We start from the raw sequence: 72,089 nt of genomic DNA, 5'->3' as shown, positions 1-72,089 counted from the left end.
TTGAAGATCCATTTGTTTTCTATTGCTTGTTCATCATCGGGCAAGTCAACCAAAGTGCACACTTTGTTCTCATACGTGGATCCCATCTCATATTTCATGGCCTCAAGCCATTTCGTGGAATTTGGGCTCATCATCACTTCCTCTTAGTTCGTAGGTTCGTCATGGTCAAGTAACATGACCTCCAGAACAGGATTACCGTACCACTCTGGTGCGGATCTTACCCTAGTTGACCTACGAGGTTCGGTAGTAACTTGATCAGAAGTTTCTTGATCATCATCATTAGCTTCCTCACTAATTGGTGTAGGAATCACTAGGACTGATTTCTATGATGAACTACTTTCCAATTCAGGAGAAGGCACAATTACGTCATCAAGTTCTACTTTCCTCCCACTCACTTCTTTCGAAAGAAACTCCTTCTCTAGAAAGGATCCATTAGAAACGAATATCTTGCCTTCGGATCTTTGATAGAAGGTGTACCCAACAGTCCCCTTTGGGTATCCTATGAAGACACATTTCTCCGATTTGGGTTCAAGCTTATCAAGTTGAAGCTTTTTCACATAAGCATCGCAGCCCCAAACTTTAAGAAACGACAACTTGGGTTTCTTGCCAAACCACTGTTCATATGGTGTCGTATCAACAGATTTAGATGATGCCCTATTTAACGTGAATGCAGCTGTCTCTAAAGCATAACCCCAAAACGATAGCGGTAAATCAGTAAGAGACATCATAGATCGCACCATATCTAATAAAGTGCGGTTACGATGTTCGGACACACCATTACACGGTGGTGTTCCAGGTGGCATGAGTTGCGAAACTATTCCACATTGTTTCATATGAAGACCAAACTCATAACTCAAATATTCACCTCCATGATCAGATCGTAGAAATCTTATTTTCTTGTTGTGATGATTTTCCACTTCACTCTTAAATTCTTTGAACTTTTCAAATGTTTCAGACTTATGTTTCATCAAGTAGATATACCCATATCTACTCAAATCATCTATGAAGGTCAGAAAATAACGATACCTGCCGCGAGCCTCAACACTCATCGGACCGCATACATCAGTATGTATTATTTCCAATAAGTTTGTTGCTCGCTCCATTGTTTCGGAGAACGGAGTCTTAGTCATCTTGCCCATGAGGCATGGTTCACAAGCATCAAGTGATTCATAATCAAGTGATTCCAAAAGTCCATCAATGTGGAGTTTCTTCATGCGCTTTACACCAATATGACCTAAACGGCAGTACCACAAATAAGTTGCACTATCATTATTAAACTTGTATCTTTTGGCTTCAATACTATGAATATGTGTGTCACTACTATCGAGATTCAACAAAAATAGACCACTCATCAAGGGTGCATGACCATAAAAGATATTACTCATATAAATAGAACAACCATTATTCTCTGATTTAAATGAATAACCGTCTCGCATCAAACAAGATCTAGATATAATGTTCATGCTTAACGTTGGCACCAAATAACAATTATTCAGGTCCAAAACTAATGCCGAAGGTAGATGTAGAGGTAGCGTGCCGACAGCGATCACATCGACTTTGGAACCATTTCCCACGTGCATCATCGCCTCGTCCTTAGTCAATCTTCGTTTAATCCGTAGGCCCTGTTTCGAGTTGCAAATATGAGCAACAGAACCAGTATCAAATACCCAGGCGCTACTACGAGCATTAGTAACATACACATCAATAACATGTATATCAAATATACCTTTCACTTTGCCATCCTTCTTATCCGCCAAATACTTGGGGCAGTTCCGCTTCCAGTGACCAGTCCCTTTGCAGTAGAAGCACTCAGTCTGAGGCTTAGGTCCAGACTTGGGCTTCTTCACTTGAGCAGCAACTTGCTTGTCGTTCTTCTTGAAGTTCCCTTTCTTCCCTTTACCCTTTTTCTTGAAACCAGTGGTCTTGTTAACCATCAACACTTGATGCTCCTTCTTGATGTCTACCTCCGCAGCCTTTAGCATTGCGAAGATCTAGGGAATTGTCTTATCCATCCCTTGCATATTATAGTTCATCACAAAGCCTTTGTAGCTTGGTGGCAATGATCGAAGAACTCTGTCAATGACACTATCATCAGGAAGATTAACTCCCAGTTGAGTCAAGTGGTTGTGGTACCCAGACATTCTGAGTATGTGTTCACTGACAGAACTATTCTCCTCCATCTTACAGTTGTAGAACTTATTGGAGACTTCATATCTCTCAATCCGGGCATTTGCTTGAAATATTAACTTCAACTCCTGGAACATCTCATATGCTCCATGACGTTCAAAACATCGTTGAAGTCCCGATTCTAAGCCGTAAAGCATGGCACACTAAACTATCGAGTAGTCATCAACTTTGCTCTGCCAAACGTTCATAACATCTAGAGTTGCTCCTGCAGCGGGCTTTGCACCTAGCGGTGCTTTGAGGACATAATTCTTCTGTGCAACAATGAGGATAATCCTCAAGTTATGGACCCAGTCCATGTAATTGCTACCATCATCTTTCAACTTAGCTTTCTCTAGGAACACATTAAAATTGAAAGGAACGGTAGCACGGGCCATTGATCTACAAAAACATAGAAATGCAAAATACTATCAGGTACTAAGTTCATGATAAATTAAACTTCAATTAATCATATTACTCAATAACTCCCACTTATATAGACATCCCTCTAATCATCTAAATGATCACGTGATCCATATCAACTAAACCATGTCCAATCATCACGTGAGATGGAGTAGTTTTCAATGGTGAACATCACTATGTTGATCATATCTACTATATGATTCACGTTCGACCTTTCAGTCTCAATGTTCCGAGGCCATATCTGCATATGCTAGGCTCGTCAACTTTAACCCGAGTACTCTGCGTGTGCAAAATTGGCTTGCACCCGTTGTATGTGAACGTAGAGCTTATTGATGACCCACAAGTATGGGGGATCTATCGTAGTCCTTTCGATAAGTAAGAGTATCGAACCCAACGAGGAGCAGAAGGAAATGACAAGCAGTTTTCAGTAAGGTATCCTTTGCAAGCACTGAAATTATCGGTAACAGATAGTTTTGTGATAAGGTAATTCGTAATGGGTAACAAGTAATAAAAGTAAACAAGGTGCAGCAAGGTGGCCCAATCCGTTTTGTAGCAAAGGACAAGCCTAGACAAACTCTTATATAAAGGAAAGTGCTCCCGAGGACACATGGGAATTATCGTCAAGCTAGTTTTCATCATGCTCATATGATTCGCGTTCGTTACTTTGATAATTTGATATGTGGGTGGACCGGTGCTTGGGTACTACCCTTCCTTGGACAAGCAACCCGCTTATGATTAACCCCCCTCGCAAGCATCCGCAACTACGAAAGAAGAATTAATGTAAATCTAACCGTAGCATGAAACATACGGATCCAAATCAGCCCCTTACGAAGCAACACATAAACTATGGTTTAAGCTTCTGTCACTCTAGCAACTCATCATCTACTTATTACTTCCCAATGCCTTCCCCTAGGCCCAAACAATGGTGAAATGTCATGTAGTCGACGTTCACATAACACCACTAGAGGAAAGACAACATACATCTCATCAAAATATCAAACGAATACCAAATTCACATGACTACTTATAGCAAGACTTCTCCCATGTTCTCAGGAACATACGTAACTACTCACAGATCATATTCATGTTCATAATCAGAGGGGTATTAATATGCATAAAGGATCTGAACATATAATCTTCCACCGAATAAACCAACTAGCATCAACTACAAGGAGTAATCAACACTACTAGCAACCCACGGGTACCAATTTGAGGTTTTGAGACAAAGATCGAATACAACAGATGAACTAGGGTTTAGAGGAGATGGTGCTAGTGAAGATGTTGATGGAGATTGACCCCCTCCCGATGAGAGGATCGATGGTGATGATGATGGTGATGATTTCCCCCTCCCAGAGGGATGTTTCTCGGCAGAACAGCTCCACCGGAACCCTAGATTGGTTCCACCATGGTTCTGCCTCGAGACGGCGACGCTTCGTCCTGAAAGCTTTTTTCTGATTTTTCCAGGGCAAAAGACACCTTATACCAGAAGATGGGCATTGGGGGCCTGCCAGGTGGCCCACGAGGCAGGGGCGCGCCCAGGGGGTAGGGCGTGCCCTCCACCCTCGTGGACGGTGGGTGGCCCCCTCTGGTGCTTTCTTCGCCCAATATTTTTAATATAATCCAAAGACAACGCTAACACCCACACGTGTGGTGGGAGCGAAACCCGCCCACACGCCCTATAACACAAAGACTGCGCCACCTCACCGCATGCATGCATGTGGAGATCTTTTTAGATTTTAAGTTTTTAAAATGTTTTATCTCTTAAATGAAAAATCCGATTGAAGATCCGTTTTCACCATTAAATCCCTCGCGACGAGATCTTCGAAACTAGATCTCATATCAATATATTTCGACGAATTTTTTTGGGGGTTAAAAGTTTCCATTTCTATTGCACATGAATTGGGATGGTGTTTACACTGAAGTTGCCATGATATGCTTTAGCTATTTTATTATACATTTAAAATTAAATTTTGACATTTGTAAAACGGGGAATTAAGAAACTAGACTTGCCATGAACCATAAACCAAAATTTCCATGATATATGCACTTAAAATTGCTATGGTTCATACAAAAAATAATTTTCATGGTCAAAGTACTATAGTTTCCATCATCAAAATACTAAAATTGCCATGCTCTACAAACTAAAACTGCCACATGGCAACTTTAGTTTAAGCACTATGGCAACTACACTGTAAACATCATGGCAACTTTTGGGAAAAAAAATTTCGTCAAAACATATCAACATGGGGTCTAGCTTTGAAGATCTCGTCGAGACGGATTTAATGGTGAAAATGATTTTTAATTTGATTTTTTAATTAGGAGATAAAACATTTTTAAGCCGAAAACCAAAAAGATTCCTGCTGATGTCATCTGTTCGCATGGGGCAAAATGAGTGGTAAAGGACGCGTGTGGGCGATGTGCAAGATGCCACACGTGTGGGCGTTAGTTTTTTCCTAATCCAAAATTGACTTTCGTGGAGTTTCAGGACTTTTGGAGTTGTGCAGAATAGGTCTCTAATATTTGCTCCTTTTTCAGCCCAGAATTCCAGCTGTCGGCATTCTCCCTATTCATGTAAACCTTGCAAATTAAGAGATAAAAGGCATAAGTATTGTGACATAATGTGTAATAACAACTCATAATGCAATAAATATCGATATAAAAGCATGATGCAAAATAAACGTATCAACTCCCCCAAGCTTAGACCTCGCTTGTCCTCAAGCGGAAGCCGATATCGAAAAATGCGTCCACATGTTCAGAGATAGAGGTGTCGATAAAATAAAATACGAACATGAGGGCATCATGATCATTCTTATAATAACAACATATATATATATATAGTCATATGATTTCTTATGCTAAAGTAACAATCTATTCACAATGTAAAGTATGAATCAGAAACTTCATTGTAAACTAGCAAACTATAATCTCAGTCATTGAAGCAATTGCACTTTATCACAACATTGGAAAGAGTCAATATAAGAGCTTTTCAGTAAGTCCACATACTCAACTATCATTTAGTCTTTCATAATTGCTAACACTCATGCAATACTTATGGGTATGAAGTTTTATCGGACATAGAGAAAGATAGGGGCTTATAGTTTTGCCTCCCAACCTTTTACCTAAAGGGTAATGCCAACAATAATGCTTTATGAAAACCCACATCCAATATATATATATATATATATATATCAGGATCTTTTCAACACATGGTGCTTGCCAAAGGATAAAGTGTAAAAAGGAAAGGTGAAGATCACCATGACTCTTGTATAAGGTATAAGACAAAAATAAAAGATAGGCCCATCGCAGAGGGAAGCAGAGGTTCTCATGTGCTTTTATGGTTGGATCCACAAAATCTTAATGCAAAAGAACGTCACTTTATATTGCCACTTGTGATAGGGACCTTTATTATGCAGTCCGTCACTTTTATTTCTTCCATATCACAAGCTCGTATAAATCTTATTTTGTCCACACTAATAGATCATACATATTTAGAGAGCAATTTTTATTGCTTGCAACAATGACAACTTACTTGAAGGATCTTATTCAATCCATAGGTAGATATGGTGGACTCTTATGGCAAAACTGGGTTTAAGGATATTTCAAAGCACAAGTAGTATCTCTACTTAGTGCAAAAGATTTGGCTAGTATAAGGGGGAAAGGCAAGCTCAACATGTTGGATGATCCATGACAATATAATTTATTTCAAATATAAGAAAACATAACCCATTACGTTGTCTTCCTTGTCCAACATCAACTTTTTAGCATGTCATATTTTAATGAGTGCTCACAATCATAAAAGATGTCCAAGATAGTATATTTATATGTGAAAACCTCTCTTTATTTATTACTTACTATTAATTGCAACGATGACCAAAACTATGTTTGTCAGCTCTCAACAACTTTTATTCATCATACTTTTTATATGTGAAGTCATTACTCTCCATAAGATCAATATGATCTCCTTATTTTCTTTTATTGTTTCCCTTTTTTCTTTTTTTCCCTCAAGATCATATCAAGATAACCAAGCCCTTGACTCAAGACTAATCTTTATTATATATAGCTCACGGACTCGATTGCATAGATAAGGATCAACACAAAACTCAAAGCTAGATCATACTAAACTTTATTCTACTAGATCAAGATATAACCAAAAGATCAAACTAATAAAAATTGTAAAGATAGAAGTGTGATGGTGATACGATACCGGGGTACCTCCCCCAAGCTTGGTAGTTGCCAAGGGGAGTGCCCATACCCATGTATTTATGTCTCTTTCTTCGGCGGTGGTGATGATGGAGTTGTTGATGATGTAGTCAGCTTCAATAATGCACCCTTCAAAACTCGCAGTTCTTGGATCACACGTCGGAGCATATTTGCATTCTTATGAATTTCCTCCATAAGATGCTTATTTTCAGGCCCCCAAGAACTCTTCCCCGCATTGCTTTCACTTGGACGGGATATGTCCCAATTGGAGGGTATATGTGTACAAGGGGTGTTCTCTACTTCGTAATTATGAACCAAATTATGAAAGTTGTTCCGATGTAACCTGTGTAAGGGCCTCCTAGGGGGAAGCCCTTCTCGAACCTCTTGGCCTTCATGATTGTTTGTAGCTTCTATTGCTTGATGGGGATTCGGAATAGTGGAGATGCCCGCCAAAGTACCCCTCTCCGAAGTCGGAGGTTGTTCCTCGAGCGAATCTCCTTCATCCTCCTCCATCATGGCTCCCTCGGCATCCTCCCTTCTAGGTTCCATCTGCAACAACCAAGCATCGCCGTCCGCGTTGTTGGAGGAGGAGGACGACATAATGCTTGGCCTTGCAAACTCTAGTAGAAAATAGCTCAAAACGAAAACAGGGGATTGTGTCGTGGTACGGTGGTCAAAACCTTCGGGAGATTATCTAATGAATTTTTTACCGACCAAAAGAAGTATCGTGAAAGAAAACGGAGTACGGAGGGCACACGAGGTGCCCACGAGGCAGGGGGCGCGCCCTCCACCCACGTGGATGCCACGTGTCCCTTTCGGACTACTTCTTATTTTCCTATTTTCTTAAATATTCTAAAACGGAGAAAAATTGCTATTAGAACTATTTTGGAGTCGGTTTACTTACCGTACCACATACCTATTCCTTTTCGGAGTCTGAAACGTTCTGGAAAGTGTCCCTTATGTACTCCTTCGGGGTTACGGTATCAACAACATTGGTTTCAACATTTATGGGATTACCTGAGATATAATGCATGTTTGATTCTTTGACCGTTCACCACCCTTGGATTTGTGCCTTCGAAGTTGTTGATTTTTATGGCACCGGAACGATAGACTTCATCAATAACGTAAGGAACTTCCCATTTAGAGAGGATTTTTCCTGCAAAAAATCTTAAACGAGAGTTGTATAACAGAACATAATCACCTACATTAAGCTCACGCTTTTGTATCCTTTTGTCATGCCATCTTTTAACTTTTTCATTAAACAGTTTGGCATTCTCATAGGCCTGAGTTCTCCACTCATCAAGTGATCTAATGTCAAATAGTCTCTTCTGACCACCAAGTTTGAAATCATAATTGAGCTCTTTAATGGCCCAATATGCCTTATGTTCTAGTTCGAGAGGTAAGTGACATGCGTTTCCATAAACCATTTTATACGGAGACATACCCATAGGATTTTTATATGCAGTTCTATAGGCCCATAATGCATCATCAAGTTTCTTGGAAAAATTCTTTCTAGACCTATTGACAGTCTTTTGCAAAATTAATTTGAGTTCTCTATTACTCAATTCTATCTCCAGCGTGGTGTCCTCCATAAGCCTCAGAGTGACATTTGCGTAGGATCTGTTCCTGTTCATGCTCAGGTACACAACACCTAATAACACCATCTACTCCTTCTTTATAAAGGTATGGGTCATCCCAGAAGTAATGTCTTAAACCATAGAAAAACTTTTTCTTTTGCTGGTATGTGAAACTAGGTGGTATAAATTTAGCAACAATGTAATTAGCATACTCAGCATACCATGGAGCAGTATGAGAAGCATTTATGACAGCTAATTGTTCATCAGGAAAACTATCATCAATAGGGAGTGGGTCATCAAGAACATTTTCTAACCTAGACAAGTTGTCTGCAACAGGGTTCTCAGCTCCCTTTCTATCAATAATATGCAAATCAAATTCTTGTAGCAAGAGAACCCATCTAATAAGTCTAGGTTTAGCATCTTTCTTTTCCATAAGATATTTAATAGCAGCATGATCAGTGTGAACAGTTACTATAGAATCAACAATATAAGGTCTGAACTTATCACAAGCAAATACAACTGCCAAAAATTCTTTTTCAGTAGTAGCATAATTTTTCTGGGCACTGTCTAGAGTTTTACTAGATATTGGATAACATTTAATTTCTTATCAACTCTTTGTCCTAGAACAGCACCTACAGCATAATCACTAGCATCACACATAATTTCAAAGGGTAAATTCCAATCAAGTGGCTGAACAATAGGTGTGGAAATCAAGGCTTTCTTAAGTATTTCAAATGCTTCTACACAATCATCATCAAAGACAAAAGGAACATCTTTTTGTAAGAGATTAGTCAAAGGCCTAGAAATTTTTGAGAAGTCTTTAATGAACCTCCTATAAAAACCGACATGACCGAGGAAACTTCTTATACCTTTAATGTCCTTAGGACACGACATCTTTTCAATAGTATCAACCTTAGCTTTATCAACTTCAATACCTCTTTCAGAAATTTTATGCCCCAAGACAATACCTTCATTAACCATAAAGTGGCACTTCTCCCAATTCAAGACAAGATTAGTTTCTTCACATCTCTCCAAAACTCAATCAAGGTTGCTTATGCAATCATCCAAAGAAGTTCCATACACGGAGAAATCATCCATGAAAACCTCAACAATCTTTTCACAAAAGTTGGAGAATATAGTAGTGATACATCTTTGAAAGGTAGCAGGTGCATTATATAAACCAAAAGGCATACGCCTATAAGCAAAGGTACCGAAAGGGCAAGTAAAAGTGGTCTTTTCCTGATCCTCTTTCGACATGGTATTTGAGAGAAACCAGAATAACCGTCTAGAAAGCAAAAAATGTGTATGTTTGGATAAGCTTTCTAACACTTGATCAATAAAAGGTAAAGGGCACTGATCCTTTCTAGTAGTTTTATTTAATGTGCGGAAATCAATTACCATTCTATAACCTGTAACAATTCTTTGTGGGATCAATTCATCTTTATCATTAGGAACAACAGTAATACCTCCCTTCTTAGGGACACAATGGACAAGACTTACCCATTGACTATCAGCAACAGGATAAATTATACCTGCCCCTAAAAGCTTTAGTATTTCATTTCTTACCACTTCTTTCATCTTAGGATTTAACCGCCGTTGGTGATCAACAACCGGTTTAGCGTCTTTCTCCAATTTTTTTTGTGCTGGCATAGAGTGGGACTAATGCCCTTAAGATCATCAAGAATATATCCAATAGCAGCACAGTGGTTCTTCAGAGTTTTCAACAATTTCTCTTCTTCCTGCTCTGAAAGGTTAGCACTAATAATAACAGGGTATATCTTCTTTTCATCAAGATAAGCATATTTAAGAGTATCAGGTAATGGTTTAAGCTCAAATAGGGGATAACCCTTGGGTGGAGGAGGATCCCCTAGAATTTCAACAGGCAAGTTGTGTTTCAAAATAGGCCCCTGTTTAAAGAATACTTCATCTATTTCCCTTCTTTCCTTCATAAACATATCATTTTCATGGTCTAGCAAATATTGTTCTAAAGGATCATTAGGAGGCACGACAATAGAAGCAAGACCAATAATTCCATCTTTACTAGGCAGTTCTTTATCATGGGGTTGTCTACGAAATTTAGCAAAATTAAAATCATGAGACATATCCCCTAAACCAACAGAAACAATATCCTTTTTGCAGTCTATCTTAGCATTAACAGTATTCAAGAAGGTTCTACCAAATATAATGGGACAAAAGTCATCTTGTGGGGAACCAAGAACAAGAAAATCAGTAGGATATTTAACTTTCCCACACAAAAATTCAACATCTCTAACAATCCCAACTGGTGAAATAGTATCTCTATTGGCAAGCTCAATTGTAACATCAATACCTTCTATCTCAGCAGGTCCAATATCATGCATAATTTCTTCGTATAAGGAATGAGGTATTGCACTCGCACTAGCACCCATGTCACATAAGCCATGATATCAATGATCTCCTATTTTAACAGAAACAACAAGCATGCCTACAAGAGGTCTATGTTTATCTTTAGTATCGGGTCTAGCAATTCTAGCAGCTTCATCACAGAAGTAAATAACACACCCATCAATATTATCGACCATGTCGGGGGGATGAACCCCGGGCAGGCAACGGGACCCGGATCCTTTTCAAAAACAACGGGTCCGGCATCTCCCCTCAAGACGGCTCGTGCTTGGTCGGGTCGCTCGACCCGGCCAAGCCCCCTTGACCCGGCTTAATCGTCAAGACTTCTCCAACAAGCCAGCCCAAGGCAGCCGAGCCCGACACACCAAGACTTATCCAACAAGCCAGCCCAAGGCAGCCGAGCCCGACACACCAAGACTTATCCAACAAGCCAGCTCCACCTTGGCGTGTACTCCAACCTACAAGGGTCAGTGGCCGTCCCATCCCAGCCGTACGATGGGACGAGTCACCACCAACTGATGACCGAAGCCACAGTGCCCCGCCCATGCCTTTGGTCAGCCGGACGAGTCATCAGTGCCCCCCACCTACCCGCTGACCAGGCTTGGTGTGGCAACAGTGCACCCGACGTCACCCATGATGCCAGCAAGCGGCAACCTGACGGAGCGCCACTATAGCCGACTCAACTTTGCCACTCCTTGATGATCGACAAGACGGCCAACAGTGCCACCGTACTTGGCGGCCCCACGCCCAGGGAACCCGGCGAGACCTGGTACCCGGAGGGACCTAGCACCGGGTTCCTAGACGCTGACTACCCAGCCCTATGGCCTTGTAACATTACCATTGTACCCCTAGGGGTTGACCTATAAAACCCCCAGGAGGCCTCGATGCACGGGGGTGAGAGAGCAAGTTGGTGAAGAGATCCGACCAGTAGAACACACACAGAGGAAGAGAGCAGCCCAAGCCTCGGCCTGCCTTTCTTCCTCCTTGATACAGCTCAAGGAGCAACCTTGTACTGTAACGTATAAACCACACTCGGCAGGATTAGGTGTGTTATCTCTCCGGAGAGCCCCGAACCTGGGTATGTCTTGCGTCCCGCGCTCGCTCATGCCGACCTCGCCTCTGGGGCCCACCAGTGCCCTCGAGCCTCCTCCTCTCTTTAGCCATCCCATGGCATCTGTCGTGCACCCACCATGACAGTTGGCGCGCACCGTGGGGCAGCTGGAGGTCTTGGCTTGGAGGATGCTTTAGACAGGGCTCTACTCCGACTCCGACGAGCCCGTCACGCTGGCGGTCAACGTCATCGATGCACTCGCCATCTCCTTCACCGCGCTGCGCATCTCCGACGCGCCTGCGGCCGACGAGTACCCCAGGGAGGTGCTCGACTTTTCTAACTCCTCCCTTTCCCTCGGCGGCGGCGCCCGCCGGGGCAATGGACCTCTGCGTGGAGGTTTTAATCACCGACACCGGCGCCACTTCCTCGTCTAGCGCGGCGAGGAAGGCTGCCGAAGCTAGGACCGCAGCTGGGCGGGCAGTGATGACCCACAAGTATAGGGGATCTATCATAGTCCTTCCGATAAGTAAGAGTGTCGAACCCAACGAGGAGCAGAAGGAAATGATAAGCGGTTTTCAGCAAGGTATTCTCTGCAAGTACTAAAATAAGTGGTAACAGATAGTTTTGTGATAAGATAATTTGTAACGAGCAACAAGTAACAAAAGTAAATAAAGTGCAGCAAGGTGTCCCAATCCTTTTTGTAGCAAAGGACAAGCCTGGAAAAACTCTTATATAAGGAAAAGCGCTCCCGAGGACACATGGGAATATCGTCAAGCTAGTTTTCATCACGTTCATATGATTCGCGTTCGGTACTTTGATAATTTGATATGTGCGTGGACTGGTGCTTGGGTGCTATTCTTACTTGAACAAGCATCCCACTTATGATTAACCTCTATGGCAAGCATCCGCAACTACAACAAAGTATTAAGGTAAACCTAACCATATCATGAAACATATGGATCCAAATCAGCCCCTTACGAAGCAACGCATAAACTAGGGTTTAAGCTTCTGTCACTCTAGCAACCCATCATCTACTTATTACTTCCCAATGCCTTCCTCTAGGCCCAAATAATGGTGAAGTGTTATGTAGTCAATGTTCACATAACACCACTAGAGGCTAGACAACATACATCTCATCAAAATATCAAACGAATACCAAATTCACATGACTACTAATAGCAAGACTTCTCCCTTGTCCTCAGGAACAAATGTAACTACTCACAAAGCATAAACATGTTCATAATCAGAGGGGTATTAATATTCATATAGGATCTGAACATATGATCTTACACCAAATAAACCAACTAGCATCAACTACAAGGAGTAATCAACACTACTAGCAACCTACTAGCACCAATCCCGGACTTGGACACAAGAATTAGATACAAGAGATGAACTAGGGTTTTGAGATGAGATGGTGCTGATGAAGATGTTGATGGAGATTGCCCTCTCCTGATGAGAGGAGCGTTGGTGATGACGATGGCGATGATTTCCCCCTCTGGGAGGGAAGTTTCCCCGGCAGAACAGCTCTGCCGGAGCCCTAGATTGGTTCCGCCAAGGTTACGCCTCGTGGCGGCGGAGTTTCTTCCCGAAAGGTTGCTTCTGGTTTTTTTCTCGACGAAAGACTTCATATAGCAGAAGATGGTCATCGGACAGCCACCAGAGGGCCCATGAGGTAAGGGGGCGCGCCCTAGGGGGGGCACCCCCACCCTCGTGGACAGGGTGTGGGCCCCCTGGTCTTCATCTTTGGCGAGGATTTTCCATTATTTATTATAAGATCTTCCGTGGAGTTTCAGGACTTTTGGAGTTGTGCAGAATAGGTCTCTAATATTTGCTCCTTTTCCAGCCCAGAATTCCAGCTGCCGGCATTCTCCCTCCTTATGTAAACCTTGGAAAATAAGAGAGAATAGCCATAAGTATTGTGACATAATGTGAAATAACAGCTCATAATGCAATAAATATCGATATAAAAACATGATGCAAAATGGACGTATCAACTCCCCCAAGCTTAGACCTCGCTTGCCCTCAAGCGAAAGCCGATAACAATAAATATGTCCCCGTGTTTAGAGGTAGAGGCATCGATAAAAATAAAATACGGACATGAAGGCATCATGATTATTCTCTTAACAACAACATATATAGATATTGTCATATGATTACTTATGTTCAAGTGATGATCTATTCACAATGCAAAAGTATGAATCAGAAACCTTATTGAGAACCAACAAACTATAACCTCCGTCATTGAAGCAATTGCAATTTATCAGAACATCAGAAAGAGTCTATGTCAGAGCTAAAAAGCAAGTCCACATACTCAACTATCATCTAGTCCTTCATAATTGCTAACACTCACGCAATACTTGTGGTTACGGAGTTTTAATCGGACACAGAGAAAGATAGGGGCTTATAGTTTCGCCCCACAACCTTTTACCTCGAGGGTAATGTCAACAATAATAACTCATGCCCCCTACATCCAATTAGATATATATATATATATATATATATATATATATATATATATATATCAGGTTATTTCCAACATGCTGGGCTTGCCAAAGGATAAAATGAAAAAGGAAAGGTGAAGATCACCATGAATCTTACATAAGGTAGAAGATAATAATAAAAGATAGGCCCCTCGCAGAGGAAAGCAGAGGTTGCCATGCGCTTTTATGGTTAGATGCACAAAATCTTAATGCGAAAGAACGTCACTTTATATTTCCCCTTGTGATATGAACCTTTATTATGAAGTCCGTCGCTTTTATTACTTCCACATCACAAGATCGTATAAAGCTTATTTCTCCCATACCAATCAATCATACATATTTAGAGCAATTTTTATTACTTTGCACCGATGACAACTTACTTGAAGGATCTTACTCAATCCATAGGTAGATATGGTGGACTCTCATGGCAAAACTGGTTTAAGGCTATTTGGAAGCACAAGTAGTATCTCTACTTGGTGCTGAGAATTTGGCTAGCAAGAGGGGGAAAGGCAAGCTCAACATGTTGGAGGATCCATGACAATATACTTCATCTCAGATATAAGAAAACATAACTCATCACGTTGTATTCCTTGTCCAATATCAACTCTTTAGCATGTCATATTTTAATGAGTGCTCCCAATCATAAAAGATGTCAATGATAATATATTTATATGTGAAACCTCTCTTTCCTTATTACTTCCTATTAATTGCAACGATGAACAAAGCTATGTCTGCCAACTCCCAACAACTTTTAAATCATCATACTCTTCCTATGTGAAGTCATTACTCTCAATAAGATCAATATGAACTTTTGTTTCTTTTTATTCTTTTTCTCTTTTCTTTTATTCACCCAAGATCATAGCAAGAAAATCAAGCCCTTGACTCAACACTAATCTTTATTATATAGCTCACAGACTTGATTACATAGAGAGATCATAAAGAAAAACATAAAACTAGATCATGCCATAAACTTTATTCTACTAGATCAAAATACTACTAATAGGATCGAACTAAGGAAAACGGTAAAGAGAGGAGTTGTGATTGTGATATGATACCGGGGCACCTTCCCCAAGCTTGGCGGTTGCCAAGGGGAGTGCACATACCCACGTGATTATGTCTCCTTGGTTGGTGTTGGTGAAGATGGAGGTGATGGATAGTCGCACATCGAGCGTAAGAGGTCCTCTAGCTTGTGAATAATGCCCTTGAGTGCAAAGATATGCTCCTTCAACAAAATATTTTCTCTTGTGAGATACTTGTTTTGAATAGGAGTTAACTCAATCATCTGGAAAGCTTCGATCTCAGTTGGGGTAAGAAGGTTGTGATCAAGTTGAAGTATGTCTTCTGTTGCCGGAGCCTGGTTCTCCGTGGCCTTCTTGATCCCTTCATCCTTGTTGATCTCCATGGGTTCCTCCCTCTTCAGCTCTATCTTCATTATTCAAGCATCTTTGCCACCGTTGTTGGAGGCGAGGGACGACATGATGCCTAGCCTTGACAACCCTAACAGAGAATAGCCCAAAACAAGAACAGAGGATATTTGCGTGATACGGGAGTCAAAACGTTCGGGAGAATATATAGTGAATTTTTACCGACCAAAATACGTATCGTGCAAGAAAACGGAGTCCGGAAGGCACACAAGGTGCTCATGAGGTAGGGGGCATGCCCAGGGGGGGTACGGCGCGCCCTCCACCCTCGTGGGGCCCTCATGTCCTTCCTGGACTGCTACTTCTAAATATTCCAAAACGGAGAAATATTGCCTTAAAAACTGTTTTGGAATCGGTTTACTTACCGTACCTGTTGGAATTATGCCCTAGAGGCAATAATAAATTAGTTATTATTATATTATATTTCATTGTTCATGATAATCGTTTATTATCCATGCTAGAATTGTATTGATAGGAAACTCAGATACATGTGTGGATACATAGACAACACCATGTCCCTAGTAAGCCTCTAGTTGACTAGCTCGTTGATCAATAGATGGTTACAGTTTCCTGACCATGGACATTGGATCTCGTTGATAACGGGATCACATCATTAGGAGAATGATGTGATGGACAAGACCCAATCCTAAGCCTAGCACATAGATCGTGTAGTTCGTATGCTAAAGCTTTTCTAATGTCAAGTATCATTTCCTTAGACCATGAGATTGTGCAACTCCCGGATACCGTAGGAATGCTTTGGGTGTACCAAATGTCACAACGTAACTGGGTGGCTATAAAGGTTCACTACAGGTATCTCCGAAAGTGTCTGTTGGGTTGGCGCGAATCGAGACTGGGATTTGTCACTCCGTGTAAACGGAGAGTTATCTCTGGGCCCACTCGGTAGGACATCATCATAATGTGCAAAATGTGATCAAGGAGTTGATCACGGGATGATGTGTTACGGATCTAGTAAAGAGACTTGCCAGTAACGAGATTGAACAAGGTATCGGGATAGCGACGATCGAATCTCGGGCAAGTATCGTACCGATGGACAAAGGGAATTGTATACAGGATTGATTGAATCCTTGACATCGTGGTTCATCCGATGAGATCATCGTGGAGCATGTGGGAGCCAACATGGGTATCCAGATCCCGCTGTTGGTTATTGACCGGAGAGTTGTCTCGGCCATGTCTGCATGACTCCCGAGCCCGTAGGGTCTACACACTTAAGGTTCGATGACGCTAGGGTTATTGGGAATAGATATACGTGGTTACCGAATGTTGTTTGGAGTCCCGGATGAGATCCCGGACATCACGAGGAGTTCCGGAATGGTCCGGAGGTAAAGATTTATATATGGGAAGTCATCATACGGCCACCGGAATAATTCGGGGGTTATCGGTATCGTACCGGGACCACTGGAGGGGTTCCGAGGGTCCACCGGGAGGGTCCACCTGCCCCGGAGGGCCCTATGGGCTGTGTGTGGAGAGAGGACCAGCCCCTTAGTGGGCTGGGCACCTCCCCCCCTAGGGCCCATGCGCCTAGGGTTTGGGGTAACCCTAAAGGGGGGGCGCCCCCCTTGCCTTGGGGGGCAAGGTAACCCCCCTTGGCCGCCGCCCCCTCCTCAGATTGGATCTGAGGGGGCCGGCCCCCCTCTCCCTTGCCCCTATATATATGTGGGAGGTGGGACGGTAGCCGCACCCAAGTTCTGGCGCAGCCCTCCCCCTCTCCCAAGTCCTCCTCTTCTCCTGCGGTGCTTGGCGAAGCCCTGCAGGATTACCACGCTCCTCCTTCACCACCATGCCATCATGCTGCTGCTGGATGGAGTCCTCCCCAACCTCTCCTTCTCCCCTTGCTGGATCAAGGCGTAGGAGACGTCACCGGGCTGTACGTGTGTTGAACGCGGAGGTGCCGTCCGTTCGGCACTAGGATCATCGGTGATTTGGATCACGACGAGTACGACTCCATCAACCCCGTTCACTTGAACGCTTCCGCTTAGCGATCTACAAGGGTATGTAGATGCACTCTCCTTCCCCTCGTTGCTAGATTACTCCATAGATTGATCTTGGTGATGCGTAGAAAATTTTAAATTTCTGCTACGATCCCCAACAGTGGCATCATGAGCTAGGTCTATGCGTAGTTTCTATGCACGAGTAGAACACAAAGCAGTTGTGGGCGTGGATATTGTCAATTTGCTTGCCGTTACTAGTCTTATATTGATTCGGCGGCATCCTGCGATGAAGCGGCCCGGACCGACCTTACACGTACTCTGACGTGAGACTGGTTCCACCGACTGAGATGCACTAGTTGCATAAGGTGGCTAGCGGGTGTCTGTCTCTCCCACTTTAGTCGGATCGGATTCGATGAAAAGGGTCCTTATGAAGGGTAAATAGAAGTTGGCATATCACGTTGTGGTTTTCGCGTAGGTAAGAAACGTTCTTGCTAGAAACCTATAGCAGCCACGTAAAAACTTGCAACAACAATTAGAGGACGTCTAACTTGTTTTTGCAGCATATGCCGTGTGATGCGATATGGCCAAAAGGATGTGATGAATGATATATGTGATGTATGAGATTGGTCATGTTCTTGTAATAGGAATCACGACTTGCATGTCGATGAGTATGACAACCGGCAGGAGCCATAGGAGTTGTCTTAATTTATTTATGACCCGCGTGTCAACATAAACGTCATGTAATTACTTTACTTTATTGCTAAAGCATTAGCCATTGTAGTAGAAGTAATAGAGATGAGACAACTTCAAGAAGACATGACGATGGAGATCATGATGATGGAGATCATGGTGTCATGCCGGTGACAACGATGATCATGGAGCCCCGAAGATGGAGATCAAAAGGAGCAAAATGATATTGGCCATATCATGTCACTATTTGATTGCATGTGATGTTTATCATGTTTTACATCTTATTTGCTTAGAACGACGGTAGCTTAAATAAGATGATCCCTCACTAAAATTTCAAGAAAAGTGTTCCCCCTAACTGTGCACCGTTGCGAAGGTTCGTCGTTTCGAAGCACCACGTGATGATCAGGTGTGATAGATTCTAACGTTCGAATACAACGGGTGTAAGCCAGATTTACACACGCAATACACTTAGGTTGACTTGACGAGCCTAGCATGTACAGACATGGCCTCGGAACATGGAAGACCGAAAGGTCGAGCATGAGTCGTATAGAAGATACGATCAACATGAAGATGTTCACCGATGTTGACTAGTCCGTCTCACGTGATGATCGGACACGGCCTAGTTGACTCGGATCATGTTTCACTTAGATGACTAGAGGGATGTCTATCTGAGTGGGAGTTCATTAAATAATTTGATTAGATGAACTCAATTATCATGAACATAGTCTAAATTGTCTTTGCAAATATGTTGTAGATAAATAGCTCACGTTGTAGCTCCTTGTTTCAATACGCTCCTAGAGAAAGATTAAGTAGAAATATATTGTAAGCAATGATGCGGACTGGGTCCGTAGTCCGAGGAGTGTCCTCATTGCTACACTGAAGGCTTACGTCTTTGATGCACCGCTCGATGTGCAAACCCCTACAACGTCGTCTGTCGGTGTTGTGAACACCTGACAGACACATCCTGATGACTACTTCATAGTTTAGTGCACCATACTTTACGGCTTAGAATCGGGATTCCAATGACGTTTTGAATGCCATAAGACATATGAGATGTTCCAAGAGCTGAAATTGGGATTTCAGGCTCATGCCCGTATTGAGAGGTATGAGACCTCTGACAAGTTCTTTGCCTACAAGATGGAGGAGAATAGCTTAGCTAGTGAGCATGTGCTCAGAATGTATGGGTGCTACAATCACTTAAATCAAGTGGGAGTTAAACTTTTGGATAACATAGTGATTGATAGAGTTCTCCAGCCACTATCACTAAGCTACTAGATCTTCGTGATGAACTATGACATGCAAGGGATGGAGTTGATCCCGGAGCTGTTCGCGGTGCTTAAGACCGCAAAAGGTAGAAATCAAGAAGGAGCATCAAGTGTTGATGGTTTAACAAGACCACTGGTTTCAAGAAGGGCAAGGGCTAGAAGGGAAACTTCATGGATGGAAAACCAGTTGCCGCTCCAGTGAAGGAACCCAAGGTTGAACCCAAACCCGAGACTAAGTGCTTCTATTGTAAGGGGAACGGTCACTAGTAGCAGAATTACCCCAAATACATGGTAGATAAGAAGGCTGGCAACTTCAACAAAGTATATACGTGTTATTAATGTGTACCTCACTAGTACTCCTGGTAGCACCTGGGTATTGGATACCGGTTCAGTTACTATTATTGGTGACTTGAAGCAAAAGCTACGGAGACTGGCTAAGGGCGAGGTGACGATGTGTTTGAAGTGTTTCCAAAGTTGATGAGATCACCATCACACGCTCCATATGCCTTCGGGATTAGTATTGAACCTAGATAAATGTTATCAAGTGTCTACATTAAGCATGAATATGATTAGATCATGTTCATTGCAATACGGTTATTCATTTAAGTTAGAGAATAATGGTTATTCTGTTTACATGAATAATACCTTTCATGGTCATGCACCCTATGTGAATGGTTCATTGAATCTCGGTCATGGTAATACACATGTTCATGCCAAAAGATGTAGAGTTAATAATGATAGTACCACTTTCTTGTGGTACTGCCGCTTAGGTCATATTGGCGTAAGATGCATGAAGAAACTCCATATTGATGGATGTTTGGAGTCACTTGATTTTGAATCGCTTGACACATGCGAGCCATGCCTCATGGGCAGGATGACTAAGACCCCATTTTCAGGTACAATGAAACGGGCAAGTGACTTGTTGGAAATCAAACATGCTGATGCGTGTGATCCAATGAGAATTGAAGCGTGCGGTGGATATCGCTATTTTCTCATCTTCACTGACGATTTGAGTAGATATAGGTATATTTACTTAATGAAGCACAAGTGTGAAACGTTTGAAAAGTTCAAGCGATTTCAGAGTGAAGTTAAGAATCATAATAACAAGAAGATCAAATTCCTATGATCTGATCAATGAGAATTTCTGAGTTATGAGTTTGGCAATCACTTAAGACATTGTGGAATTGTTTCATAGTTGAAGCCACCTGGAACACCACAGGGTAATGGTGTGTCCGGACGTCGTAATCGAACGTTATGAGATATGGTGCGATCTATGATGTCTCTTACTGATCTACCGCTATTATTTTGAGGTTATGCATTAGAGACAGCTGCATTCACTTTAGATAGGACACCATATAAGTCCGTTGAGACGATGTCGTATGAACATTGGTTTGGCAAGAAACCAAAGTTGTCATTTCTTAATGATTGGGGCTGCGATGCTTAAGGCTTCAGCCGGAGAAGCTCGAACCCAAAGCGGACAAACACATCTTCATAGGATACCCAAAGGTTACAGTTGGGTATACCTTCTATCTCAGATCCGAGGGTAAATTGTTTGTCTCTAATAACGGGTCCTTTCTCGAGAAGGAGTTTCTCATGAAAGAATTGAGTGGGAGGAAGATAGAACTTGATGAGGTTGTCGAACCTTTACTTCAACCAAAGAGTGATGCAACACAGAAGGATGTTTTCTGTGGCATCCGTGTCTATTGAATAGGAAGTTAATGATAGTGATCATGAAGCTTCGGATCAAGTTGCTATCGAACCTCGTAGGTCGACAAGGATATGTACTACCCTGAGTGGTACGGTAATCCTGTCTCAGATATCATGTTGTTGGACAACAATGAACCTACGAGCTATGGAGAAGCGATGGTGGGGCCGTATTCCGACAAATGGTTAGAAGCCATGAAATCCGAGATAGGATCCATGTATCAGAACAAAGTATGGACTTTGGTGGACTTGCCCGTTGATCGGCAAGCCATTGAGATAAATGGATCTTTAAGAAGAAGACGGACGTGGGCGGTAATGTTACTGTCTATGAAGCTCGACTTGTGGGAAAGAGTCTTTTCAAAAGTTCAAGGAGTTGACTACGATGAGAATTTCTCACCCGTAGCGATGCTTATGTCCGTTGGAATCATGTTAGCATTAACTGTATTTTTGATTATGAAATCTTACTGATGGATGTCAAAACAAGTTTTCTTACCAGTTTTCGTAAGAAAAATTGTATGTGATACAATAAAAAGATTTTGTCGATCCTAAGGATGCTAAAAGGTATGCTGGATCCAACAATCCTTCTATGGACTAGAGCAAGCATCTCGGAATCGGAATACATGCTTTGATGGAGTGATCAAAGCTTTTTGGTTGATACAATGTTTGCTAGAAACTTGTATTTACAAGAAAGTGAGTGGGAGCACTACAACATTTCTGATAAGTATATGTGGATGACATATTGTTGATCTGAAATAATGTAGAATTTCTAGAAAGCATAAACGGTTGTTTGAAGAGTGATTTTCAAAGGAAGACCTGGATAAAGCTGCTTACATATTGGGCATCAAGATCTATAGAGATAGATCAAAATGCCTGATGATACTTTCAAAGAACGCACACCTTGACATGTTTTTGAAGGAGTACAAAATAGATCAGTCAAAGAAGGGGTTCTTACCTGAGTTGTAAGGTGTGAAGTTGAGTAAGACTCAAAGCTTGACCACGGCAGAAGAAAGAGGAAGGACGAAGGTCGTCCCCTATGCTCTTGTCATAGGCTCTATACGGTATGCCCTGCTGAGTACCGCACCTGATGTGTGCCTTGCCACATGTCTGGCAAGAGGGTACAAAGGTGATCTATGACTAGATCACCAGATAGCGGTCAAAATTATCCTTAGAGGAATAAGGAAATGTTTCTCGGTTATGGTGGTGATAAAGAGTTTGACGTAAAGAGTTACGTCGATGCAAGCTTAACACCTATCCGGATAGCTCTGAGTAGAGATACCGGATACGTATAATGGAGCAACAATTTGGAATAGCTCCAAGTGGAACGTGCTAGCAGCATCTACGATATGACATAAATTTTTGCAAAATACATAGGGATCTGAATATGGCAAGACCCGTTGACTACAACCTCTCTCAAAAGCATAACATGATCAAACCCGGAACTCTTTGAGTGTTTATCACATAGTGATGTGAACTAGATCTTTGAGTCTAGTAGACTGTTGGATGTTGGTCACATGGCGATGTGAACTGTGAGTGTTAATCACATGGCGATGTGAACTAGATTATTGGCTCTAATGCAAGTGGGAGACTATTGGAATTATGCCCTAGAGGCAATAATAAATTAGTTATTATTATATTATATTTCATTGTTCATGATAATTGTTTATTATCCATGCTAGAATTGTATTGATAGGAAACTCAGATACATGTGTGGATACATAGACAACACCATGTCCCTAGTAAGCCTCTAGTTGACTAGCTCGTTGATCAATAGATGGTCACAGTTTCCTGACCATGGACATTGGATCTCGTTGATAACGGGATCACATCATTAGGAGAATGATGTGATGGACAAGACCCAATCCTAAGCCTAGCACATAGATCGTGTAGTTCGTATGCTAAAGCTTTTCTAATGTCAAGTATCATTTCCTTAGAGCATGAGATTGTGCAACTCCCAGATACCGTAGGAATGCTTTGGGTGTACCAAATGTCACAACGTAACTGGGTGGCTATAAAGGTTCACTACAGGTATCTCCGAAAGTGTCTGTTGGGTTGGCGCGAATCGAGACTGGGATTTGTCACTCCATGTAAACAGAGAGGTATCTCTGGGCCCACTCAGTAGGACATCATCATAATGTGCACAATGTGATCAAGGAGTTGATCACGGGATAATGTGTTACGGAACGAGTAAAGAGACTTGCCAGTAACGAGATTGAACAGGGTATCTGGATACTGACGATCGAATCTCGGGAAAGTATCGTACCGATGGACAAAGGGAATTGTATACGGGATTGATTGAATCCTTGACATCGTGGTTCATCCGATGAGATCATCGTGGAGCATGTGGGAGCGAACATGGGTATCCAGATCCCGCTGTTGGTTATTGACCGGAGAGTTGTCTCAGCCATGTCTGCATGACTCCCGAGCCCGTAGGGTCTACACACTTAAGGTTCGATGAAGCTAGGGTTATAGGGAATAGATATACGTGGTTACCGAATGTTGTTCGGAGTCCCGGATGAGATCCCGGACATCACGAGGAGTTCCGGAATGGTCCGGAGGTAAAGATTTATATATGGGAAATCATCATACGGTCACCAGAATAATTCGGGGGTTACCGGTATCGTACCGGTACCACTTGAGGGGTTCCGGGGGTCCACCGGGAGGGTCCACCTGCCCCGGAGGGCCCTATAGGCTGTGTGTGGAGAGAGGACCAGCCCCTTAGTGGGCTGGGCACCTCCCCCCTAGGGCCCATGCACCTCGGGTTTGGGGGAACCCTAAAGGGGGGGGCGCCCCCCTTGCCTTAGGGGGCAAGGCAACCCCCCTTGGCCGCCGCCCCCTCCTCAGATTGGATCTGAGGGGGCCGGCCCCCCTCTCCCTTGCCCCTATATATATGTGGGAGGTGGGAGGGCAGCCGCACCCAAGTTCAGGCGCAACCCTCCCCCTCTCCCAAGTCCTCTTCTCCCGTGGTGCATGGCGAAGCCCTGCAGGATTACCACACTCCTCCTTCACCACCATGCCGTCGTGTTGCTTCTGGATAGAGTCTTCCCCAACCTCTCCTTCTCCCCTTGCTGGATCAAGGCGTAGGAGACATCACCGGGCTGTACGTGTGTTGAATGTGGAGGTGCCGTCCGTTCGACACTAGGATCATCGGTGATTTGGATCACGACGAGTGCAACTCCATCAACCCCGTTCACTTGAACGCTTCCGCTTAGCGATCTACAAGGGTATGTAGATGCACTCTCCTTCCCCTCATTGCTAGATTACTCCATAGATTGATCTTGGTGATGCGTAGAAAATTTTAAATTTCTGCTACGATCCCCAACAGTACCACATACCTATTCCTTTTCGGAGTCTGAAACGTTCTTGAAAGTGTCCCTTATGTATTCCTCCGGGGTTACGGTTTCAATAATATTGGTTTCAACATTTATGGGATTACCTGATATATAATGTTTGATTCTTTGACCGTTTACCACCTTCGGATTTGTGCCTTCGAAGTTGTTGATTTTTATGGCACCAGAACGATAGACCTCCTCGATAACATAGGGGCCTTCCCATTTAGAGAGAAGTTTCCCTGCAAAAAATCTTAAACGAGAGTTGTATAGCAATACATAATCACCTACATTAAACTCACGATTTTGTATCCTTTTGTCATGCCATCTTTTAACTTTTTCTTTAAACAACTTGGCATTTTCATAAGCTTGGGTTCTCCATTCATCAAGTGAGCTAATATCAAATAACCTCTTCTCACCGGCAAGTTTGAAATCATAGTTGAGCTCTTTAATAGCCCAATATGCCTTATATTCTAGTTCGAGAGGTAAGTGACATGCTTTTCCATATACCATTTTATACGGAGACATACCCATAGGATTTTTATATCCAGCTCTATAGGCCCATAATGCATCATCAAGTTTCTTGGACCAATTCTTTCTAGACCTATTGACAGTCTTTTGCGAAATTAATTTGAGTTCTCTATTACTCAATTCTACTTGACCACTAGACTGTGGGTGATACGAAGATGCAATTCTATGATTGACGTCATATTTAGCAAGCATTTTACGGAAAGCACCATGAATAAAATGTGAACCACCATCAGTCATTAAATATCTAGGGACTCCAAACCTCGGAAAAATAACTTTTTTAAGCATTTTAATAGATGTGTTATGATCAACACTACTGTTGGAATAGCTTCTACCCACTTAGTAATGTAATCAACAGCAACTAAAATATGTGTATATCCATTAGAGGCAGGAAAAGGTCCCATATAATCAAAGCCCCAAACATCAAATGGTTCAATAACAAGTGAATACTTCATAGGCATTTCTTGACGTCTACTAATATTACCAATTCTTTGACATTCATCACAAGATAGGACAAACTTACGGGCATCCTTGAAGAGAGTAGGCCAATAAAAACCGGATTGCAATACCTTATGTGCAGTTCTATGTCCCGCGTGGTGTCCTCCATAAGTTTTGGAGTGGCACTTGCATAGGATCTGTTCCTGTTCATGCTCAGGTACACAACGTCTAATAACACCAACTACTGTCTCAAATGTGGGCCATCCCAAAACTAATGTCTCAAATCATAGAAAAACTTTTTCTTTTGTTGGTATGTGAAGCTAGGTGGTATGAATTTAGTAACAATGTAATTAGCATAATCAGCATACCAAGGAGTACTACGAGAAGTACTTATGACATTTTATTGTTCATCAGGAAAGCTATCATCAATAGGTAGTGGGTCATCAAGAACATTCTCTAACCTAGATAAGTTGTCTGCAACGGGGTTCTCAGCTCCTTTTTTATCAACAATATGCAAATCAAATTCTTGTAGCAAGAGAACCCATATAATAAGTCTAGGTTTAGCATCTTTCTTCTCCATAAGATATTTAATAGAAGCATGACCAGTGTGGATAGTTACTTTAGAATCAACAATATAAGGTCTGAACTTATCACAAGCAAAATACAACTACTAAAAGTTCTTTTTCAGTAGTAGCATAATTTCTTTGAGCATTGTCTAGAGTCTTACTAGCGTAATGGATAACATTTAATTTCTTATCAACTCTTTGCCCTAGAATAGGACCTACAGCATAATCGCTAGCATCACACATAGTTTCAAAGGGTAAATTCCAATCAGGTGGCTGAACAATAGGTGCAGAGACTAATGCTTTCTTAAGTATTTCAAATGCTTCTACACAATCATCATCAAAGACAAATTGTAACATCCCAAATTTCCAATTTGGAATGTTATACACTAGATCATCATTGCATATCATATTTTATTGCATTTTGGTTGATCCTAGAAAATTCTACGCAACTCAAGGACCCTCGGAGAGAGTTGGGGATTTCGTTATTTTCATATTTGAGTTTTCTCAAATTTTGAAAATAGGATCATTTGATTTTATTTATTTTATCTTCAATTATTTCTATTACAAAAATATGAGACATGGAATAAAATGACTTTCCCAAAAGAAAGAAATATTGAGGATTTAATAAAAAATCAAATAAGATTTTATTTTGGTTTTATTTGCTATTTTATTTGAATTTAGGAAAAATGTGCGTTTTTCAAAATTGCATTTAGGCCCCAAATAACTGTTCATCCTGTGCGGCTTGATTTTAGAAGCCGGGGAAAATTTATTTCGGGATTTTTGGAGTCCGTTTAGTATTCCTTTTTTTTCTGAGCGTAATTTTTTTTAAAAAAGTCCGAACCAACCTAGGGCCGTAACGGGCCAGGACTCCGCCTGGCCGGGCCTTCAAATAGTGCCGCCGAGGCCCGAAGCCAGCCCAAGTCGCCGCCGCCCCGAACCCTAACCCTAGCCCGCCCCCGTGCCGCCGCCGCCGCCCGCGCCGCCTCGCCGCGCCGCCTCACCGCGCCGCCTTGCCGCCGCCGCCGGACCGCCGCCGCACCGCCTCACCGGACCGCCGGATCCGCCGCCACCAGAGGTAGTTTTTCGCCGCCTTTTTTTTAGAAAACCGATCGGTTTTCCGTCGGTTTGTTAGGTTTTTTTAGTTTGGTTTTTTTAAATAGATCGGTTTTTTTTGGTTTATTTAATTAGCGAGCGTTCACCCGTTCGTTCATTTTAAGGAACGCGTTCATCGTTTAGGTCCAGATAACGAACGTTCGTTCGTTAATCTGTTCGTCGTTTTTCTTTTTCTCGGATTTAATCTACGATTTTTCTGATCGCGATTCCTGATCCGTTTTTCGTTCTAGTCTAACTCTTCGCTCGTTTATCGGAATCAGGCGATTCAAGCGCCTGGTGTTTCATCTCGAAACCCTCTTTCTGTTTAACTAACTCAAACAAGTTTTTGCCACTATAAAAATTTCCCTAGATCCAGAATAGTAAACAAAGCTTGTTTCTTTTGCCATTTGTCTTTCGTTGCTTCGTTCGATTTGATTCTTTTTGCCAACCGGAGTTCTTAAGTTGAACTTTCTGTTTAGATCTCTTATTCGAGTTTTACCTGTGCATTAGTTGAGTACTTATTGTATGCTTGTTTGTTTGTTTGTGATAGAGTACCCGGAGTGCGCCGCTTGCTACTTCGAATCACTAGGTTTTGCGGATCATCAGCAAGGCAAGCAACACTTTGATCATACCTCCTACTACCCAGTTTTATTGCATTAGATCAATCCTCACACATTGAATGATTAGGATCTAATTAAATTGTGGGTTTGGGAAGTAGTTGAGGTAGAACCTATTACTGTTATTATCAAACCTTTGGGAGTTACTTCTGCGTTGCTTATTATGCCATGCTATGCTAGTAGACGTGGATTGGGTGAGTGTATCCATGACAGATGTGAGATTGTTAATTTAATGGTTTATCTAAGATGGCAACTTAAATACACATCTGGGTGGATTGAGGCACCTAGGTATTCCAGGGATTGCCTGTTTTTATTTTGGACCGCCACCCAGGCTCAAAGGGATCATGAGATTATTCATGCTAGAAACTTCCATGTGCAGACACAAGCTACTATCGGCTCTAGCATAGTTGACTAAGTTTTGCGAACTCTTACAGTGGTAGACTAGCAGATGTAGGGGAAAGTAGGTGTAACGGTCTACCCGATTGTAAGGTGCTAGCACTTCTGAAAGACTATGTCTCGGTCATCCGTTTCTCAAACACCATGTAGTGCGAGAAACCAAAACGGAGGCAATTGAGTCTTGTGGGGAAAAGTGCGCAAACCTCTGCAGAGTGTATAAACTAATCATGATTAGCCGTGTCCCCGGTTATGGACATCTTGAGTATCTAGTACTTGGATTATCATGTGAATCTCATGATGTTACTCCAATTAATTTTGTTGGGTTTTGTTTAATGATGATTCTTAATTGGGATTGAGAATGCTATCAACCATTCTCAATGTTTAACAACTACCATGATAGTTAAATAAAATTTATTCCTTTGCAGTAGGGAAAAATTGGCTTTACGCAAAACTGTAACCATAGAGCTTTCCACCAGCCAAATATGCATATAGTATAGCCTATTCATTCCATTACTCTCTATGTGTTACATTGCCAGCATATTCCATGTGCTGACCCATTTCGGGCTGCAACATTAATGTTGCAGACTTTTCAAACGATGATTAAGGTGCTTTTAGGTCGTGGTTCTATACTCAGTGATGCCGTTGGAGTTGATGGACTCACTTATCTTCCAAGCCTTCCACTGTTATCGTTATTAGATGGCCTTAAGCCATATTTATTGTAATAAGTTCTCTTTTGAGACATTTGATGTAATAAGTGTGTGATTGCTACTCTGTTATAAATCATTCAAGTACTGTGTGGTGTCAGCATTACTGATCTGGGGATGACACCTAAGCACAGAGATTGGACCGTTTGAGGTCTGGTCACTACAAGATGGTATCAGAGCACACACTGACTGTAGGACACGACCACTAAGCTAAAGACCTAGATCACTACTCACTCTCTTCTCTTTCTGACTTCTCATCTTTTCTACTCTTTTAGGATGGCGGATGCAAGGAACAAGTTCACACAACCGGATGAAGATACCCCCTTTGGACGTCACTTGAAGGAATTCACTAGATACCTGAACATAGGAGTACCAAGCTTCACCGGGACTTACAATGCCACTTTACCTGAAGAAGAGCGCTGGATGATTCAAGTTCAAGTTCCAGGAAGGACGTTCATGCCAGTCACTGAGCCCATAGAGTTTTCTTTTGACGCACCAACTTGGAGTCTAGGAAAGAGCATGGCAGCTCACATCGCCATGGGACGCATTGGAGAAGTTTACCGCAATGATCTCAAGGATACTATCTACTAGATTTGTGGGCGTCGAGATGAGCACTGGGAGATGATCAGCACCAGGAAGGATAGATCAGTTGCAGCTTTTATCCAGGAGTTAAACCGACACATTCGACGTCAGGAGAACCAGATGTGCGCTGACATGATAGATCTGAAGAAGGCGAGGACAAGAATCAAAGAACTGGAGGAACAACTCAAGGCTACACGTGAAGATTATGAAGAGGAAATCGAAGTATTAGTGGACAAGAATGCCGACCTAACAATGAAGATTGGAATATTCATGGGAGGCCCTACGCCAGTAGACACTACAAAAAAATAGACTTCCGTGATGATACGTGTTTGTCACAGTAGGTCGCTTCTTTTGTCATGCATGTACATCCATGACAAATTTATGACAGAATCAAGATAGTCATACCTGTGCTGTCGTAGAAGTGTTCCATGACATTACCAAAATTATCAACACGGAAGTGTCCACTTCCATGACGATAAATCGCGCTTCACAGAAGTGCTTTCGTCAAGGGTGACCGACACGTGGGATCCACCATAACGGAACGCCGTTAAGCTATCGGGTCGGGTTTTGGATCCGATAACCCGTTAACAGCCCCGACCAATGGGAAATTTCCACGTGTAAAATTCTTATTGGCCGGACGAAACACGTGTCAGCTTGTTAGCGGGTCAGATAGGCGCCTATGATACGTCGACATGTGGCATGGCCCAACAGTGGTCCATTCCTGTGAAAAGGCCGGCCCGTTTGACTTGGTCAAAAGCTGGCGGGCTGGCCCGTTTGACTTGGTCAAAAGCTGGTGGGCCGGCCCGTTTGACTTGGTCAAAATCTGGTGGGCCGGCCCGTTTGACTTGGTCAAAAGCTGGCGGGCCGGCCCGTGGAAAGCCTGTTAACGGCCTGTTCGCATATAGCCCATTTACAGCCTGCTAACCCAAGGTCCGTTACGCCCTATCCGAATTAGGCCCAGTAGCGTCATCTGGGCCGTCCACTATGATTCCAGCCCGTTTTCATTTCTGGCCCATGTATAGCCCATGACGTCTTTCGGCCCATATGAAGCCCTTTGTAACTCTTGGCCCATTAGCGGCCCGTGCTGAAACTGGCCCGTAATGAACAGTGTATTACTTTACACCCATTAACGGCCCGTGGTGAAACTGGCCCGTAATGAACAGTGTATCACTTTATACCCATTAACGGCCCGTTATGCCGTTGGGCCGTTTCCAGCCCAAGTTAACTTTCGGCCTTCTGAGGGCCCATTTATTCTTGGGCTCATTTGCAGCATTCGGTTACTTATGGCCCGTTACTGTCATTTTCTGCTTGTGGGCCAAATTCAGCCCGTCGTTACAGTCGGCCCGTTTGTGGACCATTAGTCTGTTGGGCCATTTTCATATCATCACCAAATACGGCCTATTAACGGCCCGTTATGGTTAGCCCATAAAACGTACGATTTCTATTAAAGGCCCGTCTACGGCCCATTAAAGGCCCGTACAAGACCCATAAATGTGCCGGCGGCCCATGGATCCTACGAGATGTACAAGGCCCATGGATCCTACGAGACGTCGAAGGCCCATGGAACCTACGAGACGTAGAAGGCCCATGGATCCTACGAGACGTAGAAGGCCCATGGATCCACGGCCCATGAAGGGCCATGGTCGGGCGAATTGGCCCCCGTTTGAACGATATAGCATATTCAAAGAATTATCCTACTCAATACTATCACCTCTAAAAAGACTACACTATTACAACAAAGAGATCAAGGCATAGAAAGGTAGAATAATCCTACACTATACAATAAAGAAATTACAGCCGATTATACCCACTGGGCATTATGGTTTGGCACAGGTGATAATAAAGATACACAAACAGCAAATTACATACACTGGGCAAATACAACTCATACATCATGGACGCGCATCAACTTAACTCCATTAGAACTATAATCTCTTCAGAAAATAGGATTGGCCGGATTCAGATAGCACAAATTTCAGTCTGCAAAATCTCCAATTCCTTCATGGTTACCTCAGTGTCTTGTTTCATTTTTTTGACTCCTGCATCTAATACCTGCATGTCCAGTCTCAACTTGTTGATTATACATTGACAATCATGTACACGTTGTCTTGCCACCTCTAGTTGATGCTCGAGAACATCAGCACATTCCAATTCCAATCCATAATCATTCGGTAATGGCCATGCCGCACTGCTCGCAGATCTTTGTGTTGATGTCACTTCATCCTGAAATGTTTCTGTAAGTACACATGACTAGGGCAAAAATATAGTTACAACAGTGAAGCGAACAAGACACTATTTTGTACTACATGGCAAAACAGGACTAACAATAATGTTACATGTCACTTTAAAAAAATGGTACACATCATGAAGCATAAGCAGATGATATTTTAAAAATTATAAAAAAGATAGTCTGTGCAGCCTGCATACAGAAATCCATCTTAGCTCACCAGAGGAGCATGATGTTGGGGCCCAATCGAAAACACAAACAAGTTACAAATTTAGAAAGCACGTTGCGTATAAGTAAGCAAGCAGTTGGCCATTCTGTGCCTCAATTAAAGTCTTAGGGAGCATAATGAACAGCAGAGGGTTTCATACAGACATACTATAGCTGGCAAAACTATGCAATCATTAGCGTAGTATAAACTAGATTGTGAGCCTCATGCAATAATAGTTGGTTAATAGACTTCGAACCTTCAGGCACACTTCGGCAGAGTAATTAAATGGTAAGGCCTTTAATTATGTCAACTAATAGTGATACAAGTACCGAACATCAGGCATGATTATTTTGGCATCTCATTAACTGAGGACAAATAAAGCAATTGAAAAGAGAAAATTAACTATGCCTGAAACAAACAAGGAATTGAACTGTTGAGTTGCATACAGTGACTTACCTTAGCAGGTTGAAGAGGCTCAGCGCAGCTCCTACTTCTCTTGCAAGGCTCCTTCCTAACATCTTGTACTTTGAAATCCTCAATCTTATCTTCATTGCACCCCCTCTGCAAGGTGACACAAACTAGTTACTCGTCTCCTTGGAAGATAAATATGCATACTTTCCCAGTCTGTGAACACAAAAGGATGAGATTATAACAAAACAACACCACATAATGAAACATGCCGCATCTCTTGCACTTGCACACAAGGAAATGAGCATTTACTATGTTTGCACTATGTAAAAACTAGGCATACCTTCGAACTGGATCTCCAAGTACTCTTGGAGAGCCTAATGTAGTGTGCAACCAAACCTTTATGTCACCTATGAGTTAGACAAGGCCCCACTACAGCAGCCCTTAGTTTTTAAATCGTTGACAAGCTCTGTTAGAGTGTTAGGTCAAGAACACCAAGTAATCAAAGCAAACAGTCCTAGTATGGCTGGCTGATGCAAACAAGCAATTGAACAGAAGTGTGAGAAAATCTTACATATCAACAAAAGAAGCAAAGAAGGAGGCTTAAAGACCATCACTTGACTGACCAGATTTAAGGGGCATTTAAACATCATGTGCAACATATGAACTAACATAAACATTGCATATTCCAGATTCTACAATGGAATGCACATGTATTAGGTTATGCCATGTATGATGATGCCTAAATGTACAGATAGCAGGTAGGAGTGATTCATCATTGCACACACAATTGAATTGCAGGTTAAGGGCCAGTTCGATTCCGCCTTTTCAGGGCATATTGTCAAAATAAGCCATAAAAGATGTAAAGGAGTCATTTTTGAGTTATGGGCTTGGGCTTAACTAATTTCGCTTTGGAGGGGGGGTGTTTCGGGTACAACCTCACTAAAAATTGAAGGGAAGTGGAATAGTCAAATGACTCTGTTGTCTGCCTATATTACACTCAAAATGCAACTGTTGACGCCCGTGTCACACCTGACCCTCAAGTAAAAACAAACATGCAAGCATTCATTACCCTGCCCGCTTGCATCTCCTCTCCCCTTTCCCTCTACCTCGATCCCCTGCCTGCAGCACTAGGGTTCCTCCAGTGAGCCGTTGTCACTGGTCCCATCTGGCCTTGTCCTCGACGATGCTATGTCCAGCTAGGCTACATGGCCGGCAGGTAGGGGCAAATCTCCCTGGCTTCTCCTCCCTATGGCGCCGCCCCTCATTCTCATGGTCTCCAGCAGCTGCTCCACTGTGGTTCGTCCAACGCACTACTCCAGCAGGCGCTGCACAACTACGGCTGATGCCACACTACAGCAGAAGGCACCTTATTCCCCCTCCCCTCCTCCCAGGCCATGGCCTTGAGGTGCTATTGCAGGATGAGCTCATCCAACAAGGTGAGGATCTCCTCCTATTTTTTGCCAAATTTTCATTCTAATCCACTATACGATGAATTGCTATGAGCTGCTTCTGCTGCTGCTATATGATGCATTGCTATGAGCTTCTCCTGCTGCTGCTATATGATGAATTGTTATGAGCTGCTGCTGCTATATGATGAATTGCTATGAGTTGCTGCTGCTATATGATGAGTTGCTACAAGCTGCTCCTGCTGCTATATGATGAGTTGCTACAAGCTGCTCCTGCTACTGCTATATGATGAATTGCTATGAGCTGCTCCTGCTGCTGCTATATGATGAATTGCTATGAGCTGCTCCTGCTGCTGCTATATGATGAATTGCTATGAGCTGCTGCTGGTATATGATGAATTGTAGACTGCTGCTGCTGTATGATGAGTTGCTATGAGCTGCTGTTGCTGCTATATGATGCTTTCAGGTGGTGCTGCTATACGATAATAACCAGCCACTTGGACCATCGAATTTCAATAAATAATTGTTCTTCATTTAAATGTGGGTCATGCGTTCTTCGTTTAAATTAGGCAATGGGATCTCTATGGAAAACATTGACCAAAGTAGATTGTGCCACGTAGATGGTATCTTTGTATTTGCATTTTGAGCAAATAGTGATGGTCTGTTTTCCTATCATATTAATTACTGCACTAGGTTCAATTTGTGATGTTTGCAAGTCAAATTAATTTCCATATGGGCAGCAAAATGAAAAAATATAATGCAATCTAGAATTTCCACTGATCATACCAAAGATAAGCTGAAAACGCCATGAAAAGAACTGGTTGGCTTATTACATGGAACTTATATTCACAGGTGCTTATTTTCTTAGGATAACTCATAATAACTGTCCCTAAGAAACTTGGCTAATAGAACTGGCATACAAATAACATGTCACGATGATTGCAATAGAGGAGTGACATACCATAGCACACTGTATAGGCTCACCACTGCCTCTCCTTTTTTGCGATGTTCCATGAAATTGCCACATACATCTTGTACTTTTTCATTGTGTAACCCTATCTACAAGTTGACACGGCTAATTTCAGACATCTCTACATGATACTACATTGCATATCCCTTGCGCATATTTAAACCACCAATTAACGATTGTGTGCGTACCATAAACTAGCCATGACTCTGTATGCTGGACTAGCAGGCACTCTAAGGGAGCCTAATGTAGTGCACTGGAATTACTACATGCCACCTACGATTTTGTGTAATGTACTGCCCCTGTTCCTAAATATATGTCTTTGTAGAGATTCCAGTATGGACCACATACAGATGTATATAGATGCATTTTCGAGTGTAGATTCACTCATTTTGCTCCGTATGTAGCCTATAGTGGAATCTCTAGAAAGACTTATATTTAGGAACGGAGGTACGAGGTAGTATCATGTATGACATCTACATATCTAATTTAGCAGCCAGTAGTAGAAATCATTGTCTGCACAAAGGGATTACTGGTCGAAAATCCTAGCAAAGCACGCTGGCAGGCACAGAACAATACAAGAGAGAGAGAGACGTGCTTACAAGATCATAGCAATGCCTCAGTCCAGGATCTTGGTTGCCCAAGCTGTTAGATCCAGAAGAAACATCGTCCTTGTAGTTTTTGCGAGCTGCATAACAGGTAACAGCGACTGGTTAGTATATTTGAAGTACATCGGGCAGGTGATGTTGGACAGGTTTAAAGGTGAAAAGTAGATAGGCCGTGGCGGGTGCTTGGCATCTCTCCAGACTGTGGGAATCAGGTTAGAAACGTCGAGGGTGATGACGCTGCGCTGGCTGTCGGGGTCCGGTAAGGAGATCTAGAACCGTCGAGTAGGGTGTTTGTGGAGCGGCTCCGGTAGGGTGGACTACGGTGTGGGTGAAGCGGATCTATGGCCGTGGACGAGGGCGTAGGTGAAGGTGCTCCGGTGGTTGGGTTAAGGATGGTGTCGACGATGCAGATCTGCGTCCGTAGACGGGGCGTCAGAAGCTGCTCCGGTGGTTGGGTTAAGGGTGGTGTCGATGATGCGGATCTGCGGCCGTGGATGGGGCGTCAGAAGCTGCTCCGATAGGTTGGATGAGGGTGCGAGGAAGCGGATCTGAGGCCATGGACTTGTGAGTTGGCAAAGCGGCCCCGGTAGGGTTGACAATGGTATAGGCGAAGCTACTCCGGTAGGGTTGAGGAAGGTGTCGGCGAAGCGGCTCCGGTAGGGTTGAGGAAGGTGTCGGCGAAGAGGATTAGAGGTCGTCAACGGGGGCGTCGGTGGGGCGGCTCCGGGGGTTGTGGACGAAGCGTCTCCGGTGGGGAGTACGAATGAGCTGCTGGAGATGCGCGGTGGTTGACGAGAGTACCGGCGAAGTAGATCTGGCGCCGTGGACAAGGCCGGCACTGAATGGGATGTGGTACAATGGTGGATGAGCAGTCTACTTGTTTCTAGGGGAGGTGGGAGGGGTAGATGCGGCCGGAGAAGAAGATCCGGCGAGGTGGACGCCGCTGGCAATGAATGGGCTATGGTACGCCGGTGGATGAGCAGTCTAGGGTTTCGAGAGGGAAGGGGAGAAAGGGGGATGAAGTACGGACGGCGTGCCGTGTAGTTAGTCGTTTTTGCGGGAGGGGGAGAGGAAATGGGGGTGCCGTTTAGTGGGGGAACCAGTAGTTACCAAAGCAGCCCCGACCTATCATGTAGATGAGGGCGGTATTGTAACTGTTGGTCTCCGTGCACCAAGGACAAAAGGGGGATTTCGCATGCTAAAGACTAAGGTGGCGGAAATTTTAGAAGGAGGCGGGAGATTTTGCCACCCGTGGGATCATTCGTATCCAGTTTCAACTAATTTTGGACCGTGCTAGCGGGAAGGTCATGCTAGACTGTGTACACGGGGCACGCGTCAGCAGTTAATAACTGGTGTGAAGTCCACCCCAGAAAAGAGACAATAACTCACGATGATGCGCCGATAACTTGGACGTTCACACGGGCGCGGCCAATCGTACGGGTGTAGAGGCGCGTTCACAAAAAAGGGATCAAACGCTCAGCCTATGTATTTCTCGTGTAAATAGATAATTTAGTGCCATTGGTTATTTAATTTAAACATAATGCATTGACGTGTTAGTGTAGAGGCGCACAAAAAGAAATGGATATTGTAGTCAGCTACTTAAAAGTGTTACCTCATATGATTACATAGCCTCCATTTCATGAATTGTGTACCCGTTGAATTCATATATGAATATTACATATATTACTTCAAAATAGAAACTTAAATCATCCAAGACTAATGAATTTGAATGCAAGAGTAACAATGGTGCATGTTCATGATAGCTACATTGGTTGTTTGAATAAACATAACTGTAACTTTGGCATGCACAACTAAAAAGGCTTATTTAAATAGAAAAAAATGTGATATGTGAGTGTCCGATCTTTATAGCGTTGAATCGATATTGTACCTTTGGCCACGATACGAAGTAGATATTGACTTATGTTCAAGCGATGCACATCCACGATCGCTAGATAGTGATACGTCAATGAATTGTGCAATCTCTCTCACACGCATACATATCTCATTTCCCTGTGGGCATCGGAATCACACATGTGCACTTCATGTATTTCTCTCCCTCCGTCAGGGTTAAATTCGTCTTTCTACCCCGTCCTACAAGTCTCTCACACAGAAACACACATGCTCTCTATGTCTAACACACCCACCCCTTTAATTCCGCCCACCCACAGCCACTAATGTCTCTCACACATATGCTATCTACCTATCCCTTAATATAGCTAGATATGTGTCACACAAACTCCTTCTCCCTACTAGCAAGATGCCCATGCGTTGCACAGAACATCAAGATGCATTTGTATGAGAAGTTTATCTTGTGGGAGAAAAGGATGAACGAGGGAATGCCTTATTTGCAAATGCGGAGAGGGGTGTTGGTATCTTTTTGCAAAATTGCCATAGTTTTCTTCCTGTCTGTCGAATATAAATCGGATGGCCTATATTGCAGGATGGCAGGAACACCATCATCACCAACTCTGTTTTTTTATAAGAGTACAGATATGTGAGTGTCACTGCCCCCCCCCCACACACACCCACACTTCCCAACACCGAAGGAGTAGGGTGACACCTCGATCTTGATACTAATCTATCGAGTGGCTTCTCTCTCAAACATACACACACACACACTACCCGGCACCGAAGGAGTAGGGTGGCACATTGATCTTGATAATAATCTATCTACTCCTCTTTCAAACACACACACACACACACACTCACTAGTTGTGCCTCCGTGTCTACCGCACACACTCTCAATATGTCTTTCTCTCCCCCCCCCAACAATGACAGTAGAAGGGTGACAACTTGATCTGATCATAATTTGTCAATTGGTTTCTCTCTCAAACATTGTGTCTCGGTGCCTCGCTCGGTAGCCCCCTCGATATGTAGACTTATCGCGCGCGCACAACTGTACTAACTATGACGCTGAACCCAGTGTGCCTTGTTTTTACCGGCCTCATGTGATAGTTTTCACCATGTTTTCTGTTAATTAACAAGGAAACCTTTTCTTTGTTACTACTAGTGAATCTGAAGTCATTCGGGGCAGACATAAAATATATCACTTCAACCCAATTATCGCAGCAACTATTTTAAAAGAAATTAGCTAGCTGCCCGTGCGTTGCACGGAACATCAAGATGCATTTGTATGAGTAGTTTATCTTGTGAGAGAAAAGGTTGAATGAGGGAAGACCTTATTTGTGAATGTGGAGAGACGTGTGGGTATATTTTTGCAAAATTGCCATAGTTTCTTTCCTATCCGTCAGATATAAATCTGACGGCCTATATAGCAGGATGGCACGCACACCATCATCACCAACTCTTTTTCTACTCCCTCCGTCCGAAAATACTAGTCATCAAAATGGGTAAAAAGAGATGTATCTAAAACTAAAATACGTCTAGATACATTTCCTTTTATCCATTTTGATGACAAGTATTTCCGGACGGAGGGAGTATTTGTCTTTTTAGAGATTTCAACAAGTGACTATGACCAGACCTTACCAACATACTCAAAAAAGTAGTCCATAATTTTGATGTTACCCTCTTTTCTTGGCGGTGCAGTGCCATCTGGATATCTCATAAATAAATCAAGGACAAATCTGACCCCTTCCTGAAAAGACATACGGAGCAAAATGAGTGAATCTACACTCTAAAATATGTCTACATACACATCCGTATGTGTTAGTCCATTTGAAATCTGAAAAAGACAAATATTTAGGAACGAATGGAGTATATATAAGAGTAGACATGGAGATATATCTCCAGCATGGTCTACAACAAAAATGTGCTGGGCAGGTTAGCGCCGGATGCTCGCAACGCGATGACATGAGTTCGTATTCTGTCCTTTAACTTATATTTTTATATTATATATTACTCTACTTATTTGTTATATACTTCCTTCGCCACTGTACTGACAGTGGAACCCACAGAGTACTTAGAATACAAGATTAAGGATGGACTTGTTTCTTTTTAACTTTCTGTACGAAGCAGTAGCCACCCTACAAGTCACGTGTACACTGTGCATGCAATTAACTTTTTATAGAGGGACAATCATACAAGCAATTAGCTCAAATGGATTGGATGTCACTCTATTATTTTCTAGCATAAAGAGCATCTCCAACGGCAGCAGGAAAATTTCCTCCCGCTTCCTTAAGCGGAGGACGACATCAAACGCCAGCGGCATACATTTTTACAACTCTAACCAACTAGATGAAATTCATGCAAACACGGACTGATTTCATATAAGCATGATGGATTTCGTATAAAAAAATCCGGATCTTCATATAAACATCATGGATTTCATTACATTTACATGAACTAAGAGGTGCCAATCCGGCTCTCTTGTATAATTAATACTCTCTCCGTCCGGAAATACTTGTTCTAGAAATGAATGTATCTAGACTTATTTTAGTTGTAGATACATACAATTTATCCATTCTTAGAACAAAAATTCCCCGCCAGCTAGAGAGGGAGTACATAATCTAAATGGCCGCCCACGGATCCCTTTGTCTTCCTCATGTCCGTCAGACACTTGCGGGGTCGACGAAGGTCCTCGAAAGAGACGAAGCAGCAAAGAAACCACCTGAATCCGCGGTCGTCACCTCGGCGGTGGCCTTCATGGGTCCCAAGTGGCGGCGGCCTCCTGTGTTCTACTTCTCCTCGATGATGGCAGCGGACACGGAGAATCTGGCCATTAACTCATCGCTCTCCACGCACCCGGCTTCTGTCTCTGCCTGCATGGTGCTGCCGCAGGCACGGGAGGCGCGCCCAAAGACATGGGAGGCGCGGCCACCACAGACACTGGTGGCACAATACAACGCGGCAGCGACAGCGCCCGTGCCGGCGTGCTCGCCGCCGTGCCGGCGTGGAGCAACTCGCCACTCCTCATCGAGCTGAACTGGAGCGGCGAGTTGCTAAACCACGTGCCTGCTTGGGGCGGCAACTGGCTCTGTCGGGCCAAGCGAGGTTGGTGAAGCACAGAGCGGCCTCGACAGTATCTGGAGGGCTCGGCGGGCCACCCAGCCGGGTAATATGCCGGAGAAAGACTCATCAGAAGCCATCGGAGGAGTGGAGAAAATGGTGAAGGAGGAGATGGGGGAGCGGCGGAGGGGTGCGATTCTTGCCCACTGTCTATCTGGCCTCGTGTAAATAGAGGGCGGACGGTAGGAGCTTGGCCGGCGTCTGGCCTCATTTAAACTGAGGGCAGATGGGAGGAGATCGGCCGGTGCTGCGTTTAATTCCGGCCCGCTCATGAACGGATGTGTGGCCGGAGTGGGATTCTCGGTTTGCATGCGGGTTTAACGGAGGGGTTTAATGGAGGCATCGGGCGTGCAGCGGGCGGTGCAATACTATTCGATTTGACAGCAGTAATGAGCCGTCAAATCACAAAGGCCCTCGCCTCTCGTGAAACCGACTGAGTTAGACTGCCCCGCCCTCTAGCCTTTTAAAAATGTATATACTCCACTTTTGTACAGTAGTAGTATCGATGGATTGCGCCATGGAGCAAAACTTGAAATTAAAAAAAAAGGTGGTACATATAGAGAGCGCTCGTCGCCAAATTATGCATATAGTACCATTAAAAAGGCTTGTCACAATAATGGTGTCCAGCACAAGTGCACAACCCACCCCTCAAATAAAACTAAGCACCCTGGAATCCTTTGACAAAACTAAGCACCCTGAAATTCTTTAACAACTAAACTGCTGGCTATATGATGTTGGCCATATATATTGTACGTATATAATGTGAAGAAACGAGTGGTAGTACTGTACCAACTAAAAGATGAAATGTAAGAAATACTTGTATGTACGTACTGAAGAGTTAAAGTAACAAGAAGAAACATAACATAGTTCTGCTGGGGGCTCAGCACAACACACCCCTCAAATTAAATTAAGCACACCTGAAATTAAACTTTGCAACTATTCTGGTAGACACTGCATTAGAACCACCATGAGCAATGACACTGCCACCTTACTCGGAGTCCTCGTCCACGTCCTCAACTTCGTCCTTGTCCCTCTTCCTCTTGGCCGATACTTCTTTGCTTGAACCGCACACTTGGCTGTTGCTCTTCATCCAACCCTTGTAGGTATTGAAGCAAAGGTAGCCATCCATTGCAACATACTGGATGTGGTCTATATCTAGTACATTCCGCTGCCATGCATGACGATGAAACGTGTATGGAGGTTTCTCCAGTTTACTATACGAAGGATGAACCATGGCTCCTGCCAGGGTCAGCATTGAAGGCTGAAGAGAGGACACCAGCCGATTCTTCTGGAGGTCGAAGGTGTTGCCTACAACGAGACCTACCCGACGCAGGACTTCTTTGTCATTACCAAAGTCTACAGTAACGAATTTGACTAGGTTGCTCCCGAGGAAGTCCTTAAAATCCTGGCACCCAACGTCGGCATGGCATATGTGGTAGACCAAGCATAAGTCATGCACGCAAACCTGGATCACGGCGGGCTTCTTCCTCTCTTCATCCTTTAGATCCTTCTCTTGTCCCAGGACTGTGGTGTACTCAACATCTAGCCTAGCGACCCACTCATCATCTGAGTTTTCGAACATGCGTCTGTAGCGAGAAAGGCATCCTTTCAACGTCACGGAAGAACGGGTGTAGATGATGTCGAACTCATCGCCGGTGATGGTTCTAACCTTGTACTCACCGCCTATCCTGAGATTTGGGACGCCATGGATTTGGGAGGAGGGTTAGGATTAGTGGAACTGCCGTAATGTGAATGGACGGGACGACTAGGAGCGAACCTCCGGAGTATTGAAGGACGTGCGGAGACGAGTAGGAGCGAACTGCCAGCGTGCGAACGGCAGGGTAGTGGCTTTCCATTCTCCCATGATACGGGCTTCCGAGAGCCCTTGGATCTGAGATCGAATGGTTGCATGGCGCGATTCTAGACCTATGGGTGAATATCCTATCCTGGAGGGTTATTCTACAAATTTTCAGCAACTTAGCATGCGACTGCTTGATCTCAGATCCAAGGGCTGCCAGCAGCCCGTATCGTGGTCGCGCCTACCACGACCGCCGCGTCGCTCGTGCGGTCGCGCCCTTGGAGATTTAACACGGTGCGTTAGGCTATCTGATGTTTGGCATGTTATACATAGTCATCACTTAGTCACTCATACTACAACAAGGTTGGCTATAAGTGTATTTTTTACTCCTCTCTATCTCTTTCTTCGTACTCCCTCCGTCCCATAATATAAGAACGTTTTTGACACTAGTGTAGTGCCAAAAACGTTCTTATATTATGGGACACATGGAGTACTAGTATTTATTGCATTTGCCAAGGAGTGACCTCTTCCAATGAAATGGTGTTGCTAAGTTTGCTTCATTTAATTAGCTATAGACTCAAAATTGTCTTTTCACCTAGGTACACGCACTCAGCACCGTTTCTTCCTTGGGTCACCAAACTAGTCTCTCTCTTCTTGAATAACTTGCCACATCAGACTATGCCTATGTGGCAAGCTTGAGCACCTGTAGGAGCAAGTAAAAGTAAGTACAATAGTGCGCTTTACATGGCATTTTTGCATATGTGGAGGAAATAGAGGCAAGGAAAAAGTGGAGAAGTGGGCTCTCAAGCAAGAGCCAGCCTCTACTACATGGTGGAGCATTGGGAGAGGCACCTGTATGGAGGTGGTCAGGAATCTGGGAGACTCACGCTGGTCGTAGCGCCGTAGTTAAAATGATAATGGCAAGTCAAATCACAGGGCCCCACCTGTCTAGCAGTAACTCACTGTCAAATCACACAGCCCTACGTTTGCAGCAGCCTACTCCCTCGTCTTCTCGCGTCTCTGTCGAAGCGACTAAAGCGCACAGTAACATATTATGTTACCACAAGCACCTCTTTCCTCATTAAATAGTTGCCACGTAAGCAAAATTGTCTTGGGATGTGTTAAGTTACTACCTAAGTTACTCCCACTATGGCTAGCCTAAGAAACAACGTGAGAGTTAATGCACCACGCCTATGTGTTTACTATTTGGTTTCTATAAGATGACTTAATACTCACCTAAACGGAGGGAGTATTCGATTTGAAAGCGGGCGGTGCAGTTCCCGATACGGCTTTAATGCAGATGAGGGAGGGAGTAGCTTCCCGATATGTTGAACGGCCAATGCATCCTCCTCAATTAATGCATGAGGGAAGTAATGGGAGGAGGTCCGGGAAAAGAGGCTGCACGATGTGAATGCAATGCAGTTTGCCCTCATTGCCCTCATATAAAGGCGCCCCTCCATTCCAATGCATCTACCACATCGTACGCACCTAAGCATTTGCCTAAGCACCTACACTAAGCACAAAAGAGCTCACTCCAGACCCTTGGCGGCGATGCGCGTGAGCGGCCAGCGGCTGCGCCAGATGGTCCCCGACGCCGGCCTGCGGCATGGCGCCAAGGATCGTCTCCAGACAGTGTTGGAGACCGGCTGGTGGATGGCCGCCGTCGACGCCAACTACGACTCTCAGTTGGACCAGATGATCGTTGACACCAGCAAAAAGTTCACCGTCATCAAGAAGCTCGTGGACGACATTGTCGTACTCCTCCAGCCTGTGCGCCCGGGCTCCTCATTGCCTGCCACCCTAATCGGCCTCCATGGTTGGAACCTCTTTCAAGCACTGGTGGCCCTGCGACTGCCCGCCGACGCCACGAAGAATGTCCACCTGGAGGTCGCGCTCGCCGCGAGGCGCCTCACCCTGCAAGAATTCGTCGACCTACACATCCACGTGCACGAGCAAATCGTGTACATAGGTATCTACAATGCCAGTGAGGACGCTACGAGGTTGGCCTTCCTCAACCGGCTGGAAGCCTTGGATGCCTTTGCTGAGAAGCAGCTCGACCTCGCCACAAAAGCCGTCGCTTCTTAGCCGCCGGTCGGTGGCCCAGCGCACTAAGTTGAGGAGGAGGAGGTCGTACGTTCGTGGATCCATCTTTCTTATTGCCTTCTGTAACCACCACTGCGATTGCATCATCGTGGCCTTAATTCTTATTGTGCGGTTGCATTCTCGTTGCAGTCAATACCGACATGTGCGATCCCTTTGCTTAATTATATGCATCACTTTAACTAGTACTCGATCTGTCAATTTATAAGTTGTGCTTACCTTTTCCATCAACTTCGTGCAACGCGCGGGCATCTTGCTAGAAACACTAGAATATGTCTATATAATCCGTATGTGATAGTCCATTTGAAATCTCAAAAAAGACAAATATTTAGGTACGGAGGGAGTAATATATTAGGAGTATATCATGCGCACAAAGGCAGAGGAGCGGTGGGGCCGAGAGGGATGAGGGGCACGTCGGGGGGATGAGGATCCCCTGACGCGAACAATCCTACCATTCTGTCACTGACATGTGGGACCCATAAGCGTGGATCCCACCTGTCAGCGAAGGAAAGGCAGGGCAAGGCAGTGATAGCCACGTCAGAGGATCCATGTCCACGTCGGGGGACGTCGTGCCGTGGGTTGGAGTGGCGTCGTGGGAATCGCGTGTGGGTGTGGCAGTGGTAGAAACAAGAAACATGATGGTCGCCGTGGTTTAACTTCCATGGACAAGCTGTCATGTCTGCTGAGACATGTATATCAAAACTAGAGTGTTTATATTTCAAGCACGTGAACAAGTATTATTCTACTACTTTGGATCCATTGCAACGCATAGGCCAGCACATTGGTAGTAGTAGTGTCCATCTCTATCTCTAGAGGCCTTCCCTTGTTCATCCTTTTCTCTCACAAGATAAACTACTCATACAAATGCATATTGATGTTCCGTGGAACGCACGAGGATGTTTCCTTGGGGTCTCCAGCGCGGCGTGGCCGTAGTTGCAAGTTGACGCCCCTTGAGATGCCGACGTTGAGGGGCACTTGGATTTCCTTTGATGAGCAGGTAAGATGAGTTTGATCACGTAGTAAATGCATTCTAAAGACTACTTTCGTGTCCATTTCCTAATTCTCCCCCTGCCCATTGTTTCATAGGTTAGGCTCGGTGCGAGTGGAGATTGGCTTGCATATGTACGGGAGGGTACCAACATCAATTGGCACAACATTTACAACGGTGACACCGTTCCCGTAGAACCTTTGTCCAACATTGGGATCAGCCATGCAACGGGCCACCGCATGAATTGGTACGATGGAACCACGGTGAGATTGAACAAGAAAGCACGAACCTTGCACGTGGCGGTCAAAGGCGGACCATGCTGTCTGCGGCCGATTTGATGTCGTACGAGTAGGAAGATGATGTGCTCCTTTCTAACCGCATCTTCGCGGTGAAAAACTAGGGGACTTATTTTGTATGGGACACATCCTATGATATACTCCCTCTCTCCTATTTTATTTGTTTTGAATCTTTTCGTTTTGTAAGTTTCAAATTCAAATTTAGAGCTCCCCATCACATGTTGAGATTACAATGTCCATTAAATCGTTGTGTGCATGTATAGTAAAGAAACAAATCTTGAGTTTGGCACGAGTTCGTGCTGTAGGAGCACCACAAGGGCTGGCGCGGGAGTTACATTTCCCTCTCAGGGCCGTTGGGACTGAGCTTCAGCACCTTACTACACCTACCTTTGAGTCAATAACATGTGGACCCGATAGGTGACTGGTCCACATGTAATGCTCCCGTAGGCAGAGGGGCAGTGGGGCCAGGAGGGGTGAGCCGCAGGTCGGGGGATGTGTGGTTTCATGGGTTCGAGCGGCGTCATGGGAATCGCGGGTGGCTGTGGTAGAAACTTGATGCTCGCCGCATTTTAGGTGGCCCACATGTCATGCACACAAAGGCAGAGGGGAGGTGCGGCCGAGAGGGGTGAGGCACACGTCGGGGGGCGTGGTGCCGTGGGTTGGAGAGGCATCATGGGAATCGGGAGATGAAACATGATGGTCGCCGTAGTTGAACTTCCATGGACAAGATGTCATGTCTATGGACACATGCACTGCATACCGATCACTGGAAGGAGTAGCAGAGAAAGCTATATATGCGGATAAATAGTTCCTTATAGTCAAGTGGACCCACGCTACTACTTTGTTCCAAAGACATGCACACCATCGAAATAGTCCATCTATTTCAATATACACCGAGAGGGAATAATTTTTTTTACAAGAGAGGAAATAGTTCATCCATCCATAATGCCCTCCTGCTGGTGCAGCCTTTTCTTCTTCTTCTTCTTCTTCTTCTTCTTCTTCTTCTTCTTCTTGTTCTCATTCTCTGTGGGAGACGGCTTCGCAACAAGCTCTTTGGTGTAACGCCCCAGATATACTTTCCATATTTGTATCCAACTCTTGCCGTTTCCGGCGTTAACTTATATTTATTTCTCGGGTTCGGGTTTTGTCTCCGTGTGTTGTTTTCTTTTTCATGCATCTCATATCATGTCATCATGTGCATTGCATTTACATACGTGTTCATCTCATGCATTCGAGCTTTTTCCCCGTTGTCCGTTTTGCATTCCAGCGCTTCGTTCTCCTCCGGTGGTCATTTCTACCTTTCTTTCGTGTGTGGGGGTTAAACATTTCCGGATTGGACCGAGACTTGCCATGCGGCCTTGGTTTACTACCGGTAGACCGCCTGTCAAGTTTCGTATCATTTGGACTTCGTTTGATACTCCAACGGTTAACCGAGGGACCGAAAAGGCCTCGTGTGTGTTGCAGCCCAACAACCCCCAAATTTGGCCCAAAACCCACCAAACTCTGCTCCATGTCCTAGAGCGTTCGATCACGATCGCGTGGCCGAAAACCGCACCTCATTTGGACTCTCCTAGCTCTACTTATGCCTATTTATACCCCCTCCATTCGGATCTTCTTCCCCGTCCAAACCCTAGTCTAAAAAAAAACTCCAGATCCGCGCCGACGGACGTGTCCGCCCCCGGCCGGACAGCGTCCGCCGCCGCAGCCCGCCACTCGCCACGCGCCACGTGGCGCGGACCACATCGCCCCCGCCGCCGGGCCCGAAGCCCACAGCCGGCCCCCGCCGCCGCCTCCGCGGGCCACTCCCTCCGCCGCCCCGCGCCGCCGTCTTCTACCGCCCGCGCCACCGCGGCTCCATCGCCGCCGGCAGCCGCCATCGTCGCCGGCGAGCCCCGCCATCGCCGCCCAGCCGCCGGCCGGCGACCGCCGCCCCGGCCACCGCCCGAGCCGGCCCGTGCCAAGGCCGGCCTCTTCCTCTCCTTCCCCGGCTCCTCCTCTCCTTCCCCGGCCCCGGCGAGCTCCGGCAAGAGATCCGGCGAGCACGACCTCGACTCCGGCGATCTCGGGATCCGTGCGTGAACAGTGCTCTCAGATCTGGATCTGGGAGGAGCGGTTGACTTTCGTCCCTAACCCTAGTTTTTTATGCATGCTTTGACCGCCCGTAACTTTGCATCCGTAGCTCCGTTTTGGGCATATGATATATCAAAATCTTCGGCTCGACATTTACATCATTACATTACATTGCATCATTTGCATTTGAGGTCATCTTGTTGCCCAAAATGCTGTTAGAAGGCGGCTTCGTGAGTTAAATTGCAGATCCGTTAGTTCATCATGCACTTTTGTCATTTTTGCCATGTTTAATCCGTGCATGATATGCCTGTGCCCCTTTGGGATGAATTGTTAAGCATTTTGTCTTCTTTCGAGAGGTGCCACCCATGCATTTTTAGGATGTGTGTGTTGTCTTGTGCAAGCTTGCGAAGAGAGGTACCTGAGATTGCTGATTTCAGGGACTTAGTTGTTTTCACTAAGTCTGGGATATTTTAGTTCATGATGCCATATGTTCAGCTTGTTTCCTAGTGATCTGTGCCTCTTTTGAGGATGATCAGTAAGGGACTTTTGTTATTCATGTTATGATCTATCCATCCGTGTCTTTGTTTGCAATTATGGAGCACCATAGCTTGAGTCAATCGAGCTCTACTTTTGCTTCATGGTGAATCTGGGCAGATCGTCAACTCGTTTGCGATTTTGCCGGCGTTGTTGTAGTTGATCCGTGCATGCTATGCCATTGTTCTTGCCATGTATTGCTTGTATTTTGTGCCTTATTAATGGATGTATGATTGCCTTGCTGTGACTTGCAGCATGGGGAGTGCATCGAGCTCGTTTACATGCCTTCGTGAGTTATATTTCAGCATGTCTCAGCTTTCACTAAGTATGAAAACTGATTGTGTTTTAGCTATGTTCGTGTGCCCGTTAATATATTTTGTGGTCCCTTTTGTCCCCAGGTCATTTTGGGACTTTTGTTAAGCTTGTTGAGTAGCTCCATGCCATGTTCTTACTTGTCACGTTCAGGTCATTTATCATGTTGTTTTGCTGCTCCGAAGAGAGCATCGTGATCTGAAATTTCAGACTAGTGTTAATTTCACTAAGTCTGGAATCTGTTTTGCATTTGTGTTTTTGCCATGCTTGTTTGAACCTCTTAATGGATGAATTTGACGTGGCTCAGTGCTAGTATTTTGTTAAGCATCTTATGTGCATCCCTGCCATGTATTTTGTTGTCATGTTTGGGGGTGTAGCATGTTCATTTCGTTGCGTTTAGATGCCTACTTGCTGTATATCGCAGATCGGTTCGTTTCGTAAAACGCTCGCCATTTCCAAACTGTAACTCCGATTCCAATGATCTTTATATCGTTTTCAAGAGATTTCATCCCCTATATCCAGTGGCACCCTTGGAATTCCTAGTTGAGGCCAGGTTCATGCATTTCCTGTCATATCTTGCATTTTGCATCCCGCATCGCATCTCGCATAGCTTATCATCATTTCATCATATTGCTTGGTCTTGCACGTGGTTGATTGTATCCTTGTTGCTTGTTTGTCTTGTTTGGGTAGAGCCGGGAGACGAGTTCGCTACCGAGGAGCCCGTTGAGTTTGCTTGTGAGGATGCAGTCAACTCTGACGACTGTGCAGGCAAGATGATCATACCCTCGAAATCACTACTATCTTTGCTATGCTAGTTTGCTCGCTCTTTTGCTTTGCCACTGCTACGATGCCTACCACTTGCTTGTCAGCCTCCCAATTGCATGATTGAACCTCTAACCTACCATTGTCCTAGCAAACCGTTGATTGGCTATGTTACCGCTTTGCTCAGCCCTTCTTATAGCGTTGTTAGTTGCAGGTGAAGATTGGAGCCGTTCCTTGTTGGAACATTTATTTACTTGTTGGGATATCATTATATTGCTATGTTACCTTAATGCATCTATATACTTGGTAAAGGGTGGAAGGCTCGGCCTCTCGTCTAGTGTTTTGTTCCACTCTTGCCGCCCTAGTTTCCGTCATATCGGTGTTATGTTCCCGGATTTTGCGTTCCTTACGCGGTTGGGTTATAATGGGAACCCCTTGATATTTCGCCTTGATTAAAGCTTTTCCAGCAATGCCCAACATTGGTTTTACCATTTGCCACCTAGCCTTTTCTTTCCCTTGGGTTCTGCAGACTCAAGGGTCATCTTATTTTACCCCCCCGGGCCAGTGCTCCTCTGAGTGTTGGTCCGAACTGGGCAGCCTGCGGGGCCACCTCGGGGAAACTTGAGGGTTGGTTTTACTCGTAGCTTGACCTATCTGAGTGTGCCCTGAGAAAGAGATATGTGCAGCTCCTATCGGGATTTGTCGGCACATTCGGGCGGTGTTGCTGGTCTTGTTTTAACCTGTCGAATTGTCTTGTTGTACCGGATTACCGAGTCTGATCGGTGTGTCTCGGGTGGAGGTCTATTCCTTCGTTGACCGTGAGAGCTTGTCATGGGCTAAGTTGGGACTCCCCTGCAGGGATTGAACTTTCGAAAGCCGTGCCCGCGGTTATGGGCAGATGGGAATTTGTTAATGTCCGGTTGTAGATAACTTGAACCTTAATTAATTAAAATGAATCAACTGTGTGTGTTGCCGTGATGGCCTCTTGTCGGCGGAGTCCGGGAAGTGGACACGGTGTTGGAGTTATGCTTGCGCAGGTTGTTCCTCTAGATTCTCGCTCGCGCTTTGCCTCCTCTTCTCGCTCTCCTTTGCGAATAAGTTAGCCACCATATATGCTAGTCGCTTGCTGCAGCTCCACATATATTTGCCTTATCCATTCCTATAAGCTTAAATAGTCTTGATCACATGGGTGTGAGATTGCTGAGTCCCTGTGGCTTACAGATACTATAACTCCAGATGCAGGTCCAGGTGTTTCTGCTCCGGTTGACGATTACGAGCTCAAGTGGGAGTTTGACGAGGACTCTCAGCGATACTACGTGTCTTTTCCGGATGATCAGTAGTGGTGCCTAGTTGGGGTTATCGATTCAGGGCCTTGTCGCATGTTGGGGGTCTTTTCTATTTTGGCACCGTAGTCGGGCCATGAGTGAATTGTATGATGGATGTTATTTATGTACTTTGACGTGACGTGGCGAGTGTAAGCCAACTATGTACCTCCCCTTTATATTATTTATGTACATGGGATGTGTGATGATTTCCCGACTTGCGACATTGCTTTCAATGCGGTTATGCCTCTAAGTCGTGCCTCGACACGTGGGAGATATAGCCGCATCGAGGGCGTTACATTTGGACCTTGCAGCTATCTTGAAACTCACACGGGCATCGAGGGCAGCATATTTTATCCGCTCGTACGTCAAGGGATAATTCTCCCATCCAGACGACCTTAATGCCACCGTGTCGTCACCCTTCTGAAGATTTGTACCGAGCACCAAATTTGCTACGTCGAATAGGGATGGTGTCTGTTTATCACAGACTTCTACAGGAATTTTGATTCTAGTTTGTAGGTCAGCGATGCTTTTCGAATCAAGGTTGTACGGCTCCAGCTTCTGTTTGTCCCCTTCGATGGCTGCCCCACAGAAGTATACGTCCTCCCGAGACAAGAAATCGTGAAGCTCACCTGGTATGGAGGGCGAGTGTATGATGTGGTACACCAAAACATCATCTTCGAGGCACAGCTGAAGGACGGCGGCGCGCTGGATCTTCCCAGGGGCACGCTCTGTGTACTCTGTGTCGAGACCGATGACCCTCGTCTCTACCTTTTCGAGGGAGTTGGATACATTGTTGATCCACTGCCGAACAACCCTTGGGTGGACGGTGACGGTGGCAACTATGCGCATCGAGCCTTGAACGAGAACATGTTGGACGCTAAAAACCTGCATCTCGATCTCTTTCGCCATTTGGAACCGCTGGAACGGAGGGCTATGGTTTGGAGAATTAGGATTAGATGGCTAGTCTAACTGAAGTAGTAGATGGTTATTTAAAGAGGTTAAAACAATGTGAACGTAGTGGGGTTTGGATGCAAATGAAGACGAAGGGGAGGTGAAGAAGCCGAGGAGAATTGGTTCCCGATGGAGAAGGAGTAAATGGGAGAAGTGGCGTGCAGGCAGTTGATTAGATGGCTAGGTAGACTAAACGAAAAGGCTATGTGGGTAGACTGATGATTCGTACCTGTTCATGTACGTGCCCATCCTTCCTGATAGGTGGGACCTATGCAAACAGATAAAAAATGTGTCATAGTTTTTTTTTGAGCGCGTGAGTCGGAGACACAACATTCTCTGGTTAAGGAATACTCCCTCCGTTTAGGCGAGTATAAGTCACCTCATGAAAATCAGGTTTTCCCAAAACCTTTAGGCATGGAGCATTAACTTCCTACTCGATCCCCTCCCAGCCTCGTTAGCCAGCGTTCTCTTCCTCTGCTGCCACATTCTACCTTTCCATTTTTCCTCTTCTCAAGTGTGGAACGATCTGCATGCCGTCCTTGATGCACCAGAACAACCACTGCATGCATCGCGGCAGAGCGTTGATTGGGCATGCATGAGAATTTGGTTCTGCTCGCAATATGGATGATACCTGAACAATGAAGTGAACAAGCATGCTAGCACGGGAGACCTATTTACGCTATACAATACTGGAGTACTCATGTACCTACTACAAGTAGTAGTAGTAGTAGTACAACTGTGGTACACTTGATGGTCAAAATACTATTCATCCGGTCCTCATAGTGAAGTGACAACACCCTGCGCCTGACACTAGTCCAGGCGGCGTGTTCGGGTTACCAAAGTCAGCCTCACCCTATGCACAGTGCAGTCTGTCACCACCGATGTACAGCACATTGGCGCCTCGCCTCGTCTCCCTCTCCGCTCCCATAACACCACTCCATCTCCATCTCCTTCTCCGTCTCCATCTCACTGTGCCCCTGTGTACCGTCGCCTCACTCGCCTCCCCAGTGCCACTATTCCCTCGCTAGCCGCTCCAGCACCGACATCCTTCTCCCCCGTAAATCAAGCCCCCTTCCAAACTCCACCATGGCCGAACATGAACCGCGCAGCATCCATATGAGCCGCGATCGAAGCAATCTCCCCAGTGACATCCTCGACCTCTATTGTTCGTGTATGGATATGTTGAGTGCCCTGCGGCTGGCTGCATGCTCGAGGGACATGCACACGACCATCGTCGAAGCGAGGCATGCATGATGCCCTGCTTGCTTGCTCCTATCTGGTCTTGCGAGATTCGCTCACCATGATATGGAGGCGTGCATGATGCCCCTCCACTTCAATCCGATCTCCATTAGCCGAAACTTCTTTGCAGGTATGTAGTGGGTCGTTGTACATCATTTCCCTCGACATCGATCCGATCACCATCGCCCGAAACTTCTTGGCAGGTATGTACTGGGTCGGCATGAACTCCCATTGGATGGCTGCCTTCAGAGAAGACGGTAAAAAGTTGGTGCTCGTGAACTTCCAGACCTCCCATGAGATTATCCTTCCTCCATTGGATTATATAGAGTATTACCATCGTGGTCCAAGTCATCTAGATTACTATGTCAGTTGGACGGACCTTGTTTTGTAGAAGATTGTAATCTGCCAAGTGCCCACACGACATGCGAATTATGCAAACTTCAAGCTAATTGCCTTGTTCGACCGCGGACTCGCCTATCTTTATGCCGGTGCCTTCTTTAGCTGGAGACAACTCGTCTCGCAGTGGATCATCGTCAAAGCTGATACACACTTATGTGATGCTATTGAACACAATGGCATCATCTACGCGATCGACAAAGCAGATGGCACCACGTATTGCTGGGACGACGCGTGTAAGTTGTTTCCTCTCATGTTAGTTTCCTCATTTTCATGATGTAGAAACATGCACCACACTGTTGGTTTCATCTAACCATACATTAGGGAAGTAATTGTGCATATGGAGAACTCTATATTTGGAAGTAGTGAAATCCTGCAATGCTTACCATGTGTACATACCTATATTCGCCCTTCAGCAATCAATGGCTAGAATAATATCCTCACAAAAATTTTGCCCACAGAACACGAGTATATAACAATGCATGGTCTGTTAGTTACCTTGAAGAATTTTTTTGTGAGGACACAACATGATTACATAACATGCATGACATGGTAGTTTCCTGTGAAGAATCGATTGCGAGATAACATGAGTATAACCATGCATGGCACTTCTATATTTTTGAACCCAGTATACATTTCCCTGTATTTTCCTCCCAGTTCCAACAGGGACATATTAATGATGTTTCTTGCATTATCCTACTCATACTCTGAACAATGCTGATCTTACATTAACAATGCCTATCCTTTTTGATATGATGCAGTGTCCCTACAGTTACTGCCCTTTGTAATCACACCACCTTTGCCAAAAACAAGGAAGCTCAATTGGTTCCTCGCTCGATCAGACGATGGCAAAAGACTGATGATCATTCGGACACATGAGCCAGAAAAGTTATATTGCAAAAACCCCACTGTATACAAGCACCGTGTAATACGTGAGTATACGGACAGTGGTTGTTACGTCTATGAGCAGGATACCAGCTTGTTGGGGCCTTTAGGATTTTTTAGTTGGAGGCGGGTAAACAGCCTTGGTTCACACTCTCTGTTTCTCGGACTCAATTATCCGATTAACTAGGAGATCACTGTTGGCAAGGACCTTGATGGCAGAGAGGCTCTGTTTGCTATGGAAAACTGTGTCTACACGGCGAGCCCTAGGAGTTCAACGATACAGCCTACAGCCAAAAGAAGGTGAGAATGACAAAGGCATCTGGATTAACTTTGATCCTTGGATGTCTCAATTGCGACAGGCAGTGATGTGATTCGAGCCTTCAGGTTGATAGGTAATTGGGCTGTTGCATCGAAAGGGTGGAGTACCGGTGTCTCCGGATCACTGGTCGCTGAAGCGGGGCTGCAAATTATGATGGTGTTGGATCATCTCTTCGAATGACTTTGTTGTCTTTGCTGCTGGTTCTGGATGGGTAGTTCTTTCTTTTGTTATGCATATTCCTTGTCACTTGGTCATCCTCGTCTATGTCACTCTTACTATGTAATAGTTGCTTCTGTTTAGAATGTCATTCTCATCTGGATCACGAGAGTCTGAGCGCTGCAGATGGGTGCGTTTTGGTGGTGTAGCAAGACTTCTTATGAACTATCATGTCTTGTTGTTTATGTCACTAGTAGTCACTAGTCAGTGTTTGAATGTTGTATATATCGTTGTTTCGAACTGTTTATTGTCTCGAACTACTGGTGGGCTAAATGAGGGCATCACCATTCTCCAGTGTTCGGAGTATATCTCCTTTTTTCAAGTTATATAATTTGAGCTCAGTGTCTTTTCGATGATGTACACTTGTTCGGGCCAGTGAGGTGTCATTGAATATGGGCCGAGTAGTAAGGCAATGCCAAACAGGTCAATTATGACTCTCAGGCCGGGCTCTCAAAAGATCCTGAAAAAAGGTCGGGCTCTCCAAAAAAGAAAGAATAAGGACTCTTAGGCTGACATGTGGGCGCCACCGGTGTTTTCGTGCGCTTGCACGCCAAGAGCATATTGGCGCGTGCTCGAAATTCATGCTACCTTTTCATCCCCAGTCTCCCGCCCCTCCCCCACCTCTGGAATCTCGATTCCTACTACAGTTCCCCCAAATCCCCCTCCTATACTCCCTGTACTCAAGCGCACTATCATGTTGTCGGTAAATGCGGATCTCCGAGCCAGAGATCCTGAGGTCCGTCCTGCCTTCGGTCGCTGCGTGCTGTCGCTCAACAGTGGCATGGCGGCGCTTGAAGACCAATTTGCCAGCAAAGTGCTGATGGTAACCATCAACGGCGACCGGACTCCTGTCTCGCCGGATGACCTTGTCAAAGCTCTTGGCATTGCGCACGGCATCCAAATAAGTGACTTGCTCGTCGAAGTCTGTCCGCCACCGGCTGATTTCTTCGTCAGGTTCCGGACAACTTTCGACTGCAGTCATGTGTTCGAGTCTTCCCGGCGTTTGTTCTGCGATGGCGCGCTGGTGAGCTGTGATCGGTGGCACCCAGGATGGGGCTCGGTGCCCTCTGAGCTTGAGTTTTTAACAAAGCTTACCTTCCACGGCATGCCTCGACGTGCTTGGAACAGTGAGTCCATGAACGAGCTTATCAACGACCTTGGAGGTGAGCTCGTAAGTATGTTTGTTCCTCCAGACAGCTGGGCTCTGACGGTTATGGCATGGATGAAGAAGCCGTCCACCATACCGAAGGTGATTGGTGTTGAGATACCGGTGCAGGAACCAAGGTTGTACTATTCGTCGCCACCAAGGCCGCCGCGGACCACATTAGGGATGTACCTGTATCGAGTGTTCGTGCATGTCGAAGAAGTGGTCAATCCATCAATCGAAGTCCTGCCGCCGCCACTGGTGCCAGGGTCCATCGACGACGTCCATTACAGGAGTCAACGTCAAACTTTCCCCGTGTTGCCCGGAACGATACTAGTTAAGTCCGAGCTATGGGCGTGAAGCACTGATATGCCAGTACATTTGACTGTGACCTGTTCTAATTTTGTACCTGAACTTTTTTTAGAAAGGGTTGTATGTCAACTTAATGTGCTAGCAGAACTTATTGTGTTGTCTATCTGTTTTCTTTGCACAACATTCAAGATATTTCTCCGTCATTGATAAACATGATGAACCATTATGTACGACTTCGTTGGTTTCAACATAGCCCTTCCCGTAGCGATCCACTGCTCCCATCCTGATTGTGCCGCCTGCGTGAAATTTTTGTATGCAAGTTCAGTGTGCTATGATGTTCTATATGATTGTGTCAACTATATAAGTTTTTACTGAGCATCAGCAATGCATATGGCTGAAAGATGTATTTACGAGTATCGGCCGATGGGTCTCTCTCTCTCTATCTCTCTATCTCTCTCTCTCACACACACACACACACGCACACGCACAAGAGGGACCCGTTGAATTATTTATTTGCTCGTGATAGCTTTTAATTAGGTTCCACTGTAATCTAACTTTTTCTTAAGTTATTAATTGAGCTCAGTGACTTCAAAAAGTTGTACAGAAGCCTTGTTTGGGCCTTTTCGGCGTCGCTGAATGTGGGCTGAGTAACCATGTTAGGTTGTACTGTACTACACATGCCTTTTTCGCTATTTTTTTTAATAATACATTTTTTATTAATTTTCATAAATATTACGCTGGGTAAATTTTTTTCAAAAATAATACACTGTCGGCCCGCTGCAGGCCGACTGGGCCTAGTCGGCCCATAGCCGGCCGATTGGATTCCAGTCGGCCTACAGCTGGCCGACTGGCCCCTGTCGGCCCATTATGGGCTGATTGGGTCCTGTCGGCCCACTATGGGCCGACTAGAGCTAATTGGCTCGTTGTGGGCTAATTGTTTTTGCAAAAGTGTTAATCATGTATTTAAGAAATATGTGTATTGTGACCTCCTCCGCTCGCTATGGGCCCACTGTTGACTAAAAAATATGTTTTAAAAAGTGTTAATCATGTATTTAAAAAATATGTGTATTGTGACCTCCTCCGCTTGCTGTGGGCCCACTGTTGACTAAAAAATATGTTTTAAAACGTGTTAATCATGTATTTAAAAATTGTTAAATGTGTGTATAAAAATGTTCCTTATCTATACAAATTTTTTTAAATGTGTGTATAAAAAATAGCTTTTTTTCAACATCAGCAATGCAACTGGGCCGACAGTTGTACACAATATCCGGGTCAACTTGTTATTCTCCGCCCCGCTGGGCTGCAAACTTTCCTAGGAGGTATGCATTAGGATTAACAAGAAAATGGACTTTAAGAAATAATAAATGGGATGTAATTATAATAACTGGACAATTACTATGCAGCAAACACGTAATTAGTTTGAAAAATATATTATTTTTGGAATTTGAAAATTTTAATTTCATTACTTGTTGCGCGCGCAATATTTCGTTGGATTTTAACGTAACACAACTTTATTTTGAAATTATATTTAACCTGACTAGAAATTTCGGATAAAAATATTTCGGGTCCCATCAAAATGTGGGATTTTTTTTAATTCTGTTTTTAGCGGTTGTTTGAAATTATTAATCGTTGTCCTAGCTAGAAGTTCGGCTGTACTTTTAACAAACTGTAAATGGGCTGTAGTAAATTCCATTAGAATTAAAAAATGGGATGTACATTCTTACAAATCAAAAATGGGCTATATGTTCTCTGCCAAATCTGAGCTGTGGGCCTACTAAGTTGACGCGTACCAAGGGCTTTGTCAACTTAGTCAATATAAACGATTCTAGCTGAAGTGATCGTACTATGTCCATCCAATGGCTGTAGTGCTTCTTCAACCTATGGTCTTCTTGCTCCAGCCGCCCAAAGCAGCATCGGTCGTGTCGCGTGCTCCTGCCTCCCGTGGCCGGCTGTGATGCCGCGGAGGCCTCACCGCCCCGTACTACTCCCACCGCTGGCCAGGCCATCCCTCTACTCACCCACACCCCCTGTTATTCTACGGTGACGGCAGCCTCACACCGCAGCCGAACCAGTGAACCCTCGTACTCCTCTCCGCACGGGCTTCCACTGCTGTGTCTTCCCCGGCTCCGCGTCGTCCCCTTCCTAGGCCTCGCCGTCGTCCACTGCCCTGGTGCTCTCGGCGCGGCGTGGTCAACGTGGTCAAGGAACGAGTTCCATCGGACGTGGACTGTACGTGGAGAGGCTGACAGCTGGGTCCACGGCCGCAGTAAGGAAGTGCCTCCTTATTACACGGAAAATAATGTTTCCTCCACCTGACAGCAGGGACCCACCGGACGGGCCACCGTATTTCACGAAAAAAACGTTTCCCCCCTGACTGCTGGGACCCACCAGCTACACCTTTGCACGCAAGGAAGTGCGTCCGGGCAAAAAAATCGATTCGCCCCCCTGACTGCTGGGACCCACCAGCCCCCGACTACTGGGACCCACCAGCTACATCTTCGCACACAAGGAAGTGCGTTCGGGCAAAAAAATGAGTCGCCCCCTGACTGCTGGGACCCACCAGCTACATCTTCGCAGGCAAGGAAGTGCCTGACAGTCGGGACCCACCTGGTCGAAGCGTACGTAGCATTGTCATTCTGGTCGCGAACGTGTACGTACATATATACTGGTGGATGTAGAGGCGCGCACGTGTCATAGTAGAGGCGCGCACATGTCGTAGTAGAGGCGTGCATGTAGCATGTACACATACGTATAGCGTCCAAGGTGCAAGAAAGAAAATACGGCCACATATGTGTACATACGGGCGGGGTCTCGAATGCCTTCTCGCGCATACGTACGGCGAGGGCTCGTGTACATGGCTGGGTCGGAACGGAGAAACAGCGTCGTCGTCGTGTTCATGGGTCGGAACAGAATGCGTGGTCGTGTTCATCGGGAGGGCTTGGACGGAAGAGGCGATGGAAACGAGGCCTGGTGTACCCCACAACGGAGGAAACGGACCTCCTACGGTCAAAACGGGGGTCCTGTTGATCGGGAGGGGTGCGGTGTACCGCAAAATGGAGGAAACGGACCTCCTACAATCAAAACGGGGGTCCTGTTGATCGGGAGGGGTGTGGCGTACCGCAAAACGGAGGAAACGGACCTCCTATGGTCGAAACGGGGGTCCTGTTGATCGGGAGGGGTGTGGCGTACCGCAAAATGGAGGAAACGGACTTGTGTTGGAGCGCTACGGTCGAAACGGGGGTCCTGTTCATCAGGAGGGGTGTGGCGTACCGCAAAACGGGACTCCACGGGATACTATTCATCTCCACTGTCGACCCCCTCCAGCTTCCACGAGCTATTGTTCATCCACCGTCGACCTCCTCCAGCCTCCACGGGCTCCTGTTCATCCAGCCTCCACCGCGCGCTACTCCACCGGCTACTGTTCAACCACCCCTCCACCGTCTACTGTTCATCCAGCCCTCCACACCACGGGGTCCTGTTCAACCACCCCTCCATGGGCACCCCTCCACCGTCTACTATTCATCCTGCCCTCCACACCATGGGGTCCTATTCATCCACCCCTCCACGGGCACCCCTCCACCGTCTACTGTTCATCCAGCCCTCCACCACACCACGGGGTCCTGTTCATCCAGAGGCAATGCCACCGCTCACTGTTCATCCAACCCCCCTCCCCCCGCAACGCTCACTGTTCATCCCATTGATCGGCTTCAGTTAGCAGAAGTAGCCAAAGAATCGCTCGATCGGGTTCAGTCAATAGCCAGCGATTGATCGCTCGGGTTCAGTAACGTGTAGCCTGCAGTGCAATCGCTCGGCTCAGTTAGAGCCCAACGCCTCGCTCGGGTTCAGTTAGAGCCAACGCCTCGCACACATGCGCGTACGTGTACGAGAGAAACGCGCATCGCTCGGCCCCCGACCTCCCACCGTAACCGGGAACTCCCCGAAATTTTCCTCCCCCTCGCTTCTACCATGGGTTTTTCCGTCATGGACGGCCCAAAGAATGTCATGAAGCTGTGTCTCCGGCCCGCCCAGGACGGAAAGCCCATTTTCTGTCATGATTTTTTGTCATAGAAGTAGGAGCCCACCACATCTATGATGATACCGGGTTTTGTCACAATTATCGGCATAGAAGTGTCATATGTATGACAGAAAAATTTTCGTTCGGCCCAAAATGTCACGGATGTGTCTTTTTTTGGTAGTGAGAGGAAGACGAAGAACCCAAGGAGATTCTCCCAGAAGACTACATCATCATCGACGACACCGACTCGGATCCAGATGATAGTGATGATGACTATGTTGATGAAGCTGGAGCAGATATCATGGAGTCTGCAACTGAAGAATATTTCTAGTAGACCACCCCAACAGTAGTAGTAGTCCACCATGTAAATATAGTAGTCCGAGAACTTTTGCGGTAGTTAGATCAATTGTATGCCCTTGTTTGATTGATTGAATGAAGTGAATTGTTTGTTTTGCCTCATGTGCATATGGGTAGTGTTTCTCTTTAGACCCCCTCTATTCTTAAATCTCATCTTTTCTAAACCCTCAGATGCCTCCAAGACGTGACCCCGGATTTACCTTCCCTCCGGAGCTCACTCAGTTGATCCAGTAGCAGAACACATTGATGCAGTTGCTAGTACAGAATCAGAATCAGGGGAACAACAACAACAACCCACCACCACCACCACCACCTCTCGATCACTTAGCCCATTTTCTTAGGCTGAATCCACTGGTGTTTTCCAGTAGCACCGAGCCGATAGTAGCAGATGATTGGCTCCGCAAGACAGCAAGGGAGTTGACCACAGCAGGATGCACAGATGCGGAAAAGGTGAAGTTTGCCGCACATCGGTTTGAAGGACCCACAGCATCATGGTGGGAGAATTTAACAGCCACTTTCCCTGTCGACACTGTCACGTGGGACCAGTTTCAGCAGGCTTTCCGTACTGCCCATGTTTCAGCAGGAGCTATGGCCATGAAGAAGTGAGAGTTTCGCAACTTGCGCCAAGGAGGACGGACAGTTGGCCAGTATGTGGAGGACTTTAGTAAGTTAGCACGTTATGCCCTAGATGACGTAGCTACGGATGCAACTAAGCAGGAGAAGTTTCTGGAAGGACTGAATGATGAGTTGAGCATGCAGTTGATGGTAGCAACCTTCAACAACTACCAGGAGTTGGTAGATCGTGCTCTCATGATTGAACGAAAGCAGCAGCAGATTGAGAATCGCAAGAGGAAGTATGGACAAGGGAAGTACAATTCAGGAGCTCAGCAGAAGCCACGTTTTACCCCTAGACCGGGAGGACATTTTCAGCATACCCATGGAGGAGGTAGCTTGCACAATCACAATGGCACCAAGAATGGTAACGGGAATGGAGGAAGCAACGGCTAGAACCGCACCAACCCATCAACCCCAGCCAAGAGAGACCTGAGCCAAGTCACTTGTTTCAAGTGCCAGAAGACTGAACATTATGCCAATGAATGTCCTGAATCCCAGAATGGAAATGGCAATGGAAGCTCTGGGAAGAAGCCGAACCCTTTCAATAGGGGACAGGTGAACCACGTTAACGTGGAGGAGGTTGAAGAGTAGCCGGATGCAGTAATCGGTAAGTTTTTGGTTAAGTCATTTACGGCACTCGTTCTTTTTGATACTGGTGCATCGCATTCATACATATCAAGGGAATTTGTGGATAAGTATAACCTGCCCACCAAAGTTCTTAGAACACCAATGTTAGTAAGCTCACCAGGAGCGGAGTATATGGCTAGCCAAGGATGTTTTCAAGTACCATTGAGTATAGGTAGGCATGTGTTTCCCGCGGATTTAATCATTTTGGAATCACAAGGATTGGACGTAATTCTGGGTATGGATTGGTTGTCGATGTATGGAGGAAACATCGATTGCGCCAGTAAGTCGATCTTGCTCACCACCCCAGAAGGAAGAAGGATCAAGTATGTATCTCGGCATGTACCAAAGAGGAATCAGGTAAATTGTTTAACAGGAGTTGTGCAGGAGGAAGTACCAGTGGTGAAGGATTTCCCGGATGTATTTCCAGAAGAATTGCCAGGCATGCCACCGGATAGAGATATTGAGTTTTTGATTGAGCTTTTGCCAGGCACCGGGCCAATATCAAAGAGACTATATAGGATGCCCGCAAAGGATTTGGTGGAGATTAAGAAGCAGATTAAGGAGTTACTGGATAAAGGATATATTCGCCCAAGTTCTTCACCTTGGGGATCGCCAGTACTTCTAGTGGAGAAGAAGGATGGATCGTTAAGGATGGTTGTTGATTATCGAAGATTGAATGAAGTAACCATCAAGAACAAGTACCCACTACCGATGATCAATGATCTGTTTGATCGATTGCAAGGAGCTAAGGTATTTTCCAAGATCGATCTGCGATCAGGATACCACCAGTTGAAAATTCGAGAACAGGATATACCTAAGATGGCTTTTACCACCAGGTATGGGCTGTATGAGTATACCGTTAAGTCATTTGGTCTAACTAACGCACCTACATATTTTATGAACATGATGAACAAGGTGTTTATGGAGTTTCTGGATAAGTTCGTCGTAGTGTTCATTGATGATATCTTGGTTTACTCGAAGAATGAAGAGGAGCATAAGGAGCATTTGCGTTTGGTTCTTGGAAAACTCAGAGAACATCAATTATATGCCAAATTTAGCAAATGTGAGTTTTGGTTGAAGGAAGTTGGATTTCTCGGACACGTTATATCTGGAGAAGGTATAGCAGTAGATCCCAGTAAGGTTGATACCGTGACAAATTGGGAAGCCCCAACAACAGTTGGAGAGATCCAGAGTTTTCTCGGACTCGCAGGATACTACCGGAGATTCATTGAGAATTTCTCAAAGATTGTGAAGCCTATGACGGAGTTGTTGAAAAAGGATACCAAGTTCATATGGACTGAGGAATGTGAGGCTAGTTTCCAGGAGTTGAAGAAACGTTTGGTTACATCACCTGTGTTGATTTTGCCAGATCAGACCAAGGATTATGAGGTGTATTGCGACGCTTCATGTCGAGGACTTGGAGCAGTGCTTATGCAGGAAGGAAGAGTTGTTTCATATGCCTCATGACAGCTTAAGCCTCATGAGTTGAATTATGCTACACATGATTTGGAGTTAGCAGCCGTAGTGCATGCATTGAAAACCTGGAGACACTTTCTCATTGGAAATCATTTTGAGGTGTACACGGATCACAAGAGTTTGAAGTATATTTTCACGCAGAAGGAGTTGAACCTCAGGCAAAGGAGATGGTTGGAGCTCATCAAGGATTATGATATGAAATTGCATTATCACCCCGGAAAGGCTGACGTAGTAGCTGACGCTTTGAGCCGTAAAAGCCATGTTAACACACTAATGACGAGAGATTTACCAAGGGAGTTACCGGAAAATCTTCGAGAGCTATGTTTGGAAATAGTTCCAAGAGGCTATGTAGCGGCATTGGAGATTCAGTCGACTTTGATGGATAAGATCAGAGAAGCTCAAAGGACTGATGAGGAGATTGCTTCTATTAAGGAGAAAATGAGCAAAGGAAAAGCTAAGGGACTTCGTGAAGATGAGCACGATACCTTATGGTTCGAAGACCGTGTTTATGTGCCAAATGATTTGGAGATCAGGAAGTTAATTCTGCAAGAGGCCCATGATTCACCATATCCGATTCACCCAGGAAATACCAAGATGTATTTGGATTTGAAGGATACTTTCTGGTGGACCGGAATGAAGAAGGATATTGCGGAGTACGTAGCAGTTTGCGATGTGTGCCAGAGAGTAAAGGCAGAGCATCAGAAGCCAGCAGGATTGCTACAGCTATTGCCGATACCCGAATGGAAGTGGGATAAGCTAGGCATGGATTTTATTATGGGTTTACCCAGAACTCGTTCAGGCTATGACTCAATATGGGTTGTAGTCGATCATTTGACAAAGGTAGCTCATTTCATTCCAGTGAAGACTACCTATACCAGTGCAAAGTTGGCAAAGATATACATGACTAGAATCGTATGTCTGCACGGAGTTCCAAGGAGCATTGTATCAGATAGAGGAACCCTATTTACCTCAAAGTTCTGGAATCAGTTGCATGAAACTTTGGGTACCAGACTGGAGTTTAGTACAGATTTCCATCCGAAGACAGATGGACAGACCGAGAGATTCAATCAGATTTTAGAGGATATGCTGAGAGCTTGTGCGCTAAATTACAGATCTAGTTGGGACGAGAATTTGCCATATGCAGAGTTCTCTTATAACAACAATTATAACTCCAGTTTGAAGATGGCCCCTTTCGAAGCCTTGTACGGAAGGAGGTGCAGGACCCCATTGTCTTGGGATGAAGTTGGAGACCGCCAGTTGTTTGGACCGGATCTGATAAGGGAGTCTGAACAGAAAGTGAAATAGAATCGCGATAGGCTCAAGGTAGCTCAATCCTGGCAGAAGTGTTATGCAGATTCTAAACGCAAGGAGACAGTTTACGAAGTCGGAGACCGAGTTTATCTTCGAGTATCACCACTTCGAGGAGTTAAGCGTTTTGGAGTTAAGGGAAAGTTAGCGCCACGTTTTGTAGGCCCATACAAAGTCTTGGAGCGTATGGGAGAAGTAGCCTACAAGTTGGAGTTTCCCGAAGGATTGTCAGGAGTTCATGACGTGTTCCACGTTTCCCAGTTGAAGAAGTGCCACGCAGAGATGGCTGATATACCGCTGAGAGATACAGTGCCGCTGGAAGCGATTCAGTTGGACAGTGATTTGACCTATGAGGAGAAACCAGTCAAAATTCTAGAGTATGCCAGTCGAGTCACCCGCAGCAAGTTTATCAAGTTTTGCAAAGTTCAGTGGAGCCACCACATGGAGGACGAAGCCACCTGGGAACGAGAGGAAGATTTGCTGAAGGACCACCCTCACCTATTTTCTAGCCAACCCGAATCTCGAGGGCGAGATTCATCTTAAGGGGGGTAGGTTTGTAACATCCCAAATTTCCAATTTGGAATGTTATACACTAGATCATCATTGCATATCATATTTTATTGCATTTTGGTTGATCCTAGAAAATTCTACGCAACTCAAGGACCCTCGGAGAGAGTTGGGGATTTCGTTATTTTCATATTTGAGTTTTCTCAAATTTTGAAAATAGGATCATTTGATTTTATTTATTTTATCTTCAATTATTTCTATTACAAAAATATGAGAGAGAGAATAAAATGACTTTCCCAAAATAACGAAATATTGAGGATTTAATAAAAAATCAAATAAGATTTTATTTTGGTTTTATTTGCTATTTTATTTGAATTTAGGAAAAATGTGCGTTTTTCAAAATTGCATTTAGGCCCCAAATAAATGTTCATCCTGTGCGGCTTGATTTTAGAAGTCGGGGAAAATTTATTTCGGGATTTTTGGAGTCCGTTTAGTATTCCCTTTTTTTCTAAGCGTAATTTTTTTCCCAAAAAAAAAGTCCGAACCGACCTCGGGCCGTAACCGGCCAGGACTCCGCCTGGCCGGGCCTTCAAATAGTGCCGCCGAGGCCTGAAGCCAGCCCAGGTCGCCGACGCCCCGAACCCTAACCATAGCCCGCCCCCTCGCCGCAGCCGCCTGCGCCGCCTCACCGCGCTGCCACCCGCGTCGCCCGCCGCCACCCCCCGCCGCCTCGCCGCCGTTGCCGGACCGCCGCCTCGCCGGACCGCCGGATCCCCCGCCGCCGGAGGTAGTTTTTCGCTGCCGTTTTTTTAGAAAACCGATCGGTTTTCCGTCGGTTTGTTCGGTTTTTTAGTTTCGTTTTTTAATAGATCAGTTTTTCCGGTTTATTTAATTAGCGAGTGTTCGCCCGTTCATTCATTTTAACGAACGCGTTCATCGTTTAGGTCCAGATAATGAATGTTCGTTCGTTAATCTGTTCGTCATTTTTCTTTTTCTCGGATTTAATCTGCGATTTTTCTGATCGCGATTCCTGATCCGTTTTTCGTTCTAGTCTAACTCTTCGCTTGTTTATCGGAATCAGGCGATTGAAGCACCTGGAGGTTCGTCTCGAAACCCTCTTTCCGTTTAACCAACTCAAACAAGTTTTTGCCACTGTAAAAATTGCCCGAGATCCAGAATAGTAAACGAAGCTTGTTTCTTTTGCCGTTTGTCTTTCGTTGCTTCGTTCAATTTGATTCTTTTTGCCAACCGGAGTTCTTAAGTTGAAATTTCTGGTTAGATCTCTTATTCGAGTTTTACCTGTGCATTAGTTGAGTACTTATTTTATACTTGTTTGTTTGCGATAGAGTACCCGGAGTGCGCTTCTTGCTACTTCGAATCGCTAGGTTTTGCGGATCATCAGCAAGGCAAGTAACACTTTGATCATACCTCCTACTACCCAGTTTTATTGCATTAGATCAATCCTCACACATTGCATGATTAGGATCTAATTAAATTGTGGGTTTGGGAAGTATTTGAGGTAGAACCTATTACCTATTATTATCAAACCTTTGGGAGTTACTTCTATGTTGCTTATTATGCCATGCTATGTTAGTAGACGTTGATTGGGTGAGTGTATCCATGACAGATGTGAGATTGTTAATTTAATGGTTTATCTAAGGTGGCAACTTAAATACACATCTGGGTGGACTGAGGCACCTGGGTATTCCAGCGATTGCCTGTTTTTCTTTTGGACCGCCACCCAGGCTCAAAGGGATCATGAGATTATTCATGCTAGAAACTTCCATGTGCAGCCACAAGCTACTATGGGCTCTAGCATAGTTGACTAAGTTGTGCAAACTCTTACAGTGGTAGACTAGCAGATGTAGGGGAAAGTAGGTGTAACGGTCTACCCGATCGTAAGGTGCTAGCACTTCTGAAAGACTATGTCTCGGTCATCCATTTCTCAAACACCATGTAGTGCGAGAAACCAAAACGGAGGCGATCAAATCTTGTGGGGAAAAGTGCGCAAACCTCTGCAGAGTGTATAAATTAATCATGATTAGCCGTGTCCCCGGTTATGGACATCTTGAGTATCTAGTACTTGGATTATCATGTGAATCTCATCATGTTACTCTAATTAATTTTGTTGGGTTTTGTTTAATGATGATGCTTAATTGGGATTGAGAATGCTGTCAACCATTCTCAATGTTTAACAACTACCATGATAGTTAAATAAAATGTATTCCTTTGCAGTAGGGAAAAATTGGCTTTATGCAAAACTGTAACCATAGAGTTTTCCACCAGCCAAATATGCATATAGTATAGCCTATTCATTCCATTACTCTCTATGTGTTACATTGCCAGCATATTCCATGTGCTGACCCATTTCGGGCTGCAACGTTAATGTTGCAGACTTTTCAGACAACGATTAAGGTGCTTTTAGGTCGTGGTTCTATACTCAGTGATGCCGTTGGAGTTGATGGACTCACTTATCTTCCAAGCCTTCCGCTGTTATCGTTATTAGATGGCCTTAAGCCATATTTATTGTAATAAGTTCTCTTTTGAGACATTCGATGTAATAAGTGTGTGATTGCTACTCAGTTATAAATCCTTCAAGTACTGTGTGGTGTCAGCATTACTGATCCAGGGATGACACCTGAGGACAGAGATTGGACCGTTTGAGGTCTGGTCGCTACACAAATGGTATATCTTTTTGTAATAAATTAGTCAGAGGCCGAGAAATTTTTGAGAAGTCCATAATGAACCTCCTATAAAATCCGGCGTGACCAAGGAAACTTCTTATACCTTTGATGTCCTTAGGACATGGCATCTTTTCAATAGCATCAACCTTGGCTTTATCAACTTCAATACCTCTTTCAGAAACTTTATGCCCCAAGACAATACCTTCATTAACCATAAAGTGGCACTTTTCCCAATTCAAGACAAGAGTAGTTTCTTCACATCTCTGCAAAACTCGATCAAGATTTCTCAAGCAATCATCAAAAGAAGATCCATAGACGGAAAAGTCGTCCATGAAAACCTCACAAATCTTTTCACAAAAGTCAGAGAATATAGCCATCATGCTTCTTTGAAAGGTAGCAGGTGCATTACATATACCAAAAGGCATACGTCTATAAGCAAAAGTACCAAAATGGCATGTAAAAGTAGTCTTTGATTGATCTTTAGACGACACAGGTATTTGAGAGAAACCAGAATAACCATATAGAAAGCAATAATGTGTATGTTTGCATAATCTTTCTAGCATTTGATCGATAAAAGGTAAGGGGTAATGATCTTTCTTAGTAGCCTTATTTAATTTGCGGAAATCAATTACCATCCTATAACATGTAATAATTCTTTGCGGAATCAATTCATCTTTATCATTAGGATCAACAATAATACCTCCCTTCTTAGGGACACAATGAACATGACTTACCCACTGACTATCAGCAATGGGATAAATTATACCTGCCTCCAGAAGCTTTATTGTTTCTTTTCTTACCACTTCTTTCATTTTAGGATTCAGACGTCATTGAGGATCACGAACTGGTTTGGCATCTGCTTGCAAATTTATTTTATGTTGACATAGAGTGGTACTAATGCCCTTAAGATCATCAAGAGTATATCCAATAGCAGCATGGTGCTTCTTCAGAGTTTTCAATAATCTTTCTTCTTCATGCTCTGAAAGGTTAGCACTAATAATAACAGGATATATCTTCTTTTCATCAAGATAAGCATATTTAAGATTATCAGGCAACAGTTTAAGCTCAAACACGGGATCACCCTTAGGTTGAGGGGGATCCCCTAGGATTTCAATAGGCAAATTCTGTTTCAAAATAGGTTCCTGTTTAAAGAATACTTCATCTATTTCCCTTCTTTCATTCATAAACATATCATTCTCATGTTCTAGCAAATATTGTTCTAAAGGATCACTCGGAGGTACGGCAATAGAAGCAAGACCAATAATTTCATCCTTACTAGGCAATTCTTCTTCACGGTGTTGTTTACTAAATTTAGAGAAATTAAATTCATGAGTCATATCATCTAAACCGACAGTAACAACATCCCTTGTGCAATGTATGGTAGCATTAACAGTATTTAAGAAGGGTCTACCAAATATAATGGGACAAAAGCTATCTTGTGGGGAACCAAGAACAAGAAAATCAGTAGGATATTTAGTTTTCCCACACAAGACTTCAACATCTCTAACAATTCCCATTGGTGAAATAGTATCTCTATTAGCAAGTTTAATAGTGACATCAATTTCTTCTAACTCAACAGGTGCAATGTCATGCATAATTTCTTTGTATAAGTCAATAGGTATTGCACTAGCACTAGCACCCATATCACATAAGCCATGATAACAATGATCTCCTATTTTAACAGAAATAACAGGCATGCCTACCACAGGTCTAGGTTTATTTGTATCACAGGGTTTAGCAATTCTAGCAGTTTCATTACAGAAGTAAATAACATGCCCATCTATATTATCAGACAAGAGATCTTTAACAATAGCAATATTAGGTTCAACTTTAACTTGCTCAGGAGGTGTATATGTTTTAATATTGCTTTTACGAACCACAGTTGAAGCTTTACCATGATCCTTTATCCTAACAGGGAAAGGTGGTTTCTCAACATAACAAGTAGGAACAATAGGATCATTATAAGTGACAGTCTTTTCTTCAACTTTAATAGGTGCAGCTACTTTTACTTCTATGGGAGGATTGTATTTAAACCACTTCTCCTTGGGGAGATCAACATAAGCAGCAAAAGATTCACAGAAAGAAGCTACTATCTCAGAGTCAAGTCCATATTTAGTGCTAAACTTACGGAAAATCGGCATCCATAAAAGATTTAACACAATCGAACTTAGGTGTCATACCTGACTCCTTACCTTCATCAAGATCCCAATCTTCAAAGTTGCGTTTAATTCTATCCAATAAATCCCATCTAAATCCAGTAGTCTCCATCATAAAAGAGCCACCACAAGAAGTATCGAGCATGGTGCGATTATTCTCAGAAAGCCGAGCATAAAATTTTTGAAGAATTGTTTCTCTTGGGAGCTCATGATTGGGGCATGAATATAACATTGATTTAAGCCTCCCCCAAGCTTGAGCGATGCTTTCTCCTTTGCAAGGCCAAAAATTATATATATAATTGCGATCACGATGAACAAGATGCATAGGGTAATACTTTTGATGATATTCCAATTTCAATCTTCTATAGTTCCAAGATCTCGTATCATCACATAGCCTATACCATGCCAATGCGTCTCCCTTCAAAGATAAAGGGAAGGCCTTCTTCTTAGCAACATCATCGGGTATACCTGCAAGCCTAAATAATCCACAAACTTCATCCACATATATTAGGTGTTCATCAGGATGCTTTGTTCCATCTCCTGTAAAAGGATTAGCTAGCAGTTTTTCTATCATACCCGAAGGAAACTCAAAAGGAATGTCATTTTCATTAAGTTCAGTAGGTTGAGGAGCAACTCTTTGCTCTACTGGTCGAGGTGAAGATACCCCGAACAAGCCCCTCAGATAATTACTTTCCTTAGTAACAGGTGACAGTAAATTTCAGCACACTATATAAATTTTTCCTTACCAAATTCCACCTACCAAAGGCGCTCCACTCCCCGGAAACGGCGCCAGAAAAGATTCTTGATGACCCACAAGTATAGGGTATCTATCGTAGTCCTTTCGATAAGTAAGAGTGTCGAACCCAACGAGGAGCATAAGGAAATGATAAGCGGTTTTCAGCAAGGTATTCTCTACAAGTACTAAAATAAGTGGTAACAGATAGTTTTGTGATAAGATAATTTGTAACGAGCAACAAGTAACAAAAGTAAATAAAGTGTAGAAAGGTGTCCCAATCCTTTTTGTAGCAAAGGATAAGCCTGGACAAACTCTTATATAAGGAAAGGCGCTCCTGAGGACACATGGGAATATCGTCAAGCTAGTCTTCATCACGTTCATATGATTCGCGTTCGGTACTTTGATAATTTGATATGTGGGTGGACCGGTGCTTGGGTGCTGTTCTTACTTGAGCAAGCATCCCACTTATGATTAACCTCTATTGCAAGCGTCCGCAACTACAACAAAAGTATTAAGGTAAACCTAACCATAGCATGAAACATATGGATCCAAATCAGCCCCTTACGAAGCAACACATAAACTAGGGTGTAAGCTTCTGCACTCTAGCAACCCATCATCTACTTATTACTTCCCAATGCCTTCCTCTAGGCCCAAATAATGGTGAAGTTTTATGTAGTCGACGTTCACATAACACCACTAGAGGCTAGACAACATACATCTCATCAAAATATCGAACGAATACCAAATTCACATGACTACTAATAGCAAGACTTCTCCCTTGTCCTCAGGAACAAACATAACTACTCACAAAGCATAAACATGTTCATAATCAGAGGGTATTAATATGCATATAGGATCTGAACATATGATCTTCCACCAAATAAACCAACTAGCATCAACTACAAGGAGTAATCAACGCTACTAGCAACCTACTAGCACCAATCCCGGACCTGGAGACAAGAATTGGATACAAGAGATGAACTAGGGTTTTGAGATGAGATGGTGCTGATGGAGATTGCCCTCTCCCGATGAGAGGAGCGTTGGTGATGACGATGGCGATGATTTCCCCCTCCGGGAGGGAAGTTTCCCTGGCAGAACAGCTCTGCCGGATCCCTAGATTGGTTCCGCCAAGGTTCCGCCTCGTGGCGGCGGAGTTTCGTCTCGAAAGGTTGCTTCTGGTTTTTTTCTCGACGAAAGACTTCATATAGCAGAAGATGGTCATCGGAGAGCCACCAGGGGGCCCACGAGGTAGGGGGCGTGCCCTAGGGGGGGACCCACCCTCGTGGACAGGGTGTGAGCCCCTTGGTCTTCATCTTTGGCGAGAATTTTCCATTATTTATTATAAGATCTTCCGTGGAGTTTTAGGACTTTTGGAGTTGTGCAGAATAGGTCTCTAATATTTGCTCCTTTTCCAGCCCAGAATTCCAACTACCGGCATTCTCCCTCCTTATGTAAACCTTGTAAAATAAGAGAGAATAGCCATAAGTATTGTGACATAATGTGAAATAACAACCCATAATGCAATAAATATCGATATAAAAACATGATGCAAAATGGACGTATCAGGCAGCCCGCCCGACCCCCTGCGGGCCACAATGCAGAGCTTTCGCGT

Source organism: Triticum urartu, chromosome 5 (genome assembly GCF_003073215.2).
Source record: "Triticum urartu cultivar G1812 chromosome 5, Tu2.1, whole genome shotgun sequence".
In the NCBI taxonomy this organism is placed as follows: Eukaryota; Viridiplantae; Streptophyta; class Magnoliopsida; order Poales; family Poaceae; genus Triticum; species Triticum urartu.
The sequence above is the reverse complement of the archived record's forward strand: the minus strand, read 5'-3'. Positions refer to the sequence as shown.